Source organism: Hydra vulgaris, chromosome 14 (assembly GCF_038396675.1).
Source record: "Hydra vulgaris chromosome 14, alternate assembly HydraT2T_AEP".
In the NCBI taxonomy this organism is placed as follows: domain Eukaryota; kingdom Metazoa; phylum Cnidaria; class Hydrozoa; order Anthoathecata; family Hydridae; genus Hydra; species Hydra vulgaris.
In genome coordinates, this window is record NC_088933.1 from 35,088,485 (window position 1) to 35,160,573 (window position 72,089).

A 72,089-nucleotide genomic window follows, 5' to 3' on the forward strand; every position below is an offset into this window, starting at 1 on the left:
GATAACACATTGTTTTCTAATGATGAAAAAATTGAAGATACAGTTTTTATGTTACAAGAGGTAAACAGAAATGCATGAGGCACTTGTTTTTTTATTACATAGGGCTCATTGCAAAATGCAGCAAAATAATTGGAATCTCTTTTAAAGTTGCGAACCCATTTCTTCTCTTTATTGACAATTAATTGGACATCATTTGTGCTAATACTGAAGCCAAAATACTTTTGACTTGTTTAGCAGTCTCATTCAAAAGTTCTCCAAATTTAGAAAAACAAAATAGTATATGCCCTATCCTACACTGATTTATTGTTTCACAAGGTAATGCATAGTCAGCAAATAAAAACTCTTTGAATTTACCAAAAAATTTAAAACAATTTTTTTTTGGGCCCATATTATGGTTCAAAATATACCAACTTAGTCAATTGGTACTATTGTGCAATTTGAAATCTACCTTAACAAGAAAATTTTAATAGAAAAGAGAATGTCTTAGTGTAAAACGTACCATAAATACCTTTTACAATAAGTAAATAGTATATACCTTCTACAAAAAGTGAATGGTAGATACCTTCTACAATAAGTGAATGGTAGATAATCTTAATTTCTTTAATTTTATTACCTGGAAGTATAAAGAATAAAAGTAATAAAAGAATATATAAACATATAAATAAATTTTCTGATTTTCAACTAATTAAATAGTAGTTTATATATATATATATATATATATATATATATATATATATATATATATATATATATATATATATATATATATATATATAAATATATATATATATTTTTTTCTAATTTTTATTTTAGGTGCCCCAAGAAGTCCTAACGGTCTTGTCACAGAGCACCGCGGAAGTGCATTTAACCAGTATGTTCTCGCCTCCTTCTTTACCGTGACTCGAAAGTTTGTCCAGTGCTCGTTTCGAACCTGAATCTCCTGCTTATAAAGCAAATGCTCTAATCACTGCGCCACGGCCACAAGTGATATATATATATATATATATATATATATATATATATATATATATATATATATATATATATATATATATCACTTTTTCTTTTACTCATTTTTCTATTCTAAATTTGATTATATTATCATATTTATATGATATATGCAAATTAAATTATTTCACCCTCTTTCCTCCACATCTCTCATATTTAAAGCGGAAAGATGAAATTTAGGTACCAAAAGTGCTACATAATATAGGGTATCTGCTACTAAAAATAAATCGATGAAATTTCGCAGGTGCAAAGAAAATATGTAAACTTAACTTAGTGAAAGGTTAGAAAAAAAAGTGAGCATATCTTCAACATTTACTTAATGAACGAAGTACAACAAAGATTTTGTTATTAAAAAATCTAATTATAGTAATCTTTATTGTAATTAAAATATACAGATTAACAATGCTTAATTCCTCTAGTTTCTGAAAAATATCTATGTTAATATATAATTCAATAAAATAAAACAACAAAATATGCTTTTTCATCACTGGAGAAATACTAACTTCAAAAAGCGTGGCACAGAATTTTAGCACAAATATCGGTTCCGTAAAACGCGGAATTCTACGTACCTAATATAATGCACTGTTAGAGGTATCTTTTAACGTTAAATACCAATTATAAATTTCTTCATTAAACATTTTATCTAAACTATTTTTTCATAAATCAAGTCAAGAAAATATATAAATTTAAATCTAAACATCATACCTAAACTGATATCCAAAAATTTAATGAACTATAAGGATATTTATTTATCAAAACAATCATTGTTTTGATAAATAAATAACCTTATAGTTAATTGAATTTATTGATATCAATTTAGGTATGATGTTAAGATTCACTGTTACAATGAAAGTAAGTTTTAAATAATATATACAATGTTATATATAAAACTTACAGGTTTGTTAAAATAATAAAAAACTTAATGATAAATATACAGATGATTTAATTAACAACACTTTAAAACTTTTTATCTACTTATCAGTAAATAAATAGTTTTATTTATTTACTGACTACAAATTTTTACCTAAATATAAAATTAGAAACAAATTAATTCACTGAAGTAATTTGTTTCTAATTTTATATTTAGTTTATATTTACTGAAGTCTTCAGTAAATAATTTAATAAATCTTGTTTTGAAAGTTAATAATAAATACTTATCAAAAAAATTCAGCTAGATATATCAACCAAAGTCATACTATATCAATATCAGCATTAATTTACAAAAATGTATGTATAATAATGTTCAATAAAAATAACAGATCTTTTTTTCCATATGGAAGATTGAATGGTAGAGTAACTAAGAAGTCCGTAGAAAGTTATCACTTAGTTAAGCGCAGTGCGCTTAATAAAACGGGGGTATTTCTAAAAATCACTTTAAAGAAAACAAAAAACCCACCCTATATAAATTTTTTTTTTTAAATCAAAAAGTTATGTACATAACAAACAAATAGCTGCAGAACCAACTTTCACGTGATTCCAGATGAACTATCTTAATTTACTGATATTTACACAAAATTGAATCATTTAAAAGATAATAACTTTTTTAGTTCAAGAGAAAACTGTCGGCATCACATAAATAAATGTTCTACGTTCTTTTCTGAAAAATAATACATCAATATATATATGTATATAATTACTTTTCATGGGTGGGTTTTTATTCTTCGACACCTACATAAAATCATTTCGATCGTATTTTGAACGAAGTTTTTCAATATCAAACCGAAAGTATTTTTTATAATCACGTGACTAAACTCCCTAATTATAGCTTATTTTATGTCGTTTGTTGCCGTAGCAGTAAATGAGAGATGAATTTAAAAAGTAAATTAAAAACAGACAATCAGTGCCGGATTTACTATAGGGCCATTTAGGTTAAAGCCCGGGGCCCCTCGTATAATAGGAAAAACAGCTAAAATAACATCGAAAAATCTAGTTACCGTAAATCGTAATTTTTACCGTAAATACTTTGAATACAAATCTTTTTTTTTGCAAATTGTACTAATGACAAGAACTTTTTTTTTATTTATTTATTTTTTTTTTTTTTATAGTATGCATTTTGGTGATTACATAATAAATATTTGTTAAGAATATTCATATAAATATAAAAAATCACAAACATAAATAATAAACGAACTTCTGTAATACGAACTGTAAGAAGAGCGCGGGAAACTTGCAGAAGACCAAAGGTCTTATCATCAAGAACCGCTTTACATTGTCATACATACATATATATATATATATATATATATATATATATATATATATATATATATATATATATATATATATATATATATATATATATATATATATATATATATATATATATATATATATATATAAATAAAAATATGTACAAAATTTTGTACGTTAAATTGTTACATTATAATTGTGTTAAAATGTAAGATAACAATTATACAAACGTATATCGTTACTTTTTCTTAATATTACCACGTTTATTGCTAACGCAATGTTTGAAAAATATATTGAAGTATATTATAAAATAAGAGTTTATATAAGAAGCTAGCAGTGAACAAATTTAGAAAAAATCAATAAGTAAATTTTTATACTTTAAAATACTCTTTTTAATAGTTTTTTTAAAGCCATTTGAGTTTTCAAGGTCAATAATATTTTGAGTAAGTAATAAAAACTTATTCCAGATATGAGGTGCACGATAAGTAATTTTAAATTGCTCAAGCTTAGTTTTGCATGAAGGCTCTAAAAGGTACCCTTTTAGTGCGCAACAGGTATTTATACTCTGGCTTTTTTTATAAAGACTATAGAAAATTGAAGGAGTTTCTTGCATTTTGCTATTATACATAAGACTTAGAACATTATACATACTTAGTACAAACAATGTTAGTAAAGACATCTGTTCATAAAGAGGCTTTGTGTATTATTTTTTATTTTTAAAATTAATTACTCGTATAGTATGCTTCTGTTTACGATAGAGAGGTTCTAGTTTTCTTTTTTAGGTACTACCCCATGCTGTATTATCGTAATTTAAATAAATTTGAACAAAGCTATAGTAGATTTGCTTAAGTGGCGGCTTTTTCAATAAATGGCGTGATCGGTATAATATTCTGATACTTTTAGATATTTTACTACCTAAATAGGCTATATGTTTATTTCAATTTAGATTTTCGTCAATAAAAACACCTAAAAATTTAGTAACATTATCAATACTTATTTATCTATTTTCAATATACAATTTTGGAAGAGAAGATTTGACTCCTTTTTTTTTATAAGAAGGATGAAATAAAAAAAACTTCGTTTTACTTGAGTTAATAGAAAGTTTATTTGCCCTAATCCATCCAGAAATTTTTTCTAATTCTTGATCTTAATTCTTGATTTCTACGCACAGTTCGTTTATAATTTTTCCGGAGATAAAAAAGTTGCTATCATCAGCAAACATTATAGTTGAAATTCTTTTTGATGCCCAATAGAGATCATTAACATTGATTAAAAAAAGCAAAGGCCCAAGTATTGAACCCTGAAGAACACCATACTTTAATATAGAATGATTAGAGAGTTTATTATCCCTATAGTATATATATTGCACACGTTTATCTAAGTAGCTTTGTAGCGTAGCTATGTAGCTCCATTTGTTCGTTCGACCTCTTATGCCATACATATTTAGCTTTGGTAAAAATATTTTGTGGTCGACTGTATCAAAAGCCTTAGAAAGATTAATTAATACACCTAATGTAACTTCTCCGTTTGTAAAAGAGTTTTTTTATTTCATCAACTAGGTGAAGGATTGCGTGTTCAGTTGATGTATTTTTTTGACCGAATTACTTGGAGTTAATAAAATTGTTTTCTTTAAAAAAAGTAAATTGTGCATAATTCTCTCAAGTATCTTAGAAAATGTAGAAAGTATTGATGTTTGTTTATAATTGCCTGTTTCACTTGTATCTCCTGATTTAAAAATAGGTTTTACTTTCGCAGTTTTCAGTTTTTCAGGAAAGATACCTTCCTTTAAGGAGTGTTAAAATATTTTAAATAAAGGAACTTCAAGCTCGTTTTGGCAGTTAATTACTTTGTTGCTTTTAATATCGTCAATTCCGGTTGCTTTGTTTTTTTTTAGGCTTTTAAAAGCATTATCAAATTCTAACATGGTTAGTTTTTCGTTATTCAATTCATTTTTATCACGATCTAAATATTTATCAAAAGATTTATTTACACTAGGAATTTGCGATGCAAGTTTTGATCCTATATTAACAAAAAAGTTGTTAAACTCATTTGCAATGACGTTTCCATCATCAATTGTTTTGTGGTTGATTTTTATAGTTTTAAGAATGCACGGTTTGTTAATTTTTGGTTTACCAATAATATCATTTAATAATTGCTATGTTTTCCTAGAATCTGTTTGACACTTTTCAAGAAGTTTATTATAATAACTAGCTTTAGCGGTTTTTTAATTTTCTCAAAGAGCTAGCATAATTCTTGTATTCCGATTTTGTTTTATCGCTTTTTTTAAGGTACTTTATATATAGTTTATATGCAGCTGTTCAAACCTTAAACTTATATGTAGCTGTTCAAACCTTAAACATCAAAGGATTAAAAATAGTTTATATTTTGACTATTTAAATTTTCACATTGTTTATTGGCTGTTATTGTTCCTTAAAAAATGAACCAAATATTTCGAAAATTTTTCTCAAAAAAAATTGGTCAGAATTAGGGATGACTCCTTTAATTATTTTGATGTATAAAAGCAAAATACTTTTTAAAGTAAATTACTTTACATAACTCATATTAAAATATATAATTTACTTACATTTAAAGAAATTCGTTTTTTTTTTACATAATTTATATAACATGAAAACTTAATTACTTAAGTTCAGTTTTTTAAACGATTACTTAAAAAAGTAATTTATTTTTATTTTTAAGTAATTTGCATTTTTACTTTAACTTGCAAATATAACTTACTTTTAATGGTAAGTCGTGTAAAGAAAATTACTTTGAAAAGTAATTTTGGTTATAATTATGTAAAAAAATTTACATCGAAATGTAATTTATTTTTTATATTTAAAAAAATTATTTATGAAGTTAACTTACGTAAATATAATATTTAAAAAACATAACACTTACTTTAAAAAAAAAAATAAACCTACATCTTAAAACCAAATTACTTTTACGTGTAAAAGTAACTAATTAGCAAAAACAGCTTACATAAAAGTAATTTGAAAATAATTGTTATTTACAATTACAAGTAAAAGTAAATTTTATCTTTAAAGTTTTATACTTTACTTTGCAAGTAAAATGTAAGTTATATTATTTACTTTCTCAATGAACAGTTATTTCATGTTAATTTAACATAAATTTTGGGGTAGGTAATGTATTAATGCATTGCCTGTTTGTGGGCACTTCTGGGTAATACTTCAGGTAATACTCTGATGTATGTGGGCAGTGTTTGTGTTGAGGCATTGTAAAAGGATTTCTTTTCACGTATATCATAAAGGGTCTTTTATAATTAGGGGCAAATATAGTCAACAGTCGGGTATACCAGTAGAGTAGAGACGGGCTCCCTGCCGCATGATAGCCATAGTGCTAGTTTTTTGTTGAGCAGAAATAGGTTAGGAGCCATAATGAAACTTTGGCGGAAGTGCAGGAGGAGGGGGCATAATTTCTTACTAAGCTACTGGATGCTACCCATACATGCAAATCTTGACTAAGTCACTGTTCATTTGAGCACGCTTTAACTACAGTTTTTTTCTTTGCATTTGCCTTTTCAATCAAATATTTTTTATGATAATATGACGCGGTACAACATTTTTGGTATCCGCAAGGACATCGACTGCAAAAACAGTTTTCAAAAAATTATAAGTCATTTAAACTATCTTATATAATCCTTATTATAAAAGGAGCGTTTATCAGATTTAATCTTTTATTGCGTTCTATCATATATGATCAATTTGAAAAAAGATGGTAAGGAAAGCCGGTCAATCTTCTAATATAGGTTGTGGGCACCCGCACACGGAAGATTAAAAAAACAAAATCTTATTCAATTAAAATAGTGCTTTAGAATAGCTTGTAATTTTTTTATTAAACGTTAGTTTGTCTTGTCATAAGTTATTTTTCAGTTATCAATTATCCCGAAATCTTGCGATTGATTTTCACTACCTTCCAGAGTAGCTAGAGCTCTGAAACATTCACTGTCTGTGTAAATTTGATAAACGAACATGTTAAAATTGTTTTCAGAGCCAACTGGGAATTCCACTTTTTTGAATCCTTTTGTTTGTTTGATTTTACTTTATCTTTCAGATTTGTTAGAACTCTGAGAGCATTTGTGTAGTCCCGGTGAACATGCATGTCAAATTTGTTTCCAGGGCAAGAAGGCTGTACCCTAATTTTTTTCTCAAATATTTTGTTTTTCTTTAAAGTTGGGGTTTATAACTTTTTAGAAAGAAAGACTATTAACAAAATAACTTTGAATAATCATTTTTTTTGATTTTTTTGTGTAGTATTACACTTATCATTTTCTCTTGCGTTTCTTGAGTGTTATATGTACATATAGCATACCAAAGTGGATATTAAAAGTTGGCTTGATTAAATATTTTGGCTCCTATAATATTGAAGCTTTATTTTCATTGGCTATTTGTTGCTTTTTTAACTTTAAATTTGAAACTTTGTTCTGTTTTTTTACTGAAGCCATCTTTATTTTATTTAATATGGCGGCAAAATTTAATTACAATTAAAAAAAAAAAAAAAATGCTGTTAAAGTTATCCGGGTCATACTTTTTAACTGCCTAAAATATTTTTTAATTGAGTTACAATATCCGTAATAAATTTTGCCTTGCATTCGACATAATGTTGCCTTTAGGTAGTCACTTCACACGATTTTACTATTATCATTATCTCTGGCTAAAATTAATACCAAAGTACGCGGATAATAAAGACGTTTTCAGAATGAGTTCGTTTTTAAAATTTTAATAACTGGTTCCCAAGTTATGACAATTTACGTAGGGCTCAATAACGCCTATTTTGTGTCAAGAATTGTTGAGTTTTCCTTATGGATTTATGGCATCAAATTTCGATATTAGATTTATTTTTCAAATGCCATCAATGAGAAAGAGTTTCATTGAAATACTTATGCTAAATGGAACAATGGAAAGCTTAAAAAAATCTATGGTAATAAAAGCTTGCAGGCAGAATTATTTTTGGCGTTAAGAGAACTGCTCATGCCTCTCTTAATTGAACTTAATGCACTCAATGTTTATAAACTTAATATATACCAAGTTATGTTGTTCATGTTTAATTCAAAACATGATTTGTTTCCTAATATATTTCACTCTTATTTTACTAAAATTTCTTATAAATACCCCACAAATTTTTCAAACAATAATTTTGTGGTTCCAAGATTCTATTTAAAACTCAGTTCATTCCAAATTCAATATCGTGGACTATTTCTATGAAATGATTTTTTTTAAAAAATTATTAAAAATAACATTCTTCAAAACATCTCTTTAGAACAATTCAAAAAAGTATGTAAACGTTTCTTTTTAGGAAAAAATTTAAAATTTTTCTTTAAAATTTAAATTAATTAATTTTCGATTTAAAATTTAAAATATTTCTTTTAAAATTAAATCATGAAATAAAATAAGTAAACTGAAAAGGACTTCACCTGTTTTTGTTTTGATTTCCTGACTTTTATATCCTATTAAAATATGCTACTATTGCAAACTTATGCTATTTTAATATCTTATTATATAGTTTGTAATATCTTTGTTATTTTTATTTTTATTTTAACTCTTTTTATGTTTTAAGTTTTTTAAATTGTACTGACGGCTTCAATGTAAACGGGCCTCGGCGATAAGACAATATATGTCTTCTTCTTGCTCCGGCCATTTATTATATACAATATTAGACAAAACGAGTGCAACCAAATAATGCTAATTTAGTTTATTTATATAAAAGTGCTGCATTTTTTCAATTTAGAGAAATAACTATGTAACTGTTTAGAAACCAAGTTCTTCAAGTTTCATTCATCACAAAGCTCATTATTTGTACGCAAAAATTAAAAAATTAATCAAAAGTATCATAAAAAGTTGATTTCCTTCTGGACAAAACAAGTGCAACTCGACAAAATGTTGAACAAGCTGTATTTCGCTATCAATATTTCGTGGCGAATCCTTTGTTGTCAATCACAGCCTTGCATCATCGAGGCATAGATTCGATCAGGTGATCAATGAAACTTTGTGGAATCGCTGCCCAGACCTTTTGGATTTGTTCAAACAGATCCAGGGATTGAGGCGGCCAATCCATTACTGATAGGTGGTTGTCTTGAAACCACTGCTGGACTACTTTTGCAGTGTGTTTCGGATCGTTGTCTTGCTGAAAAACCCATTTTTATTGGCATATTCCATTCAGCATGATGTAACATAACATCTTTCAGGATATTTTTATACATGAAACGGTCCATTATTCCATCGTTTCGATGTATTGGACGTCGACCGTTAGCAGAAAAACACCCCCAGACCATTACATTGCCTCCACCATGCTTCACGGTCTTATGGCGGTAACGTAAATCGAGGCGTTTTCCGGCCGGTCGACGTTCACGGCAAATGCCATCGCTCCCAATGATTTTGAACTTCGATTCATCACTGAACAGGACAGTTCGCCATTTCTGCACATTCCAGTCAATATGAGATGTAGCAAACAAGAGTCTTTTCTTCTGGGTTTTAAGTGAAATTAGCGTTTTCTTTGCAGGGCGTTGAGAAAACAATCCGGCTTCAACAGCACGTGGTCTGATTGTTCGGTCCAATACAGGCAGCTCTAATTACTTTTGTATCTCGACTGATGATATCCAGGAATACTTTTTGACAGATCTGACGATCATAGAATCCTCTCTATAAGTGGTGGAAAGCGGTCTTCCAGCTTTGTTATCTGCTGCCAACTTCCCCGTAAAACGATATTTGGAACATAGTCTTGATACGGTCCATTTTTTCACGCGATATTTATCACAAATACTTTTTTGTGACATTCCACTTACGTAATCGCCAATAATTTTCTTTCTTAGTTCCAATCCAAGACTGTCGGGAGCCATTTTTGCACTTGAAGTCATAAAAATAATAAAGATAAATAATCACGCTTCTCATGGCTTACCGTGTTACATTTACCTTGTGATGATACAATAATGCTCTGTGGAACACAACGTCTTGGTTGGATGTGGACTGTATTGATGTAATGAAACACTTGTTGTATTTCACTTGTTGTATTGATGTTCATCGATAAAACACTTTGATAAAACTCACTTCGATAAACTGTCTTGATAATACTGACTGATTGACTTCCATATACTGACTGAATGTCGATTTACATGTCTCTTATATAGTAAAATGAACCTGTGTGAACCTGTTCTGGAAGATTCTAGATGCTTCTTTTCGATGCTTCTGGAAGCTTCTGAATGTTTCTGGATATTTCTGGATGCTTCCAGATGCTTCTTCTGGAAACTTCTGGAAGCTTCTGCATGCTTCTGGAAACTTCTGGATACTTCTTTTAATTATTAAAAAACTTCCGTGACATTGACACGGACCAGACTTTAGAAAATAAAACAAACCAAAAAAGTTGCACTTGTTTTGTCCGCTGCAAAATGGCACTTGTCAACGAAATTCTGCCTGTGTGCTGTCACCTGTTAGTTGATTGCTATTGTCATGGCATGCTATGACTCCAGACTCCTGAACTGTTTGCTGTGGTAGTATAGCTCGTTTCGTTTTTAAGACATTTAAAATTAGGAACACTTTTTAGCATTGTTCGATGTTGGTTGCCAATGTTTTGTCCAATACTGTATGTAAACAATTTTTCTCATTGTAAATTGTATTTTACGGCAAAAAAAAAATTATCCTTTTTTTCTTTTTTTTACTAAAGAATTAGAGCATTCAATTCTACAAAATATAATTCTCATACTAGAGGCCCTAGCTAAGGATCTTACTGCTCGTTTGCCCAATTTGGGACAATTGGGTCAAAGGCAATGAAATTTATGTAAAAATTAAAAAAAAAAACTTTAGTTAAAGAACGAGAGCTTTTTTATATTGAAAGAGTAAACAAATTCATATACATTAATAAAATCCAACTTTTTCGGAAAGAAATGACCTTGCAAACCATAGAAATGCAATACCTTGCTTTGTCCAACCACTGTCTGTACACACAATACTTTCTTAGGCATTTTCAATTTGAAAACTGGAGAGAGACTTAGTAACTTTTCCTTTAGATATGAAGTGTGGTAGAAGAGAGTTACTCATTGCATTGACACAAGCTATTACTCGGATTGTTTTCCGGTTACCTGATTGACGACAATGTAGATACTTAACTCCTTTTTTAGCAACTTTTTCCAGCACGATGATCAAACTGTATTTCAGTCTCATCCATATTTCAAATGTTTTGCGGTTTTTGAAGTAGCTTGTTTTCCGTAAACACATTTTTAAGAATAGAAAAATATTTAGACACTTTACAAACGTTCATACACTGATGTCTAATAGCTGCTGTACCCTCTGGTTGACATAAAGTTAAACTTTTGTGCCTTTTGAAGATCCCACACCACCATTTTTCTGTAGGAGTTCCATTCTTGAATAATTTTTTATGTTTTAAAGCAAAATTTTAAGCATATTTTAGAAATTGCAATCGACCAAATCCGATTCCTAAAGCTGAATGATTATATGCAAAATCAATTAATTTCTTTTCTTCTTTATCTAAAATAGTTGGATGTCTAGGTTTGGCTCCCATTTCCATAACTCCAGAACGTCAAACTTGTAACGAACAACTTGGTTAAAAGCTTTGCATGCTGCTCCCTATGAAACTTTTTTAACAACTTTAATTGCTGATATTATTGATTAATCATTCCATAAACGATGTTCTCTGCATTTGCTACTCAGTTTTTCAAATTTTGTTGAATTTTCTATTTTTTAATTTTATTAATTTTTTCCATTCTAAAGTAAAGTGAAAAAAAAAACACCATTAAAATTTGATTATAAAATGGTTATGGCTGTCTAAAAATAAATGTTTATGTTTCTATGATTATATCATATCCATGTACTCTAACATTACAATCATATACATGTACTTTTATGCACCTGGTACTTACACACATGATTTAGATGGTTTACATATAAAGACCTCCATGGTTTTCTATAATATCATTTTTGGTAAAATGACATTATGGAAAATTTGAAGCAAATTTTAAAAACTGACTTTTCAAAACAAATAAAGCCAAGGTCAAGCCATTGGGACTGACGTTGAAAAACTAGTCTGATGTTATTAAAACATATTAATAACTTAAAGTCAAATATATTGATAAGCACCATAATGTAGCAACAAGTATTGCAATAAGTGCGAACATACTGGATCCCCTACTTTTGATTGTATGCAGAAATATACACACGCACACACACACACACACACACAAAGAATTATTGAACGTTATAGAAAATAAGCATAAATGCATACTCAGTTTTAACAATATTATATCATAATATTAATAGCAATTTAAAAGATTTACAAACGCAAAATGTTTAGATATCAAGAAAACTTTGGAAATACCAAACATCGAGTTTATAGAATATAATATCAAATTTAAAAAAAATGTTTTCAAAGCAGTTAACAAGTTAATAAGTACTTTAAACTGCATATTTAGAAATTATAATTTTGCCTAAATACTGTGTTTTAACTTTAAAGCAATCAATACAACCTTGCATTTGAAGATTTTTTTGAAAATCGGCTAATTCGGTGTAGTTAAGGCAATTTAAAAATATTATAGAGAAAATATTATAGAGAATAATATTATAGAGAATAATATTATAGAGAAAATATTATAGAGAAAATATTATAGAGTATTATAAATATTAAAGACGAAAAAAATTAAAATGATAAATTTTGCGGTATCATAAAATATAAATGCCTGTAGGGAAAAAACCCAAACCGAAGATTCTTTATTTTTTTAAAAATGTTCCTAAAATCCCAATCTGTTCAAGTTTGAATAAGATTTTAAATAAATACGTTTTTCAGGTAAAATGAACATTATAGTTTAACAATATGATCTGTTCTGATCGTTGATTGGCAATTTTTCTTAATTAAAAGCTCTTTCTTGCTAGGAGTTCAAGTATTTTTTGTGAAAGTTGATAGAAATATTGTGTAATGACAATTATATATAGTTAATATACGTCAGACGTCAGAACCAATTAGAACTAGGATCAATAGTAAATTAAGGAACTTTTTTAAAGATTTTAGCTAAACTCATGTTAACGCCGGAATTGATCTAAAGACTCCAAAATGGTGTTCTATCGATTCACTATCACGGGTATTAAAAAGGTTTTGAAAATTATATAAAAAGAAGATAAGTTTCTTTAAATATTAAAAAAACCTAAAGCAAAAAAAATTATGCCATATCGGTAATTATAAAAAGTTATCACTTGACAAAGTCTTGAGTAATCCTTGATAAAATCTTAACTAATCCTTGATAAAAAAACTTGATAAAAAATCTTGAGTAATCCTTGATAAAAAAACTTTAGTTACAAAAATTTATTTTGTTACAAAATAAAGCAGCGTTAACAATGTAAAATTTAACTAGCATTAAGTGTATAAGTATTTAGCTGTATAAGTGTTTAGCTAAAGTAATTACAAAAGTCATTTAAAGAAAAACATTCTTTTATACATTGAATAAGTTTTGTTTTGGACATTAAGTTTGTGTTACTATTTAAAAGGCAATGGTTTTAAGCACATTGTATTTCTTATTGTTCGATGATGCGTGTTAAAAACTCATTTAATTGGAAAGTTTAATTATTTAGCTTTCTATTGGTATATAGTTTGTTATGCTTTTAAAGCGTTGTACGAACTTTAATTTGTTGTCAATGATAACATCGACAACTAATTAAATTCCAAATTTTACTCAATAAAATGTGCGGTTGCAGCGACAAGATTTTTGTTAAAACGGCTGGGAAAGAGTTACATCGATTGTTCGTTAATTTTTGTGAGGTTGGATAAAATTAACTTTGAAATAATTTTAAAAGATATTTTATTATTAGAAATAATTGTTATATCAGTTAATAATTTTTCGTGAAAAATCACACTGATTCTGATAATTTTTACTAAAAATGCCAAAGATAAGTCCCTTTTGGTAGTTTTTTTTGAGAAACACGTCTAAAAAAGACTTTGCACAATGTAAATTGTGCCCAACACAAATCAACACAAAACAGGGTAGTACAACTAGTTTGAAAGTTAACATTCGAGGTTGTCATATTACAAGTTTTCATGACATCTTGAAAAAAAATTTAAAACGTGCACCATAAACAACAACTGAGCAACTTGCCCAAGAACCGGTTTTAAAATTTTCAAGTGCAAAAAAAGTAAGAATGGATATTTTATCATATTGCAAGGTTGTCGCAAAATATGGATCAAATGACAAACGCCATTTGATTGCAGACTTGGATATTGTGAAATATCTGTGTGCAGGAAATCTAGCTTTCCAGCATGTTTCAACCCCTGCATTTAAAGACTTGTTATTAGCCCTTGTCCAGAAACTATTATAAAAGCATCATCAACATATTCAAGAAACAAACTTCCAATTCTTTATTCAAATATTGTCGAAGCTGTTTAAAATATTCTTCGAAGCGACTTAAAAGATGTTGAAGCAGTTGGTTTTACGTCTGATCTTTGGTCAAGCAAAAATAACGAGTCTTTTGCAGCTTTGACTCTTCATTATATTTCAAAGGCTTTTAAGTTAAAAAGATTTTTGCTTGGATGTATTGCTTTTCCTGAACGACACACCGCAGACAATACTGCAAATAAAACAGATGCATTAATTTCTGCCCTTCCTTTTAATACTGGATGCGAAATGACTTCAGTCACTGGTAGTGGAGCAAATATGCTTTCTGGAATGAAAAAATCTGTAAAAATTGATGAAAGCTTCTCATGCATCGCTCATTTACTTCACCTTGTCATTGTGGATACTGTCAAAGAAGTTAAAGATGTTAAGAAAGGTAAAAAAGTTTATTCAAAATTAAGCATATTGTCATTTTCATGCATTTTTAAAACTTTTAAATTTATATTGGTTTATTAAGTTGTGTTTAAAGCTTGACTACACACAGCAATTTTTGTTGATGAAAAATTAGGTTTTGATTTAAAAAAAATAAATGTCTGTTTACTAAAACAAAACTTGTCAACAAAAATCACTGTTTGTAGACATGCCATACTAAGACGTAACAAAGTGCCATTTTTATTTGTCCTAGAATTCGAAATATAAAATTGTCTTTTTTTAAAGTGGACCATTATCAGTGGTTTGTGGGTTCGAATTGCACTTTTGGCAAGACTAGACCCTTCAAAAAAGTTTATATCAGAACTAATGGGTCAAAACTTCCAATAAAAAAATTGGAAGTTTTGACCCATTGGGTTACTTTTGACTGTATGAAATTGTCGATTATATGACTAATTTCATCTTGTTTTTTTGCCAATGTAAAAAATGCACACATAACATCGTAAAATGCTTTAAAAAATCAAAAAAAAAGAATAATTTTAAATGAACTTTTCACTTTTAGGTGTGTAAGACACTATCAGCTCGAACTCATAATTCTACAATTAGTCAACGGAAAATTGTTGAGGCCTGCAAAGACGTCCTTCCAAATAAAATCAAAATTCACAAAATTATTTATCCTTGTAAGACACGTTGGAACAGCGGATTCATGTGCATGGATTCAATCTTACATTTTTGGTCAGAAATGATTGCATGTAGTAATCTCAAAACTGATGATTTTTTGAGAGCTTTAATTCCATCAACAGATCAGTTTGAGGTTATTGACAAAATTGTGCCAATCTTGCAACTTTTTAATGAGTTTACAGAAATTGTTTTATCAGAAAAAAGCCAAACATCACATAATGTAATTCCAGGGCTATTTGATATTCAAGAGAAAATTAAAAAATTAATACGACCCAACGACAAACTTACAGCAGATTTTTTTTCTAGACTTCTCTCAAACCTTAATTATCAATTTCCAGACTGTGGCTTAAGAAGAAAGATCAATGCACTAACCCACCTACTTGATCCCAAATTTAGAGGTCTCCTATTGACTAGGTTTGGAAAAGATGATGCAACATTAAGAGATTTAAAAGAATCTTTTATAGGGAAATATGCATCTAGTTTAAATGAAACTAAAATGCCATCAAAAGAGCTATCACACAAACAAGATTTGTCTCCAACTGAACAGCTCCTTTTTGAAATGATGGGTTAAGATTCTAACGCAACTACATTTTACAGACCATCAAGAGTCACCATTTGAAGCTGAGCTTGACGCTTACAGGAGACTTGGATTTCTAGCTAAGAAATAAAATATTTTGGAATGGTGGAAAAGTCATTCAGCCCAGCTTCCAATTTTGTCCAGCGCTGCAAAAAAAATGCTGTGTGTATCAGCATCATTAACTTCGTCAGAACGTGTGTTTTCACAAGCTGGAAACATTGTTTCGTGTAAAAGAACTTTACTTAAGCCAGATACAATTGAAAAACTTGTGTATGTTAAAGTAAACATTCATAAGTTTACCGTAAAAAAATGGCTACTTGAGGCAAAAAATTTGTCATCACTTGATGAGATGGATTTTTGTTTTGTAATAAAAAGTTATTTGGAAAAATAAATCAAATCTTAACTGAATGAATTTTTTTTTGAGCCTAATAAAGAAAATTTGAGCAGCCATGGCGCAGTAGTTAGCGCCTTGTCTCAGATGCTCAGATGTCTCTTGTCTCAGTTGTCTCAGATGCTCAGATGTCTCTTGTCTCAGATGTCTCAGATGCGTGAGATACGTGGTTTAACCGCCACCTCTGGACAAGTTTTGCAACATCGTTTAGGAAGGAGACATGAACTTCCTGTTAAATGCTCTTCCGCGGTGCTCTGTGATAAGACCGTTAGGACTTCTTGGGACACCTAAAATAAAGAAAAAAAATAATAATAATAACGTTTTTTGATTAAAGCTTGTTGAATATCGTACAATATCGAATAATATCGTGCATTATCGAAGTTAATATCGAGTTTGAATTGAAACTTTTGAGAAAAATGTTCAATTTCAATATCGAAGTTTCATATTAGGTTGCTTTTATATCGTAATATCGACAATATCGACTTTTCTAAATATCGCAATATCAAAGTGTAAATAAAATAAACTATGGAGAAAACGACTTGAAAAATCTTCTAGCTTCTTTTTTAAGAAACTTTGAAGAAAACCTTCACAGATCAACATTTTTTAAAATTTTCGCCAGTGAAATATAACTGGCAATTGGGTTTGAAATTAGATAGCATTAAAATAATTCTCAAAAAAGTTGCCGAAAAACTCGCCAATATTTATATATATATCTATATCTATATATATATATCTATATATATATATATATCTATATATATATATATATATATATATATATATATATATATATATATATATATATATATATATATATATATATATATATATATATATATATATATATATATATATATATAATACTTTTACGCATATAATACTTTTAAGAAATGATAACCCGATAAATTGATGAGATGCAGTCTATTTTTATGTTTATTTATACTATGGCTATAATTTATTAATTTAGAGAGAAAAAAAATTGTATGAATATTTTAAGGGAGGTGGAGGGTGATGAGAAAATTAACGGAGCAATTAACTCCTTTCAATTTTTTAAAATAAGTTTTAAACGCACTTTGATAAGAAGACTTGTTACACTCTTTTATTGAGAGATTTTTTAGTCTTTTGCATTTTTATCACTAAACAGCCTGTTAGAGTTAGGGTATTTCATTTGGATCCCTATTTTTATTTTATTTTGAATAAAAACTGCAACAACTATTTGATTCAAAATTTAGCAATTTTTAACTAATCCAACCTAGTCAAAATATCATTTTTTCATGGGTAAAAGAGCTGTTTGGTCGAAAACAAAATGGCAAGTTCTATACTGTCTCCTGATAATTTAAAGTTCCTATACTTCTCGTTCACGCAATGCTACTACATATACGCTAATGTTGCATGGGCATGTACTAATAAATCTAAACTAACCACACTATATCAAAAACAAAAACATGTTGCAAGAATAGTTTTTAATAAGGATAGACTCTCGCATGCTGAACCACTTTTTTTGAAAGCATTAAATGTATATCAAATCAATATATTCCAAAATTTGTTAATTATGCTCAAATAAACTTAGACTTGTTTTTTCTCACTTTTCAAAGAATTTCTTCCGAAATAGCAAAAGTTGATACCATCCCAAAGGAACGGGAAACTTCAACATACCTTTTAAAAAAAGGTATGTTGAAGTTTCCGTACGAAACCGGAAAGATAGGAAAGCAGGATTGAAGCTGTGCGACCTTTTCGATACTGTGCTGGAGAAATATTTGTTGCATCTGGAGAACGTAGTTTTTCAAAACTGAAATTAATTAAAGATTACTTAAGATCTACTATGTCACAAAATCGTTTGACAGGTTTTTTTTTAAATTCCATAGAAAGTGATATGGATAAAAAATTAGATTTTACTGAATTATTAAAGGCTTTTGCATCTGAAAAGAGTAGAAAAGTAAACTTTGTTCACTAAGCCATGTTAAAATATGCCCATTTTGTATATATTTTGCTTGCTTTTTATGTTTGTACTGTTTGGATTTAATGTTTTGCAAATATACGATTTTAAACGTCACTCATAGTTTTACTTTAAGGAATTTTTTAAATATATTGAGATCTTGCCTTGGGCGGCAAAATACCTAGAGCCAGCACTGATTGTAGTTATAACATTATAGTTGCTATTAACATACTTGAACAGGATCTTTTGGTTGTGCTTCAATTACCTTGTTAAATCAAGTTCAAACTCACAATGAGCTTGATATACGAGCTTCTTCAGTTAAATATCACACGCTTTGTATTCGTTGACTTGCTGAAGATTTTTATATCCATTTTACATTGAAACCATAGTTTATTTTTAGCTTTTATTTCATTCTTGATGTCATCATTCATCCATTCGCTTCTTCGACGAATCCATTTTGATATAGTCACTGGGACATAAGTTTTACATGAAGCATCATAGTGGTTCAGCAAAATGTTATAACAGTCATCAGTATTACGTCCATTGAATTCTATTTGCCAGTCGATATTGTTAAAATATTCGGATATCTTTACAAAGTCACTTTTACGATAAAGACGTTTTTCAATGGGTTTACCTACAACTGCAGCGCTTTTAACAATGTAATCCCATTAAAGAACGTGGTGAGATTTCTTCAGAGACGTTAAAGGTGCATGCTGAATAATATTGACCCGAATTTAATTTTCGGCTATAATTAGATCAAGAATGATGTTCGTTTTGATTTCATTATATTGAAAAGTCTCCACAAATCAACAAGCCGCTTTATATATTACCTGCCCTCGCCTAGCTGTTTTTTTAATTGAGAGGCTCGTTTTATCTCTTCAACTCGTCTCGTATTTGTTTATCTTGTCAATCTTTGTGCTTTTGTAATATATAGATTAACATAGATGCATTCAAATTTACGCCGGGATACTTTAACTATATTATTTCTGGTGACAGTGTCTGTCGTCTCAACTATAATAGGTGGAAGTTTATTTGGATCTTTTGACCGTAAACGAAAATATTTTATTACATTGTCTGAGTAAACTTTAACGTTAATTAGAAGCTCTTTCATTTTGCTCTCATCATCTACTTGCTTCTCGTTAGGTTCTTTTTTAGTCAATGGTGGAATGCCAAAGATGATAAGGCTTTTGTCACGCTTCATTCTACCTTTGTCCTCATTAGCTACACAATTAAGCATGTCTAGTTAAGCTGGAGTTTTAGTTAATTTTTTTTCGATCAGAAAGTTCCATGCTTTGGTTGTAGTTGAGGAGCAACGGGTTTTTCCTCTAGTTGTTGGATTCGCTTTGTGAGGGCGATGATCGTCGATGTTTGTTCAAAAACTGTTTTTAATAACTTTTATTTTGGTTATATTGGTTTTTAACACAACCACGCTGAATAAAAAAAACCAAAATAGAAATCTTAGAATAAAATTGCACAATGCAGAGCCATTTCCAAGGCAAAAACAATAAACCAGACAGGTTTATTGGTCTTGCTTTTAAAACAAATTAAAAAATAAATTTTCATACTTTTAATTAACAGATGTAAACAACTTCAAGATTTTTTAAAATAAAAAAAAATAGATAACTTTTCATAACCACAAAAACCGCTTTGTTTAATTTATTTAATATAGCGAGTTCAGTAGGGTGGTTCAAAAAAACACACTTTTTTTATTTAAAATTATATGGTCGACTATGAAGAAAAATGTTTAATATGATGAAACAACATCAAGTTCATTTTTTTTTCAGTAAATTTTTATTACTTTTTTTACTTTAAATTATTTAGGGGATTTAAATATTATCTTTAATTAAGTTTTGAGTTCGTCTGACAATCAAGTTCTGTCCCTATTTTAAAAGTTCGTAGCGAAAGTTAATTTAACTGTTTTTTTCGTGAATAAATAATCAAATGACGGGAGCTTGACATTTGACGAATAATAACGAAGAAAATTGAGTTTTTATAAGTGACCTTAGTCTACAAGATCATTTGTATTTTCAAACAATACTCTCAAATTAATTTTTTTTTTCAAAGTTAATTTGATCATTGTTTGTTATTTTTATAATATAAAGACATTCTTTTATTCCAGTGGTTGATTTTTAACTTTAATAATTTTTTTTCTTCTAAATTTCATGTCACAAATAATTACTTTTCTTTTGTCAAAAGTAGTCTTATCATCAGACCCCTAATAATCCGTTAGTAATGTAGTCACTAAAAACTTGTCATTAAAAATTGATGATCATGTGTTTTTCTGAATTTGAGTTTAATAAGTTTATTTTAGTTGACAATTATAGTTTTGTAACTTTTGAAAATATACCTGAAAAATTAATATGTAAGTAGCTGTAATACCAGATTCTCCTGTTTTAGTATGTTATTTTAGAAAAAGAGAAATCTTTTTCTAAAATAACAAACTAAAACATGAGAAATTTTGCATAAATAACAGAAATTTTAAATAGTTTTATTTTTTTAACATATAAAAATAATGGTTATAAAAAATATTATCCATGAAAATATAAATTAAGCAAAATACAAAATTAGATTTTAAATTGATTTAAATACAAGTGGTATTGCATGATATTATACCACGTCAAAAGCAATTTAAAAAGGTTTCATAATTTGAAAATATGGCGATTCCTTTTATCACCAAACCGATTAAAATTACTTAATCAACAGTATCATTAACTAATAGTATTATTATATAGGTACGTACAAGTAAGGTCTTTTAATGTGTTGCTAAAAACTATATTAAACTTATTTACTTGCGTAAACTTTTAGATGTAATATTGATAGAATTATGAAAAACTAATGATTTTGGTCAATGCCAAAAAGATAATAATAATAATAATAATAATAATAATAATAATAATAATACTAATATAGTGCCAAACTTAAGTATGTTCTTATTTATAACACATTAGAATGTTTAGAAATAGATTAACATATTATTTTTGAGATGAAATACGAGATTTCGTAACCCTAAGAATAGCGGGGTTTGGCATTAGACAAAACCTTATTACAATGTTTTCCAGCAATAGTAAACAGACGTCTATTTTCTGGAAAATTGTTTTGGCAATAGATTTGTGAGTAATGATTACAATTGGAAATGGCAGCAGTACAATGCGAGGAAAACATGGAGAAGAGCGAGGTTAACTTGGAATTGTCGGAAGGGAATGAAAAATTCCCGGCCAACCTGAATCTAAGAAGTTATGTAAGAAGCACATTGGTCACCAGGAAGACGAAAGATTTCTACCAAAGGGCCATCACCGAGAAATTCACGGAAAAGAGTCCCAGTTAACATTAAGGTAGTTTTAAGAGGTTCAATGATAAAGGGATTCTTATGATGAAGAAGAACGAGATAATAGTTTTGAAGGGTGAATGTGACCACTGACTAGGATCAAAAACAAGATATAAGTCGAGTAGAGAAGGTAAAGATTCAGATTGTCTGGAAAGCGAGTTTAAAAGTTGACTATTTGTGTTAGAGATTGAGAAAATGATGGGATTCAATGCCGCAGAGTCACTGTCCTTAGAACCAATTCATTCAGTGCGATGAGCATTAAAGTCACCAACTACAACATTATTGGCTGAATTATAAAGAGTAAGAACTCAAAAAATTTGATCAGAAATAAAATAAAATAATGTGCAGTCTTGTAAGAAGAAAGCAATATAGAACAAAGAAAAAGGTGATAGAGTGAAGTGGTGCTAAACGAAAGCATATAATAGAATAGTTTGTGGGTTTAAACCTTGTTTCCCAACAAAAGGGTGAATTCTTGATGACAAATGATTTGGTGATGACAATAGTTTTTTGCATTTTATAGTTTTTTGTACTTTAGTCATTTTTGAACACGTTAAAGAACTTGACTGAAAGCACAAATAGTAAACTATTTAATATTCCAAGCAATTTCCTAATTACTAATTATAAACTCTACGCCAAATCAAAGAGCTCCAAATGTGGCTTTGACAATGCACATCATAATGACGAACAGGGACACCATCTCATATAACAAAAGTCAAATAAAAAGGTCTGCTTTAACTTTTTTTTCCCTATTTAAAAATTTCGATAGTTTGTCACTGAACTATATTGAAATTTTTTTGTGCCGATACTGATTTATACAAATACAATACAATGTCAAACTCAAGAATCTCATCTTTATTGTTAGTCCACAATACAAGTTGATTTCATCGGTGTATGGAACATGTATCGGTGTATGGAACGTTCAATGAAACAAAATTTGAAATCTATTTTACCATGGAAACCAAGCTGGTTAGATGCAGACCTAACATATTAATGGAGCTGATGGATTTCAAGTTGAGAGCTACGCTTCCCAAAAGATTTAGCAACTGTGGTTGACATCTTTCACCTGCTGGATTTGATACCTTGCATCATGGTGTGAATGCAGCTGGGTTTTGAACCTTTAACCCTGATCCTGATAGAGCGCAATAAATTACCAACAATTGCAATGCTGTCTACAAACAGTGAAATACCAAAAAAAGTCATGTTCCTCACCAGTTGAAACAAAATGTATGAACATTATCCTCTGATTTTATTTTTATTTTTGATCATCTACGTGTACTGCGAGTATAATCACAAAACAACTGAACCTTTTCAAAATCTAAAAAACTTATTAAGCCAAGCGACATTTGCACCAGAGACACACCACCTTTTAGCTAGATTTACCTACAAAAGGTTTAAACTACCATTCAATCTGAACTTTTTTTTTGGTAAAAGAAAAGCTTGAAGCTTATGAAAGGTTGAATAAAAAAGACTCGCAGCTTGAATCCTTTTTGACATTTTTTTTATCTACTTTTAACTACTACTAAAGAAAATCTACTTTTAAAGAAACATTTTTATTCAAGAGTATTTGCTTTATAACACTAAAAAAAAGGTTTTTGAAAATCCAAATAACGTGCCAAAAGTCATAAATTGGGCAAAAAGGTAAAATTGAGAGTTGTTCTTAGCCTATTTAAGCACTTTTGTTGCACAATATAAAAAGAATTAAATTGAATCTCTATTAACTAAAAAAAAAATTTAAAACAACAAAAATATTTGAGATGTTTACAATGTTGCGGATTAACAATTTCTGATAAAATCGGCTATTCATCGAAAAATATAACGAAGCAACACCGCTCTACATCCCTTCAACAACCAACCCTTATACTATGATGCACAAAACGAGGGTGAACAATAACGTTGGAAACGCTGTTAAATTAAAAAACAAACTCAAGAGTAAATTTCATTGTAGCTAGTCACACAAACAAGTCACGCAAACAGTACAAAAATGCGAGTTTCACTTAGCATCATATTCTCAGTATAGTTTGAGGCGAGAAAAATACTGCCTCAATAAAATGAAGTAGAAATTCCGAACTTCAAAAATGGCTGCCGGTTGAATCCTTTAAACTACAGACTTATCTCACGCACTTTTGTCTCTTTCAAAGCAATGGAAATTATAAATGACTAAAAGAATCTATTCTCGGACAAAAATTTTTTCTATTTCTCATTTGCATAAATGATGTACCAGAAAAAATACTTCAGCATTTCAAATTGTATGCAGACAACTGTAAAATAATCGGGGTTATCGCTTTTCATTGTTAACTTGTAGATTTTATTGATTATGAATGAATTAAAATTAAATATTAACGTATATATGGTAAAAATCGAATAATACATTTTCTGCCCTAAAACAGTATGTAAAGGTTAATGCTAAATAACTCTTCTTCCATTAAAAAAATTTATAGAGTTGCTCTTGATGTTGAGAATACTCTTTTACAAGTTTAAATCTATTCCATTAGGTTAAAGTTTAGAATGTACTCTCAACATATTTAGCAAACTGATTGTAAACAGATTTTCAGAAAACTTGAATGATAAGAATTTAAGGGTAAATATCAATAAGTTTTAATATAGAAAATGTTAACTTATACTAAGTCGCAAGAATTTGACAAAATCAAAAATAATTTACTATTTTAAAGTCTTTCATACACTGAACTATAAGCCTAAGTTGAAAAAATTGAGATACAAAGGCGTATTAAAAGACAAATGAAAATAGTTAAAATGAAAGAACGATATAATTTTTATAAAAGAATTTATTAATAAAGTTTGAAAATTGTTAGAATCAAAAAGTGTCCTATTTATGTTATCAACAATACAATCAAATAATACTATCAAGTCTTACTGCCTTCAATCGCCGTTGCAGGTTCACATGAAATACAAGATCGAACTCATGAATCACAACTTTGTCGTTGGTCCTCAGTACAAATTGATTCCATCAGTGTATAGAACATGCAAAGTTCACAAAACTAGCAAAGTTAAGAAAAATCTTTTGATGCAAGCAATCACACCATAAAAACATGTCTAAATGATATTAAATTAGCAAAGTTAATATTACCTAAAAAAAAAGGAATAAAAATCTTAGCATTTAATCCATTAAAAGCATAAAAGAATTTTCTATATACCCAAGACGGTTTGCTAAACAGTGTGAAAAGCGAATTCCTAATTTAAACTTTCATGGAATAGATTTAAGCTTGTAAAAAAGTATGCTCAACATTAATAGCAACTTTGTAATTAGTTTTAATGGAGGAGTTTTTCAGCATTAACTTTCATATACTACTTAAGAACAGAAAGAAGAACTTTTATGCCTTAATATTCTGATATTTAAAAATATTTTTATTGTTTAAATTTTTTTTAAGTTAATTGAAATTCAATTAAGATCTTTTTTTTGTAACGGGCATCTAAAATGCCTGAATTGGCTAACGCCCATCAATTTCACCCTTTTGCGGCACTCTTTACACGTTGTTCGGATTTTTAAAAAGTATATATCTGCTGTTATAAGGCAAACACTCTTGAATAAAATAAGTTTCATTAGAGTGACACAACATAAAATCTACGGTCTCTTTGGCGCTCAGTGAACAGCATATTATATGAAGCTAGCTAAAACTCACTAATTTGCCAGTGCTGAGACTGTGATTGAGACTGTGAATGCGGTTGCAGTGCTGAGATACTGTATTTGCTGTGAATGCGGTTTTTGAGATTCTGAGACGGTGTGATTACTTACATTGAACTAAATTGTCGTTATTAACTTGAAAATTATTAAACGACAAATAAGTTTCTTTACATTAAAAAAACAAAAAAAATAACAACTAGTTTGTTTAGAATACAGTGGAGAAACTAATTTGTCTACCAAACCACGAGTCGTAATGGAATCGCCTAATCAACGTAAAAGAATATGTGTTCCATAAGGTTAAGGACATTATTGAGAAAGAATCGAAATAATTGACACTGAAGATTTGCTTGATTAACCAGTTTTAGTTCATCTCTCTATGATACTTTATACGCTATTCTCTATGATACTTTACAAAACCATTTCATTTTGATGAAGGGGCTAGGTATGGAGGTAGTTAACTCATTATTCATTTTTAAATTAAATCTTTTTCAACACCTGATCTGCAAATTCCTGCTAAACATTTTGTAATAATTCATGCGAAATATACTGTTTTTTAACGATTTCAGCAAAGATTGTTTATGCTACCGCTGCTTATTTTTAACGAACTGTCTACATTCATGCAAAACCATTATTTTTCTAGCTGAAGCTGTTTCTATTTTATTTCACAACAAAAAAGTTTGTTTAATTTTGATGAACCAGCAGTTGTTTTTTCTGAAAATATATTTTTCTTAACAGTAAACATTTTTTTGCGACTCTTGCTGAACTAAATCCTAACCTTTCTGTTGAGCCTATTATACCTACTCTTATTGTTTCATTTGTGGTTGGGGTTTTACCATTCTAGCTTAACCTAATGGGTAAGTGCTTTCTTAAACAGATTCCTTTTTATAACTAAACAAGTTTTCTTTCATTTATGAAAAACAAAATTTCTAAGTCCTTTGTAACAGTCCTATTGTTTATACTAAACAATCAATATTCATACAGTACCGGTTTTTACAAATTCTGCTAAAACTATTCTTATGGGACCTTATAAGAATGCTCTTGCTTAACCAAGTGTATTAGTAACAATAAAATTCTTCAATAATCTAAATGCGAAAATCTTTTTTTTATAGGAGCCACCTTTAATTTAAATGTTTCAATTGGGTCCGCAACAATGCTACTCCCAGATTGATAGAGAAAAAACTTAAGGAGATTTTGTGAACAATTAAAGATTAAAATTACGCGCGTTTTGTAAAATTAAACAAAAAAATAAAATTTCACATAAAATTTATACAACTGAGCTTAACGATATTTTCAGGGATTTTACAACTCTCTTAATATTATACACGAATTTGGCATTACAATTAATTTGCAATGTAAACACTTTTAGCAACATTAGGCGGTTTTTTAACATTTTAATAATTCATATATAATAGCCAACAACATAATGTGTGTGTATATATATATATATATATATATATATATATATATATATATATATATATATATATATATATATATATATATATATATAATATAAAATAAAGTCTCATATATATAATATTTATATATATATATATATATATATATATATATATATATATATATATATATATATATATATATATATATATATATATTTAAATATATATATATATAATATATATATATATATATAATATAGATACTGAGCTTAACGATTAGATATTTTCAGGGACTTATTTTACAACTCTCCTAATATTATAAACGAATTTGGCATAACAATTAATTTGTAAAATAAAATGTAAAGATTTGATTTAAAACTGAACATAGTTTTTACAATGACAATGAACTTCAATGCATGAAATTGTTTCTTAGTAAACTTAACGTGTTTTTGATCTAGAAGATTCAGCTAAAGATTTTAAGTGCTTCTGATCTACTGAAAGCATTTAATATGAAATATTAAATAAAAAAATTCAATAATATAATGTGAATGAGTGTAAAGAAACTAAAACATAGCTCTCTAAATTTACTTACCACCTGGAATACTTTACGACACGTAATGTAATGCAAACACTTTCAGCAACATTAGGCGGTTTTTTAACATTTAATAATTTACATATAGCCAACAACATAATATATATATATATATATATATATATATATATATATATATATATATATATATATTATATTATATTATATTATATTATATTATATTATATTATATTATATTATATTATATTATATAAAATAAAGTCTCATAATATATATTAAAGTCTTGAAGACAAAATAAATGTCTGTAAAAATCGAAAGACAAACTCTTATAAAAATTTCAAAATATAAACTTTGAATCAAAAGCTCAATTATTACTACAAAAATGTCAACTTTTAAACTCAATTTAAAAAATTTTATTTAAAAAATATATAAAATTAGTTGAACTCATTTACATTTAAATCTTGATAAGCATAAGCTAAAAACCATAAACTAAAACCTTAGTATTTATTATAATATACTTTAGAGACGTTTAAAAACTTATGCAAATAATCATGTTGTAAACAAATTGATAAATATTTCGAAAAGCTCTCTGGATAAAAAGTTTGTTTAAAAATACTACTTCTCCCTTTTGTTGAAATCATAATTGCTAAAAGGATTAACAGGCAAACAGCATTGCTTAATGAATGGCAATAGCTCATTGTCTATTCGAGTTTTCATTGCTGTTTGCGTGTCAAAAACCTTTACAAATTCATCTATGATCTTTAAGGTTGCTGATAAATTTGAAGCTACCTCCTCTGGTTTTAAAAGCAGGGAATTTAATTCATTAGCAGCGGCATCTAAAATTTGCTCCGCTGCTTTATCACTTAACGCCCCGTGAAGTAAATTAAACGTAGGTACAAAATGATGCGGTAACATTCTATTTTCGAAAGCAGAAATTAATGTCATTAGCAATACGTACAGACAATCGTCAGCATTCTCCTTACACCACCATGACTGCTCAAAATTTTCGCTAACATTTAGCATAACAGTTTTAACCAAATATGACGTTAAAACTTTGATACCTTCTTTTGTCAAAGGCTTAAGGTATTTGTAAAATAGACTTTTAAAAATAAAATAAATGTAGTGTTGCCAGGTTGTCCATAGCTTAGCAATTTCTATCTCAGCAACTGAAAATGACAGTCGCCAGTCAATAGCACTATGTTGAAATTCTTTGCAAACAATGTGTATCCCATTTGTAACAATATTTTTGATTGTTGCTTGCATGGGCCAAAGTCTTTTCCTTTTAGGCCACTCTGCTGCAACTTCCGGCCAAAAATTACATTTTAAACAAAAAACCAAATCAATTGACATTTTTGATACATTTTTTCTGAAAAATTTAACAATTCATTAGTTTTGTATTTAGGATCTTCTGCGTCTTTCTGAGCAAAACGTGCAGTATTCATAAAAAGTAATTCCTGCCCTAAGAATGCATTAAAACCAGTAATAGATCGTTGGCTTTTTGCATCAGTTTCAAAGTCACCCAATGTTTGTTCAGCTTCATCCGAATCTGGTTCAACTAAAAATTTATTTAAATTTGATATATGGTTTTCAAACTTTTGCTTTACAGGAGCTCGAATACTTTCAGTCAAGTTCTTTGTTTCAAATCCTATAAGTTGTCTTAGAGAATAACCTATATTTTCTTGGCGATGATCACACAAAGTATCTGTCAATAATAAACATTGGTTTGACCATTCAATTGCTAAACTTATTTGTTCAAATTTTGTTTTTCCATTAAATCTTGATTCTAGAAAATTGTGTTGAATCTGTATAAGTGTTTGTAACAGATGTTTGGCTCGCTGTTCAAACTCAAGAGAGCTATTAGCTACTTTATCAATAACATGTTTTTCAGAAACTTGAGGATTGCTTTCACGCTCACCTTTGAATTCATGATCATTTGAAAATACTATATTAAAAGTTCCTGCAGCATCTTTAGATTCCCAGTTGCGAGAAACTTCAAAAGGTATATTACCTCCTATGTGTTTTAAAAAATCAGGAGAGTTAGAATCAAAAAAAGACTTTGCATCAGATTTTAGAACATCACTGTTAAGATATGATTTGGAATTCTTATAATCATAAGCAAAATATTTATGAAGGTTGTTCTCACACCTCCTTACACATTCATCGATTACATCAGGGTCAATTTCCAACAAAATATGAACAAACATAGGATTGCTCTTATCGCACTGCTCTAAAGACATTTTATTAACTTGCGCTACTTGATACATTACATCTAACTCTACCTCTTTTTGACTGTCTTCAAAAAAAAGTCGTGCCATGTTGGCACCTTCAACGTTACTACCACTGGGTATGACTTTGACTTCATAGGTTAGAAATGATTCGTTTAAAACTTGAGTTGAAACATTTACACATGCAGAAGCAACAGTTGACATTTTTGTTTCATGCAACTTAGTGACTTTTTCAAATTCAGAAGATGTTTTGTTTGAGCTAGGAGTAGGATTTAAAGCAGTTTCTATAATTGTTTTGTCCTCTATATTGATAACAGATTTGTCTGAATCTTGGTTTGAACTGTTTATTGTTAATGTTTGCAAGTCTGTTTGATGTAAAATTGTGACATTTTTTGCATGATTGGATTCAATTGTAGAAAAAATTGATTGGTTTATTGTAGAAATAAGATTTTTTAATTCTGTATTTTCTGTATCTAAAAATGATTTAGTAAGTGAAACTGCTATTGTGTTAGTGATATTAGCCCATCCCAAACGATGCTCCTGAAGCTTTTCTGGTGAAATGTGTTCTTGAAACAATTGTATTATGGCATCCATTAACTAAAGTTGACTATCTATTTTTCTAAATAAAATTTTTGCAAATCAAAAAATGGATTATATAAATAACATTAGGAGAAAATAACAGGTTACAAAATAATAATGATTTTATTTTTATTTTAACTGTGAAAACTTAAAAGCAATTTATAAAATTCCACATTAATTCTTTAAAGCTTGTTTAAATGTTTGTGTAAATTGGGGAAAGTTCATTTTGTATATTGGAAGTAACATCTAAAACATTCATTGCTATTGGTATTGAGACACATTAATTATATGCAAATAAATGGGTGCACACACCCATAAAGCATATAAAAATACAAGAAATATATAACTTAAGAATATAGTAAAAGAATTATTTAACTTGAAGTTCACTGTTATACAAAACACAATAAATTGAAACTTAAACAGCAATTAATAACAGATGATAATAGTGATCAAAAATAAAATGATCAGTCATTAAAAATAATAAGTTAAATACTTTTTAAGAAAAAAAAGTCTTTTAAATAGATTTATAACAATAAAAATTTACCTTTAAATAAAACTGCCTTACAAAGCTTAGAAATAAGTACAAGTGTATTAAAAAAAAGTTAGATGTAGCAGAGATAAGTCAACTAATAATTTAGTTACTTTAATCAACAAATTTTTTTGACTACACACTTCAGCTATTATAAGTAATTTCATAAGTATATCTACTTATATTCTGGAGTATTTTGTTTCTACTGCCTTGGCATATGAGAAAAATTTATGGCTAAAATTTAAAAATTGGAATATATAAACAAGTGTTCAAAAAGACTAAAGAAAAAGTAATCAAAAACGAGATTGAAAGAAAAAAAGAGATTGATAGAATGCTAATGTTAAAAATTGACCTTAACCATTTAATTTACTTCAAGAATATATATTTTTTGAGCACTAATGGAAAAGTAGTGTAACAAAATAAACTTAAAACCCACATACAATTATGTAACTCTGTTTCAATATTATATAGATTCTTCTATATTATATATATATATATATATATATATATATATATATATATATATATATATATATATATATATATATGCATATATATATATGTATATATATTCACATGATGTGTACATGATGTGCATATATGCTATATATTATATAGTATATATGCACATCATGTACAAATCATGCGAATATATAAAAGCAAAGAGTTATACAAATGTATATAAGTTTTTATATAATTGTAGGTGGTATGGGTGTATGTGGTACTGAAATATATCTTGCTACCATGTGCCACTTGGGAGCAAGATATTTGTCAGTAAACAAATCTTTACTCATATTCAAACCCTATATTTTACTCATAAGAACATTTAGTTTATCCATTCAAATTGATAATTTAATATTCATCAGTAATTCATAATATTCAGTTTTAAAAAGTTTAACAGGTAATCATAGAAAAAAAGTAAACAAAACAAAAAATTTAATGCAAACATGCAAAGTTAAAGTAGTGCTACTAGAAGTGTTTAAATGTTTACATTATCTTGCGCATGTGTAATTTGCGATAAGCGCTAATAATGTCGTTCACCTAAAAACGCAGAAAATGAAAAATGGAAATGAAAACAAAAAACCCAAAAAAAAACAACCCTTAGTCAATGTAGCAGCACTCCGTTGCGAGTCAGGCTATAAGATAGTGGATGAATATTTCCGGAATTTTCCGCGCCGATTTCTGCGTTTTAGGTTTCCATTTTCAATTTTCTGCGTTTTAGGAAAACCCGTTCAAAAGTACATTTCCGATTTTACGGTAATCGCAGGCCTAGAATGTTAACGCATGTGTAATTTCGATGTGTTTTAAATATTCAAATATTGATAGCTACATTAAAAAAGTTATACTTACTAATAAGTAATATACTAATATCACTGATGTTATTAACAAGTAAAACTACTAATACTGATATATTAGTATTATATTGGTTAGTAATATGTAAGATAGTACTGTTTTAACAAACTTTGGAACAAAAACAAACAACAAAAGCCTAATTTGTTTTAACTATTTTAAGCTAAAATCAGCCTAAATTAAGCTTTAAGTTGGCGCACGAGGTGATTTTTAAATTTTAATATAGTTTTAAAATCATGGAAATTACGCATGCGTTAACATTACACAAGATTGAAAAGCGTTCGTGGATCCAAACTTGCGAAAACGAAAGTTGCGACCGTTAGATTACATCATAGTCATAAGAAATAGATTTCTTATGATTTCTATTTCTTATGACTATATGACGGTTTCTTATGATTTCTATTTCTTATGACTATACGATACAGTGGCGTAGGAAGATTTTTAAATGATTGAATTAAACAACTTTTAAACACAAAAAACATTCCAAATTTTTTTACGTTTATATGTATGACGAAAAGATACTTCACCAAAAAAAAATGCTGTTATAGGAGAATGGGAACAAGAAACCCTAAAATCTTAGCCCCCCTTGCCCGAAACATAAGAGCAACAAGTTGATGATATATTTTTTGTACTAATTTTAACTACACTTATATTCATCGAGAAATTTTAAAATTCATAGTATAATTTCTCAGCGTTCAAAAATAATGACCATATAAAATTTGCAACCCCTCAAATTGAGGGGGGTTCAAACTTTATATGGTCATAATTTTTGATCACTAAAATATTTTACTATGAAATTTAAAAGTTACTGATGCATGCAAGTCTTGTTAAAAAAAGTACAAAAAATATTTAATCAACTTGTTGCTCTCACGTTTAGGGCAGGGTGGTGCCTAAGATTTTAGGGTTTCTTGTTTTCATTCTCTTATCCAAGTAATTTTATTTTGTGAAGAATCTTTACATCATACATATGAACGTAAAAAATTTGGAGTATTCTTTTTGTTAAAAAGTTGGTTATTTCAAACATTTAAAAACCTTCTTACCCCTTTTAATGTTAATGAATCATTGTGCTATGACCAATTTTCTAACTTATGAGCTCCACAAGTATCTGTTATTATCTCCACAAGTATCTGTTATTAAACAAAGACTTATTGAAAAAGATTGGTTCAACAAAAAAGTATAGTTGGTATGATACATCTTCCCCTGTTTATAGTTCTTGCACGGTGTTGACAAATGATTGGTCGATGACAGTGAAATTAATAACTGATGCAAGTAATCAGTTAGATACAAGTGAATAATGGTTACAAAATGACAGTAAATACAAGTTATATAACAGAAGATTAATTTATGGTTTGCGTTTATATAGTTTTTATCTTTCGTAAGTCTTTTAAAATGGTAATAAAGAAATTATGATAAAGAAAAACTTATTCTATATTAAAATATACCATTTTAAAAGACTTATTTCATCAAGACTCACTAATTACATGACAGCAATAAGATTGAATGTAAATATTTTGCGATTAGAATTAGGTTAGTTTTAATTGCAAAACCAGCAATTTGTATTGAAAAGATAAATGACCCCAGTAAACACGGGGACGTACAAAAAACGTACAATGCTCGTTCACTTTACGTTTTAAACGTCCTAGATCTTTTTGGAACCAAAATATTTGTTTTGGTCAGCGTGGAACGTTCAAAAGATATCTGAATTACATTTGGAAGTGTGCCTTTTCATAATAAAACACAGATCAAACCAAACATGTAAACTAAAATTAAAACCTCGTTTTAAGAGTAACAAAGTAAAAAATAGACTCAATAGCACTCTGATTCTGATATTTTTAATTGTAAAGTAATTTTTTTGGATTCCGACCTCCTCCCCACCTCCCTTTTCAAAAAAAAAAAAAAACCTTAACGTTTAAAATCAATATGTATATTATTCCAGGCAACTGCTATTTTATTTTTTAAACACTAATATACTTTCAACTCAAAAAAATTTATATTTATTGCTTTGATGAAGCTGTTGGAAACAGATGGTCTGATCTTGTATGTCTATGCTGCATGATTTAGGCTTCATGATTTTAAATTATCAATTATCTCAAGTGCAAAGGGTATCAAATTGATTTGCAATTTATGTGCTTGGCAAAATATAAAATGAAGTTTTAGGTTACTTTTATTATCTAGTTCATAAAACTGAAAAACTTGACAGCATTACTGTCAAGTTTTTCAGTTTTATGAACATTACAAATCTGAAGTTTCTAACAGAAGCACTTTACAATCTCACCAAAACCATAACAGTTCAATATTATATATAAACATGGTACAAGAAAAATTTCTGAAATTTGCAGAATTTTAAGGTCAAATTTTTTGGCTGTTTTTTTATTTTAGACATGTTCACTTAGAATAATTGAAATATTAAAAGCTAGGTAAAATTTAATTATATCTAATTAGAAATATTTAATTTTATGTGTGTTACATCCCATATGTTTAGATCAAAAATCAAAGTGCCTGATAAATTGAAATAAGCATACATAGCTCTGTTACCATTTTTTTGTTAAAAATTTAAAACTTACTAAAGCTAAAAATTTTCTGAGAGGATAAAATAAGACATTATTTGATATAATTTTATCTTATTTTTGAAAATTTTTTTTTCTTTGAAATTAAAAAAACACATTTTTATTAACGTTGACAACTGGTTTTTGTATGGTTTATACAAACTTGATATAAAGTGATGAAACACAGGCATCATGAAATCATTTATGGTAAATAGATGAGGTTGGGGGAGATATAAGGTTGCAATGCTGTATTGTATAAAATTAAAAAAAAACTTTTATATAATATTCTATTTGAACTTTTTTTATGAAAAGAAAGGCTTAGTTATTACATCACGCACTTATTACGTTGTGGTTGTATATTACAACGTGTTACCATCTATCTTTAATAAAATATGTGCTCTAAAAGGTTACAAGCTAACGTGGTTTATGAGTTGATGAATTTACAATGGAAAAATCACAGTTGTCCTTAATGAATGTCTTGTTTTCAAAGGAACACTGTGAATAAATGATTACTGTATTTACCACAAAAACTGCATTTATATATTGTGTAAGCACTAAAGTGTCATAAAAATATACTTTTAATTAAATATATTATTAATAAACAGATATCTAATGTCACTAAACAATAAATTTGATTTTTCTGATTTTGAGAAAAATGTGACATTTGTGCTATTACCCGTGTGGTCTACATATATATATATATATATATATATGTATATATATATATATATATATATATATATATATATATATATATATATATATATATATATATATATATATATATATATATATATATATATATATATATATATATATATATATATATATATATAATTTTTTTGTTTTGTTTTAATTAATAAAGCACGCTGGTTGCCGTTTCTGTTATGTTAATCTAGAATCAGTTTAGAACGCGTCTGAGACGTTCCGTCTGAACTTTCATTGTGTGCTTTTTGTACGTCCCCGTGTTTGCTGGGACACTGATTCTAGATTAGATGCTCAAAGACGTCCTTTTAGGACGTTCTGAAGATGTCGTAAAAAGACTTAAATAAGACTTTCCGTTTAAGTGCAGTTATACCAAATTGGTCTAGAAAAAAAATGACTTATTACTATGCATAATATATAGTAGTTTGATCTGAACCGTGAAACCAATTATTCAATTAATTTTATAGTCAGATATTGAAAAATAAAAAAACCTAACCTTTTCATTTAATGATCATAATCAACCTTATCATTTAAAAATCATATTTAATGATCTGTAAATTTTTGAGTTATTCTCACACTTCATATACTGTTATGCATTCAAATGTAAGAATTATTGAAAGTTTTTTTGTTCTAAAGAAAAAGGAAAAGGAAATTACCGATTTCTATTGGTGCACCACTATTGGTAGTTCATTGTTTTTTTTGTAAAAAAAATGTCCCCTTAAGCAACTTTTCTAGGGAACAAAAAGTACATACAACGACTATCTAATAGCCTGAATCGCAGCAGTGTGCTGCTACATCAACCGAGGGTTTGGTTTGGGTCAGCATCAAGGTCAGGTTTAGGGTTAGAGTTACGGCAAGGTTTAAATATGGTTACATTACTGTAACTAATCGTTTTTGCAAATAGATGAAAAAAAAAGGAAATATAATATATAATAAATAAATAAAAATGACAAAAACAAATATAAAAAACGTATTTTTATAAAAAAAAATTAATTGAAATATGTATAAATAAAAATAAAAACATGATAAAAATAAAAAAAGTAGTTATATTTATGATAAAAATAGTATAGAAAAAGAGAAAAAAACAACAAAACGGAACAAAAAAACATGTTCCTGTAATCCAAAAATTAAATAGAAAGATTCATTAAATGTAATAACAATCATTCAAACAAATTAGATATTACACATTTTAAATATAGAACCTGACTAGACGTTATTCTTTTTAAGTTCCTTTTCTTATTAGCAAACCATTTACCTTTTATTGTCATAGAATATACTATGACAATATTACTGTTTTGTTTAACATAATAAAACAATAAAAGCTGTACAACACATATTGTCATAGAATATACTATGACAATATTACTGTCTTGTTTAACATAATAAAACAATAAAAGCTGTACAACACATTTTGTCTTCGTGTATCCATTATATATACAATAAAAAAATAGGTCGTATACATAATGTACATTCTACTATGAAATAATCTTTATGAAAGAAATGAAATGTAAAAAAAAAATATTTATTGTAATAACTGCGGCAATAACAACAAAATTTGCAAAAAGTGTTGATTACTAATAGTATTTTTATTTAACAACATTGTTGATTAAAAGTAATTATTACTTTGTAATATTGTTTATTTAAGATTTTTAAAAATTTTGGGTAAAAGTTTTTAATTCTTAGTTCATTAAGACTGTATTTATAGTTTTATCCAAAACTATAAATACAATTTTAGATATAATTTAAAAAAATATATATATATACAGTCTAAATTTTTTTTTAAATTTGTTATTTCATATATTCTCAAACTAAATTTAATTTAAGTTGATAGAAAAAAATCTGATAAATAATCTATAAATTTAATAATAATTAAATTAATTTAAAAAAACTTCTAATCTACTTCAATCAACTCTTAGATTAGAAACCGTAAGATATTATTATTTTGATTTTAATGTTGTTTCGAGATAAAATAAAAAATGGCTCACGGAATCAACCAATACCAAATAAAATATCTACGAAAAGTTAACTATAAAACGAAATATTTTTGACCGATATTAATAAAACAAGATTTTAGTTTTAGTTTAAATGCTTCTTTAATCGGTGTTTCATTATAAAAAGGCACACTTCCGAATGTAATTCAGACGTCTTTTAAACATTCTACGCTGACCAAAAAAAATATTTTGGTTCCAAAAAGGTCTAGGACGTTTAGGACGTAAAGTGAACTTGCATTTATATATTCAAAATATTATATATTTTTAAAATAAAAAAAAAAAGGTTTTTTATTTAATTTTCATAAAAGGATTTTATATTTTCATATGGCAACCCTATATATATATATATATATATATATATATATATATATATATATATATATATATATATATATATATATATATATATATATATATATATATATATATATATATATATATATATATATATATATATATATATATACAGTTATGGCCATTGAAATCCGACCACTGCTGAATATAAAGAAAAACAGTCTATGCATGCGAATAATCAATTTATTTTCTTCTCTGACATCAATGATTAGTTAATTAGCTTTTAGCCAATCACATTAGCGTTTATTTTATTGCACTGTAAAATTTATTAGGCTATATATCTCATTGTAGAGTATGGATTATCATTTAACTGTCACAATTTAATCATGACTACGAAGGAAGGTCTTCGTGCTAATATTAAACTTTTATGGGAGGATGGTGCAAGTGAGCGTCAGATATCAGCAAAATTGCGAATGCCAAAATCTACTGTTCATGATATTATACAACTAATCAAAGACACGGTAAAGCTAGAATTACTAGCAAACAAACAGACAATATGATACGCAGGGCTGCTGTGAGAGATCCAACAATATCCAGCACACAAATCAGGGCAGATCTACCTAATGACGTTACAGTCAGCACTCGAACAATTAGAAGACGTTTATTGAAAAATGCAGGTCTACGTTCTCGTCGTCCAGCCCTCAAACCGCGACTGTCTTTAAAGAACATCCGTGATAGGATCGCATTTTGTAGAGCTCACAGACACTGGTCAATAACCAAATGGCGCCAGGTAATGTTCAGCGACGAGACACAAATAAAGCAATTCGCTCCGCATAAGTGATTAGTTCGTCGCCCACCTAATCAGCGTTTTAATGCAAGGTATACCGTACCAGCTGTCAAGCAATGTCCTTCAATTATGGTGTGGGGCGCAATAGCTTCATCTGGTCGATGTGGTATTTATTTAATGCAGAAGGGACAGACTGTTAACTCCCAACAATATCTAAAAATCCTTCAAGAAAAGGTTCCAAATTTGATGGAAATTTGTCGTTGCAAAATATTCCAGCATGATGGTGCACCGTGTCACCAATCTCGTCTTGTAAAATCTTGGTTAGAGGATCACAACGTTCAGGGTCCTTGACCGGGATCATCCCCAGACTTGAACCCAATCGAAAATTGCTGGGTCAAGTTAAAGTCAGCAGTATCCAGAACTAATCCTACATCACTGGACGATCTAGCGCACAAAATTCGTCAAGCTTGGATTACTGAAATAACGCCAGAATATTGTCAGGCTCTCGTGGATTCAATGCCAGATCGCATTAATGCAGTCTTAAAAGCACATGGTGGTGCCACTAAATATTAAAAACATTGAATATGTACGATATGTTACATTATAATCATTAATTGTTACTGTTATTCTTATATTGCTATAATACAATTGTTTATTACTACATTAAACTAGTTTTAAGTAAAATGATACTGGTGGTTGGATTTCAATGGCCATAACTGTGTATATATATATATATATATATATATATATATATATATATATATATATATATATATATATATATATATATATATATATATATATATATATATATATATATATATGATATATATATATATATATATATATATATATATATATATATATATATATATATATATATATATGTATATATATATATATATATATATATATATATATATATATATATATATAAAATTGATTTTTAGACTAAATAAAATAAAAATAACTACATGATTTTTACTATTAAAAGTTTCATGCGTACTGCAATCATCGGGTAAAAAATACATTGTTTATTTTGTAAAAAAAAGTTTGGTTTGGTTTTTTAATCTTTGGGCTCTTCGTTGTCAAGCAAGAACTTATTTTCATGACGGCACTTAGATATTATTTCTGTTTTTTTATTAAGTAAAAAAGAACATTATGTTTTTTATTCAACTAAATATTGTCGATTTTTACCCCACTATTACATCAAAAATACTAGTTTATGCAATACTGTTTGCAAAAAAACACAAGTATTAGCGAAGAGAACATCAGATTTATTAAACATTGCAGAAAGTCCTTGCTATTTTTTAACTACGAAACATGGAAGAAAAACTTAGCCCACAACTGTTTTGATGTCACAATGGGCTGTTTTCACGGTGCAGAAATTAGCGAACTAGTGGGCCCATATATATTAGACTCACAATCTAAAATAATAAATAAAGAAGTCGTTGGACTATATCGTGACGATGGTCTGATGATACTTCGTAAAAAAACTGGATCACAAATTGATAGCATTCGAAAAAACATAATTACAGTTATAAATATGATCAATTTTAAAATAGAGATCCAAACAAACCTACCTGCAGTCAACTTCTTAGATGTATTCTTTAGCTTAGAAAAAAACTCCAACCAATCTTTCAAAAAACCAAATAAAAGTCTACGTTATATCAACACTGATTTCAACTATCCTTCGCAAATAATAAAGCAAGTCCCCATTTCTATTAACAACAGTTTATCACAAAATTCCTCAAAGGAAAACATTGCATAATATCATACAAAGGTATGCAAGAATTATTAAATAAAAAAACAGAAATTTTATCTAAGTGCTGTCGCGAAAACAAGTTCTTGCTTGACATTTAGGCATTTTCATTGACTTATCCAAAGCCTTTGGTACTATAGACCATGAAATTCTTATTAAAAAACTCAAACATTACGGAATAACTGGAAATGTTCTTAATTGGTAGAAAGTTATTTAAACAATCGCAAACAATTTGTATCCGTTGGCGCTCCTTTAAACAAATTTGCTTAAGGTTACCTGTGGTGTTCCACAAGGACCAATTCTCGGACCTCTTTTTTTCTAATATATATTAACGATCTTGATAAAGTATCCAGATTAAAGACAATAAAGTTTGCCGATAATACAAACCTATTTTTATCACATAATAACATCCCTACTCTGTTTCAACTTATGAATCTAGAATTTAACAAGATTTCTTATTGGTTTAAATCGCTTAACATTAAAAAAACTAATTAGATTTTCTTTCATCCATCTTCTAAAAAAAAATATTGATGATAACCTTACTTGGAAAATTCACATTGAAAATTTATGCAACAAAACTTCAAAAAGTATTGGAGTTTTATACAAGGTAAGAAGCTTTTTGAATGAGAAAATTTTAACTAAATTATACTTCTCTTTTATTCACAGCCATATTAACTATGCAAATTTTGCATGGGCTAGTACCAACAAAAGTAAACTTGAACTTCTTCATTGTCATCAGAAGCACATAGCGCGTTTAATAAATTTTAGTGAACGTTTTACCCATACAAAACCTCTATTATGAAAAATGAATGCACTAAATATATATCAACTTAATGTTTATAATGTACTACGTTTTATGTTTTTATGTAAAATCAGTTCTTCCCCGGTTTCTTTTCATAATTTATATTTGTCAAAAGATAAAAATAAATACATACTACACAATGATAATTTTATTAGGCAGCCATATTTTCAAACAAATTATAGTAAGTTTTGCATTACTTTTTGCGAACCATTTTTATGGAACAAACCTTAAAAAAAAATTTTTCTCAAGTTTTTATTGAACAATAACTGCAACTCATTTAAACGAAAACTTAAAAAAATAATTTTTACAATTGATGATTTAGTAATATAGATTTAATATATATTTATATTTTTTTGTACATCCCTTATACCTTCTATTAATCAAAAAACTTTATATATATACTAGGGTTTTTCGCCGTAAACAAAAACTTACGAAAATTTCGCATTTTTATCTTCCGTATTTCAAGTTGCTATTGCGGAAGTTGTACTTGCGCAAATTCACCTTCCGTAATGCATTATACGAAAAATATAAATAATAATAATTCCGTAAAAACCATTTACGAAAAGAAACTTGCGAAACAAATCATTTCGAATAAATACTTGCAAAACAGTTGCTTCCGGAAGGAGCGTTTCGGAATGTCCGCTTACGGAATAGACTCGAAAGCGTTCATTAAACTGTTATACAAAAAAGTGTTATTACTTATTATTTACATAAAATAATGTTGTTAAATGGTTCTTCAATAGTTTATACATATATATCTGATATATATATACATATATATGTATATATATATATATATATATATATATATATATATATATATATACATATATTTTTTTTTTGCTGTTTATATAAAAATAAAATAATAAAATTACAATGAAACTTTTAAGTTACACAAAGAATATATAAAAAACAGACAGGGGCTTAAAGAAGATACGGATGACTGGTGTCACCACAATCTTTTCATAGAGCCCCTTTACAATAACATTTAAAGCCCACATGGCTTTAGTAAATTTACAATAAAACATTTTTTCTGAAAAATACTACGTGAAGAATAAAACTCAATAACATAATTTACAATAACATTTAATAACATTTAAAGCCCACATGCCTTTAGTAAATTTACTATAAAATATTTTTTCTGAAAAATACAAGGTGAAGAATAAAAACTTATATATACATCCTCATATATATACATACACATACACAAACACATATACAAACATACTTTCACACACATATATAAACATACTCGCATATATATCAGAAGTTAAGGAGATGCAATTTCATTTGTCGTTTAAAAGAGGAAGTGCTTTTCAAATCTTTTATATTGTTATTTTTTAATTGATTCCATAATGACGGACCTTGGTTAATAATTGAGAATTTTGACACTTGCAATTTTACTCTGCTCAATTGATAGTTATGGTTGCTATTTGATCGAAGATTGTATTTTTGTGAAAACGTCAATGTAAAAATATCAGAAAATACTTTTGGCAGCAAGTTATTCTTATATTTATGCATAAATGTTAATATTTAACACATTCATGTATTTCATTACAGGAAAGGGTTTTCTAATCTTTTTAAATAGTTAACCGCATTACGTGCGTGGTTTTGTAGCCTCTGTAATCTTATTAATTTAGTTTTGTGTGTATTAGCCCAAACAATATTAGCGTAATAGAGATGACAATGAACAAGACTGAAGTAAAGCATTTTGCGTGATTTATAATCAAGAAAGGCCCTAGATTTATATAATACACTTATAGCAGAAGATATTTTTGCTTCAATAAGACTAATATGTTTTTTCCATGATAGGTTCTCATCAAAAATTACTCCCAAAAATCTTGTATAATTTACTCGATTTATTTCTTTTTTATTAATTGACAGTTTTGGCAACTTTAACGGAAGATTAGTTAATTGTCTTATTTTATGGAAGAGAGTAAAACTTATTTTTTCACAATTTAATGATACCTTATTAGCTATAAACCATTGGTTAAAGCTTTCCAGTTCAGTGTTCATTGTTTCGAACAATATTTTTACATCAGAATTGCTGTAGAATAAATTTGTATCGTCTGCATACATAATTGACGATATTTTATGAGAAGCTTTATTCATATCATTAACATACATTAAAAATAATAAAGGTTCCAATATCGATCCCTGTGGGACTCCGCAATCAATATCAAGAGCTCCTGGCTACTCCAGGACAACAAACTGTTTTCTATTAAAAAGATAACTTTTAACCCACTTATATGTTAGGCCTTTAATGCCGTAATGCTTTAACTTTGAAAGCAAAATTCCGTGATCAACGGAATCGAATGCCTTAGAGAGATCAATAAATACTTCAAGTACTTGTTCCCCTTTATCAAAGCACATAGATATTTTATTGGAAAGTTCAATTATCGCGTGTTCAGTAGAGCAGTATCTCTGAAATCCAAATTGATTTTTGTATAAAAGCGTATTTAATGTCATGTAATCATAAATTCTATTAAAAATTACCCTTTCAAATATTTTTGAAAAGACAGGGAGTAGTGATATAGGGCGGTAATTGGAAACAGAAGAACAATCACCATTTTTAAAAACTGGGTGAATTTTAGCTAATTTTAATTTATCAGGAAATATACTATTCTCAAATGAAAATGCTATTAAATAAAATAATTGTTTTATTATACTATCCATAACATGGATAGCTACATTACTAGTAATGTCGTCATATCTACATGACTTGTTACGCTTTAGTTCAAATAGTGCTTTGTTAAACTCGTGTTTATTTATTTTTTCATTAGATATGCTAGTATATATATATATATATATATATATATATATATATATATATATATATATATATATATATATATACAGTGACCTAGAAAGGTTAAGAAAGTTAGGATGCTTGAGGGTAGGTGGGGCTGAAACAGAAATTAAGGGGGCCTAACGCAGCTAAAATTTAAATAGAAAATACTGAAACTTTGAGTTAGTTTTGATGGAAAGGGCGACACTCCCTTCGCTACATGTCTCAATGCCAGTTTATATTTATCAAGTACCGACTTTGATTAACTTCCTACTCGGTTGTTTATTGCCTTTGGCTTTGCAGAATTGAAGGTTTACTATTTATATTCTCATATATAAAAACTTAGTAAAATATTTGGTTTCATTAAAAATTTTAATTGAACTTTAAGTGTTGTTTGACCAACGTCAGTTCTTACTGAATCTTGCAATTAAATTATCACTACCTCTCAGACTAGCTACAGCTCTGAATATTTCAGCGCTTGTATAGTCCTGGTGAGCTTCTATGTTAAAAATTTTTTCTAGGCGCAAAGACCCGGGGAAGAGTCGTATTGCACATACGTGTTTTTTTGCTACAAAATCTTGCAACTAATTTTTTACTTCTCTCGGAAACACCTAGAGCTTTAAAACTTTCAGCAGTTGTATAGTCCCAATAACGTTGGGATGTTAAAAATCAAAGCATTTTGCAGGGCAAATGGTACAAGGGACAACAAATCCCCTTCCCACCCTCCCACCTTTACTTTTTTTTCTATTAACGAAAACATTTAAGAAAAAATCATTGAAAAGGATGTGTTTAAATTTTTTTTTAATTTACTTGTTGTTATTGAGGTAATAAAAGCAAAGGAGCATATGACAGAGCACCTCAAAAAAAGAAAAATTGAAACTGACTAAACATAAAATGATTCTATTTGAAAACAAGTAAGAACTATTATCAGGCATTCTATTATATAATTAAGTTTAACCATTCATCACTTAAATTAGGTCTTTTTTTGATTTCAACAAAGGAATTGATTCCCGATTTCGCAATTGCATTCGTATGTTAACGTTGTTCAAGTTATCTTCATTATTTAATTCTTATTCATTAAATGACATTCTAAAAGGTATATTTTATGAAAGTCTTGATTCCTTTATAGAAGTTTAAAACTGAAACTTATCCATATCATATAAAAAATTAGCATTTTAATTACTTAGTTAATTATATGTATTTGATTCATAAAACGTAATCAAATATATTTATTATGCCGCGTTTCGTAAATTTTTTTCCCGATAAGAACTGTTTCCGCTAGTTTCGGTGCGAAAGAGTTTCAAAATAAATTTAGTCTTTTATCTTTATTTTAAAAAATAAAACCTTAAAATGTTCATATGTTGCAATACTGAAATAAAAATTTTATTATAAACATTTTGGTATATAAAAATTTTCTTTTTCACAATTAACCAACAAAATTTTTTTATAGACTTCAAAACGTCGTTTAGCGAAAGAGCTCGTAAAATTCGGCACGAAAAAAAATCCTGATTCTCAATATCCTTCCGAAAGAATTTTATTTTTGAATTTGATTTAAAAGGATGTTGTCAATCGCAGCAACTGCGATTGACAACATCCTTTTAAATCACTTTTTAGAAACGTCATTTGAAACAGGAATATTTAAAACAGACATAAGTGACCACTTTCCTATCTACATTAAAATTAATAACCTTGATATAAATTTGACCATTTATCCAAAAACAATTAATTTAAAAAACGCAATCTAACAACGTTAAATTACAATAACTTCTCGCAAACACTATATGAAGAAAAATGGAAAGAAGTCTATTTATGTCAAAAAACTAACAAAGCATTTACTGCCTTTTTAAATAAATTTTTAAATATATTTAATGAAACGTTTTCTTATGAAATAATAAAAACAAAAACACCAAATAACCCTTGGATGACAAAACTCTTGTAAAATGTTCAAGAAAAAAATAAAAACTCTATAACAAATTTCTCAAAAATAGAATAATTGAACACAAAAACAAATATAAAAACTATAAATATTTTTATCAAAACTTACTTAAAAATGAAAAAAACAAACAAACAATTTTACAGTAAAAAAATTACTGAATGTAAATTTGATAAAAAAAAAACATGGAGTCTAATTAATAACCTAATGGGTCGTAATAAAAGTAGTTCATTACTTCCTCTAAATATTACTATTAATGATAATAATATTCACTGCCCAACACAAATCTCAAAAGAGTTTAACAATTACTTTACTAAAGTTGGTCTAAATTTAGCTTACAAAATTGTACCTCCCATTGATTCATTCAAAACCTATTTAAATTCTGCCAATAATAATTTATTATGTGACAGTGAATTAACGTTAAAAGAACTTGAGGAGGCTTTCTCATCTTTAAAAATAAATAAATTGCCGGGTTTTGATAGAATATCTAGCAATATAGTAATTTTAACTAAAAAACATATCATCAAACCTCTGTTTCATATTATGAAAATTTCAATAAATAAAGGTGTATTTCCTGATACATTAAAAGTAGCTAAAGTGTAACCAATCTTTAAAGGCAATGATAGTTCTGATATCTCAAATTATAGACCTATATCCGTTATATCTGTTTTTTCCAAAATATTCAAACGCGTTATGTATTACAGAATTCATGTCCATTTCACAAAAAACAATCTCTTTTACTCTAAACGGTTTGGGTTTTAAAAGAATATTTCAACGGAACATGCCATTATTGAATTAGTTGACCAAATAACTAACGGTACTGAAAAAAATAAGTTTACACTGGGAATTTTAATAGATCTGTCAAAAGTACTCAACACAGTAGTCCACTCTATACTCTTAGAAAAAATAAATTATCATGATGTAACAAACAAAACATTTTCTTGGATAAAAAGCTACCTTACTGACCAAAAACAATATTTGATAAATCCGGATTCTGGTATATTAAATATTCTGTGTGGAGTACCACAAGGTGAAATTCTTGGCCCTCTCTTTTTTTTAATATATATAAACGACTTCTGTAATGTATCTGCAAATTTAAATTTTATTATGTATGCTTATGACACTAATTTGTTTATGTTTAATAGTGGTATTAATCAGCTATATTGTGAAATGAATACTGAGCTGTTAAAAGTAAATAAATGGTTCAGAGCTAATAAACTCTCAATAAATATAAACAAAATTCAATATACATTATTTTATAAAAAAACGTAGAAAGAAAACCTCCCACTTAAATTACCATTTCTTTCTATAAATAGTAAACAAATTAAAAAACAAGAATGTTTTTAGTACCAAGGAGTCTACTAAGATAAAAACTTATCTTGGCTTTCCCACATAAAATACATTGAATCAAAAATTAAAAAAACTATTGGTATAATGTATAAAGTTAGCCCTTTAATTAATGCTCAAAGTCTTAAATTTATATACTTCAGCCTAATTCATAGCTATATTAATTATAGTAACATTGCGTGGGCAAGGACTCAACCCTCTAAACTTAAAAGGATATTTAGTATACAAAAACATGCTTGCAGAATTATATACGGAAAAAACATGTTTGAACATGTAAAGCCATTAATGAGGGAAATGAAGATGATGAATGTATACTGGATAAATACATTTCAACACATGATCTTTATGTATTATCATTTAAATAATCTCACACCGAAAAACTTTGAAACAAAATTTAAGATAAATCAAAACAATAACTATTCTCTGAGATCAAACGAATAGCTCACATACACAATACCTCGTAAACTAACTAAATACAAACAATATGGTATAACATGTCGAGGGCCTAAGATATGGAACAGTTTCAAAAATAACGATATCAATATGGTGAAAACAGTAAGATCATTTAAGTTTTATATATAAAAAAGAAATTTTGAAATCAAATGAGAGCTTTGAAACTTAAAATACACGTTATCGTTTTTTAACTTAATTTTTTATATATTATTATTATTATTTCATATATTTAACACCCAATGTAATTTACAAGGTAAAAAAGAAAAATAAGAAAGTTATTTCTCGTGATTTTCACTTAAGAATTTTTTCTTCCAGAATTTGTTTAAAATATATTAAAATATATTGAAAGGAATTTATTTTTCTTATTGTCATTTTTTCTTTTTCTTTTTTGTCTGCTTTTTTTTTTACGGAGTTTTGTTATTTTTTTAAGATTTTAACAGAGTTTTTTTTTAGTTTTATTTTTTCTTTTGTTTTATTATAATAACTTTATTTACTTTGCACTTGTTAAAGCTCACATAGAGGCTCTATGAAAAGATCGTGGTATGAAAAGATTTTGGTCATCCATATCTTCTTTAAGCCCCTGTCTGTTTATATAAATATATATATATTTTCTTTTTTTTATAGAACAATTTTTTTATATTATTGTAAGAACAGCAAAATATATGAAAAAAAAAAAAATCAAACATTCAAATATAATAATAAACCTTATATATTTCAGGGTTTAAGTGTTGCGGTACGTCCGACAGTGTTTTTTTTATAAATAAAATCAATTACTTAAAATTTAAATATTGAAAACTAAACTAAATTAAAAGATAAATTATAGAAAAAAATAATGTAAGGTACATCCATTGTTTTATTTTGTCATGTATTAAACTTGAAAAACCGCTGTAAGCAAGAAGCAGTTTTGTTTACTCTATTATCATTATTATTATTATATTTTCTTTTTTATACTCGATAAGAGCTGGATACAGAGACGTTAAGTTAAGAGTTTTATTTACAATAGTTTAAATAATCGATCTTACTTCCGCTCCTCGAGTTGTTGTTGTTGTTGCATTTTTTGTTTTTTTATATTATTATTCTTTTTGTTATTTTGTTATTTTGTATTTCTCTCTCAGTTTGATCAACTACGGTATTGTGAGAAAGTTAAGAATCACTGAATAAATAAAAATAATTTTTTCAAATAAAACTAATTTTTATTCTAAAGATAATAAAATAGTCTTTTTTTTCTTCAAACAATTTAAAAATAGAACATGAGACAAAAGTTCAAAGGACAAAACAAGGTAGCGGGTATGTTGGTATATGGTGCTGCATGACATGGTCTCGGTATGCTTATAATATTAGATGGTTGACTCAACTCTATTTATTATGTCGATATTTTAAATAACAACTTGTTACCATCAATTGATGCACTTAAGCAAAGCGTTCGGTTCATTTTTAACAAGACAATGCAACATGTCACAGGGCTAAAATCTATGGATTTGGCTCGATAAAGAGATTGCCAAGAAAGACCAAGGATCGATTAGGAGTTGCGCAATATTGTACCAACAATACTTATAAATATTCCCAAACATATCTTAGAGAATTAATAGACTCAATGCCAAATCGTATGAATGAGTGCTTAAAAATTCATGGTAGAATTACGCGGTATTACGGTATTACGGTAAAAATTACCGTTTTTTGTTCCGTGGTTCTTAACTTATTCACAATTTTTTTTTAAATAAAAATTACCTATAAAATTTTAAATACATTTTTTTTATTTGTTTAAAAGTTTTTGTCATTATTATTTTTTATTGTCACTATTTTTTATTTTGTTTGTCTATTTTCTAAAATTTATCATTATTATTTTTTTACCAGAAAAATGTATTCGATTAAATAAAAATTTAAAAATAAAATAAAATTATGATTTTTGTTTCGGTGGTTCTTAAATTTTTCACAATATTGTATTATTCAATATCTGATGGTCAGTTACAACAAATCGTCTCTGACCGATTTAATACGAGAGTGGATTTCTTTATGAGTTTCCCGCACGATACGATCTTCGAACAGGTCGTAAAAGGCTGGAGGACAATCTCTAGTTATAATAGAACTCTTAACATTAAAACAAAAATAATTAATTTTTTCATAATTGTTTATATAACGATATTAAAACTTATATCTAATTTACTTGACAGTTTAGTAAAAAATTGTTTTATCCGCAATATTAAAATATTAAATTAACTTTTTTTTTTTTAATTTAATTTTATTTTTGGGTACGTTTACAGACGTACTAGACGTACCCTAGATCCGCCCCTGCATTCTTCTTTCCCTTTTAATTGAACCTGCTGTTGAAAATACTCTTTCAGAAGCTGTTGGGGTTGGGCGAATTGTTATTAAAGCGAGATAAAAAACGTCCTGGATTGTCGATCGTTTTTTGAAAGGATCTAATTGACGAAATTCTTTTTTTCAGTTCAATATATTTATCAATTCAGCAACAATTTTGTGTGTTTTGTAGATCTGAAAGAGAACTTATTTCATTTTGCAGTTCATTTTGCAGTTCTTTTTGCGATCCAACTTGTGATGTTATTTCTATTAAATCCTATGCATCAGATGAAGAAAAGTTAGCATTATTATTGACATGCTCATCTATTAACATTTGTGAATGTATTTGTTCCATAATTTTAACCTGCAGCATTTTTTGAGGAATATTTAAAATGATCGTTAGAACTTTGTATATTTCTACTCTGTAGATAAATTATCAGAGTCATTAAAACTGAATCTCTTCTTTCGTTCATAATTTTTTTAATAGCATATTTTACTTTTTTGCCTATACTAGTTTGAATTGATTGCAAACAAAAATATGTTAATTTAACTTTTCAAACAAAAATTTGTTAATTCCTTTAGCTGTTATTAGATTTGCATTTTTATTCAATTCAGTAGTTGCTTAAGTTTATGGTAAACAAAAACTTGCATTTCGAATTATATTTGGAGCAAACAGAGCAGAACCCTGTGAGCCTTTATTGTGTTTACTTGGAGCTTTAAATATTTATAAGATAAATTTACATGAAATTTAAGTTTTTATGTATAGAACCAAGCTAGGAATGTCGTCAAAAATATTTGAATACCAATTTAGTGAAATCTGCCATGAATAAGCACAAGATTCTCAGTCAACAACTTTGCTGTCCCAAGATACAGTTTAAAATTGAGTTCATACTCAATTAAGTATCGTGGGCCATATTTATGGAATTTATTTTCAGATATTACAAATAAAAAGAAAACCACTCTTGTTCGATTTAAAAAAGAATCCAAATGCTTGTTCTTGTTTATGGATCTCACTATGCTAGATTTTAAAAGTTTCTTTTAAATAAATCTCTAATAAAAAATCAAGATAAATTAAAAAAAAATTTTTAAAAGAATGTTATCTTCACAATCCACCATAAAAAAGTTTATCAATGATATTACTCTCTTAAAATAAATGTATGTATATATCTAATTTTTTTTTCATCTTTTTTTATCTTATTTCAAGTATATAATCGTTTTTTTGTAACAAGTAATAACTTTATTTGCAAATGTACTTGTGGTCGTTTTTTATTTTAATTTTGTTTTTTTATCTATGACTTTCTAAAATTAATAACAAGTATTTTAATATAAATTTTTATTGTGGATGTCTTTTAATTTGCTAACTTTTTGAAAATCAAATTCAAAAGCAAAGTTCTTTACTTTGCTTTTGAATTTAATTGTTTATTTTTGGTTTTCTAAAACACGCTCTATGATTAACAGACAATTTTAATATTTAAAATAATAAATATTATTTCTTTAGATACTATTGTATGTGGCAATTTGGTTATGATGCAAGCAATATCGAGTGCGCAATTGGCGACATATTAAAACGAGCCAAAAAATAATGTTTTTGCTAGATTGTATTTCTATATTATTATTGTCAAAATTTTATATATATTTTTTTTGTAATGATTTGAGTCAATATTGGGATTTAACTATTTATGAGGTAACCTTTATTATTATCCTAATGAGGGTTGCCACTCGTGCTGAATCCCAAAAACACGTGTACATTAAATTTAGGCTTTGTGAAAAAAAAAACGACTTTATTTCTTATATCGACTCCATTTCATAGTTGCTAGAAATGGAGTCGGTATGAGAATGAGCAGAAATAAAATTAAACGCTGAATAAACGGACAAAATTTAGACGCCTGTAAGACGTCCATAGGCGTCTATTGTGGACCTCCAAACAGGCTGTTCTGGACCTCCTTGGACGTAGTTTATAGGTCCAAAACGGAATGACGAAAGTCGTTGCATTTGGTACGTCAGTAGACGTCCACGGACGTCCATTTAGATGTCACGGACGTCCATTTGGACGTCCAAACAGACCATTTTGGACGTCCTTTGACGTACTATGGACGTCTGTGTGCCTAATGGGTTATAAAGTATTTAACTAATTATTGGTATTACTGAGCATTTTATTTTGATCACTATTATCATCTGTTTTGTTATTTGTTGTTTAGGTTTCAATTTATTGCATCTTCTTTCAACAACAGTTGAATTCAAGTTAAATAAAACTTTTTTGGTATAATTTTAGGTTATTTATTCCTTGTATTTGTATATGCTTTTATGTGTGTGCACACATTTGTTAGTATATGATTTATGCGCAGTAGGTTTTAAATTTGAAAAATATTTTCTGAAAAAAGATCTTTTATATCATAAATATTTCCTAGAAAAAGATATCTTTTACATCATACGTGAATCAACTTTTGCTTAAAAATAATAAATTAGTCATCATTTTGTTCTAATTTAAAAAACAGTCTAAAACTATGAAATATTAAATCTAACATGTCTGCTTTGTTACTATTACTCGGTAACACTTTTTGAAACTTTTTCATGATAACTTTCTAGACTTTTCCGGAACACCCAACAGTGTTTACTACATTTTATAACAATCTAGCAATATCTAAAACATTTTAGAACTGTTTTAAAATTTAAAGAACTTTAAAACAATTTTCTAAAACAATCTAAAACTCTCTAGATAAAACAAAAGATGATGCAAATTTTTTTTATTTTTGACCTATCTACGAGACATGAAGCAAACTCCAAACATATGTTCATACTTATGTTAAGCAAGGATACTTTTTGAAAAATTGCAGTGATTAGAGCTTGGTAACAAAAAGCCCTAATATTTTAACTACACTTGCCCCAAATGCATATATAAAAGAATTTGGGCACAACTTTTTACAAATATATCCATGCTTTTTGGTGTAGCACTTTGTATTTATATATATTTATTTATATATATATTTGGATATTATTATATATATTTGGATCCGTTTGCAAAAAATCGAAGAAAATAGAGTTATGAGAAAATGTGTAACCCAAAAGAGTGAAGAAGAGTAAACATAAAATTTAAAAAATGTTATTGTTAAGTAGATACTCTTTAAATTTTTTGTGTTGTAGCGTGTTTTAATTAAAATTAAAGAACCATTTTTTAAAAAATTACCAGCTGCTATTAAAAAGGGTCTGAATTTCACCGGCTGATATTTAGACCGTTTTTAAAAAAGCAAAACAATGGCTTTGCAAATTTAAAAACAACATCTTTTGCATTTTGCAATGATTATAATCATTCCAAAAGCCACTACTGACCAATTCATTGCAAGCTAACTCTTTTAGCATAAACCTTGTATCAACTTCTTCAGTTGTGTCATCAATGGAAAACATTACTATGTTATCTCCAATAAATAAAGAACCTTTATGTTCACAAGGTCAAATTGTAAATTTACAAAGTAGGCACACTTCAAGAGAAAAATTAAATCTAAAGAAAATAAAATTAAAGAATAGGTAATCTCATTTGTTTTCAAAGCTAGCTAGCTTTTCTAAAGAATACCAAAATAAGATTATTTAAAACTTCATTAAAGGCTAAAATAAAGAGCACGCCATATCAATTGAAAGTTTATGGCAAAGTGTTAAAAGAAAAAAAGATATTATAAAAGCTTTAAAAGCAGATGCTAGACTTAAAACAAAAGTTTCAAATATATTACAGTAGGTGTATTCGCAACCTTATAATTACAAGAAATACAAAAAAAATTGAAGAAAAAGAAAAATTTAGGACAAATATACCTCAAATATTATAATTTTATTAGGGAAAAAAAAAAGGCATTATCTTGATTAGAAAATGATATGATCCAGATGGAGTTTGACAACATTGCACTTTCAGTTACATCAGGAGATAATAAGGCTCATGCATTACAAACAAGAACGATAACTTACAGCAGGTTGTTGTCTAACGTCCCAACATGTAACATTCCGTTCTTACTGCAGAAAATTGCACAATATTTAGGTGTTGAATTTTTGCACATTTTTCAGTGTATTACTGTTGAGGAAATGGCTCGTGATCTACGCAGTATATCTTAATTGCAAGCAGCAGAATGGGCTTTAAATAACAATAACCTAACTCTTGGTTTTGATGCACTAAAGCAAGAAGTTGTCTATTTCAACAGCTTCAACTTGACTTAAAAGAATAAATGTCAAGTTATTGCCCTTGACCAATCACTTGGAGGTACATATAATGATTACCAAAATCTCATATTTAATGCACGGAATCATACGGCTTAAGTTTATTCGGGTTATTACTCACTTTCCTCGGATAAATGTGGTAAGTCTATTATCTAAAATATATCAAACACAATGACAGACAGAGTTGCAGCAAATTATTTTACCATAACCAAAATTTGTGCGAGATAAGAATTTAAATGAGCTGAACTGCCATTTGCACTCGCTTGATGCAATAGCTATTTCATGTCATTACATTCTTTCGAAAAGAATCATCAGCATTACAGTCTTTGGAAAAGGAAAATTGCCGATAATTTAGACACGGTTGCACGGCAGTTATAATTTTCTGGTAATGAAGAAAATGAGGTTTAATCCGAAAGGATTTGTAAACTTTTTAGACAATAATAAATTGGCACGAGGTATAATTCCGAGATATTGTGGCAATCGTCTTCACATACTTTTATATACTTGTTTCATCTTTATGAAACACTAAAATGCATTTAAGCAGTTTCTGATTATTGGAAAAGTAAAACATGGCACTTTAATAATAGTTCTGCGATCAGCATTTTATCATAAAAATGCCATAAAAAACAAATGTGTGTGGAGCAATATTTGGAAAACTTTTTACTGGACCCTGGATTAAAAGATTTTATGCATCAGCTGTAAAATCAAATTTTGATCATATTGCTTGGATCCAGGTAGTTAAAATTTTTTTTCAAACAATTAAAGATTGAAATCTAATCCAGGTGCACTGATAAACAGTAAAAAGGATTTTTACAAAATTTCCCTTTAACCGAATGTTTTAGGACCTATCAAAAATATATACTCCATCGATTAGCAGGTTATCAACATAATTTGACTTGTCTTATTGCGGTGGTAGATGTTTTGAACCGTCAATATGAGAAATATTTCTCCCTTTCTACTACAAAGACATTTAAGGAGGAGACAGCTAGTGCAAAACTTTACAACATAGATAGGGAAGATTTAATGGGTATGTTTAGTAAACCTAAAGGAAGATCTCCATATGCAACAGTTTGTTATATATCTTGCAAAATAAGATCAAAAAAGAATAGAATTATAGAATATCTAGATCAAATAGTCTTGACCAAATATCTAGGGAAAATATAGTTAAGTGGTCAATGCAAGCAGCTCGTAAAAAAAGAATAAACAATTGACTAAAACACACAAAGACAGACATGCAAAAGATAAAAAATGGATAAAAAAGAAAAAAGAAAACTGGAGTGAAAGCATGTTTTATCTTTTAATATGAAAAATTTATATAAGCACTTGTCTATTAAGCAACTTGATAACTTATATGATGTCTGAAAGAATTGTTGGGAGAGAATTCTGCCATGAATGATTTGATACAGATAAAAGTAAGTCTGTCATGTATGATGGGCGAGTAGAAAAAGTAAATGAGAAAATAGAAAACAGAACTTATACAATTTTTTGCTGGAAAAAGGATGAATCTGATTGAGAAGCTGTTGATCATCACATTAAAAAAATACAGCTTGCTCCTGATGTTATTGCAGGAGAGTTGATTTTTTCATAATTTGGCTGTTTTATTATTAGGTGACTTGCAAAATAGATACAGAAAGTAGTGTGACTTGCAATTTTTTATTTTTAAAAATGATTATTGTTTAGTTTCATTGGTGTAATAAAAATTTTTTAATCATTAACTAAAAGCCGAGACCCAAATTAATAATTGATTTAATTTAAAATAGTTTAATTTAAAAATTATTTTTAGATTGGGAGGGGGGATTTAAACGCTCCTTTCACATAAAGAATAAATAGTCTAATGCATATTGTAATGTGGTAAAATTTGCTCTTATATTATTTTGTTTTATTTTATGTAATAATATTTAAATCTTTTTATAAATTGCATATAAAAATTTTATTCTATTTTTAGGTTTGAGGGGTCTTTCGTCCCTCCCTCCCACCTTCCCCTAAGTTTTATATTTGGCAGTATTCTGGAAGCAAATAATTACTATTTCTGAAAAATGATATAAAAATTAACTAATTTACCAATAAAAAAAATTTATTGTAAATAAAACTTGCATTTTTTGGCAGTGTAGGTGTTGGTTTTGTACCCCCTCTATCCCTCTTACGCGCCCGGTGGCTAGAAACCTACATGAATTTGCAACCCACTCTAATAATTTTCTTTTGATACCAAGTTATAGGCATTTTAAAAAGAATTAACAAATTTATATTAATTTTAGTTAAGAAAAGTATTTTTTTTGACCACAGTTTCTTCAACAAATCCATACATCAAAAATTCGGTATTTAAAACGTTTTAACTTTTTGACAAATTGTATGATTTTGATATTTTTTTTACTTTTAAAATACTGTAATATCTAATGTTTGATCAATTCAAAAATTTCATGTAACATATCTAGGAAATGCTCCTCTTTATTAAGAGGGAGCATTTCTTTTTTAACAGAATTGCAGCTTTAAGAGGCTTAAAGAACCCCCTCTTAAATAGTTTTCAATCAGTGGAAAACATTTTCCAATATTTATCTTGTCAATGTCTTGCGTGAGATTGTATAATTGGACCAAATGTCTCCTTTTTATCTTCTCAAAGTTAATAAGCCTATAGCAATGTCACTGCCATTGACGTTTTAACTTTAAGAAGATAAATAGTATAGCTCATAAGTAAACTCATTGCTTATTTGACTGTTTTTTTTTAATTTTTTTAAAGCATTCATGACAATTATCAAATCAGCGTAATTTTTAAACATCAACCATTTAAGAAGTTGCAAAAGTAGAAAAAAAACTCAAATGATTCAGCAATGCTTGTAGAAAAACATTTAAATTAGCACAGTTAATATATATCCTTTGTAACTATGTTGTAACTATGTAGAATTTAAACTATATAAAACTATGTAGAACTTAAACTATGTAGATAACTATGTAGAAGTTAAAAATTCTGTTTGTTTATACAGAAAGGACTTATTAGAACTGAAATCCATTGATGCAGCAGAAAGGATTGAAGAACTTGTCACAGATAGTAAAAGCAGGTAATGATGAAAGCAATAATTTTGCTGACATTGAAAGAAGACCTAGCCAATAGACTGTTAAATGTTTAGTATTCTAACAAGAGTAATTACATTGTAATCATTTTTGTGTAGATCTTCCAGCACAAGTCATAATGCTATTGAAAATGCCTTGAAACTCAGATGTTACTATAAAGTAAGGTTCGTAAATCTTCCAAGATATTTTATTTGTTAAATTTATTTAAAAATTTAATTTTTTGCATTGAGTACTTTACTTTTAATATTTCTTTTCATATATCTTATATTACTTGTTATTTTTTATTTTTCTTTAAATATATTAAGTTGCATCGTACTACTTTATTGTTTTAGTTGGTGAGTGTATCTACTTTTGTTTTAGTTGGTGAGTATATCTACTTTTGTTTTAGTTGGTGAGTATATCTACTTTTGGATAAAAGTTGATATTTTGATAAAAGATGGTAACAAAAAAGATTAAATATAGTATGTTGAGATCAAAGCAAATAATATAGACTTCTTGGAGTTAGTCTTCAACATCAACAAACTGCCAATCCATAAAAGTACAAACATGCCTTTCTGACCTAGTGTCATATTGACAATCTTTGTGAAACCATTCCATTTATTGAGGCGATGTTTTGTGGATTACAGAAGTCAGCTAGTTTAAAATACTTTGAAGACTTCTTGGGGGAGTTCAAAGTATCTTAGAGAACATACATAAAGTATGTACGCAGTAAAACCACTGATTTAGGAACCCTTTCTCCTAGTACATCTGTATGCTTTTAATGTCCCCCTCCTCCGTCTGCATCCATATGTATTATTACAAAATCAACCCTTTTCCAACACATACTTTTTTCAAAGCGTTAAAAAACAAAATTTTTTAAGTTATTTTGACATCACTCATCACAGAATTATTAATTATATTACAGGGGTCATCCATAAAGGGCGTCACAATAAGTTTAACTAATGGCAAGAAGTAGGAGAATGTTAGCTCTCGTGCGCAGATATTTTTAGAGGATTATAGAGCCTTATGTTTAATGAAAACCTCTGCGGAAGGGAGCCAATAAACTACTTTTGGTTAGTATTTTAATTCTAAATGACACTCTTTATGGGTGACCCCACATAACTGAACAATAATTTTTTACTCTCGTGAAATACAATGTCTTTGTTAATAAAAAAAGAAATCAAGTTTTTAAATAGTTTGAGAATGAGAATTAGTCACACCGTGTACGTACCTGCTGTTTTTAACCACCCCTTCTCTCTCTTGTACGCATTCGTAAGTTTTTGGGTAACCCCCTCCCTATATACCTGCGTACATACTTTACGGAAGACTCTTATGGCAAATTGTTTATTGATAATAATTGAAAAATCATACAAGTAAAACGTAAAAGATTTTAATTTGTGATACGCCAACTAAAGCTCTAGTTTAATTGGTTAATATATAAATATAGATATACAGTGCTTCCAGAAAGTATTAGCGCACTCGTAATTTTTTTATTATAGACAACTTCAAATCAATATAAATTGTGAAGTAATTTTAATTTTGAACTAGTTTTTTTTTTAAATGAAAGGTAAAACCAATTAAATTTAATTATGAGGTCAAATATTGTCAACCTGATTGTTTTTTTTATGAGTTAAATAGAAGTTTAATGACTACTTGGAAAAATGTCTGAAATTAAGCGTGCAAAAGTATTAGCGCACTCATTTAAAATGTATTAGCACACTCGTTTAATTCCTTTGAGAAAAACCTTTTTGGTTAATTTTAGTTAAAAACTCTTTGCTGATTAATAATAGTCAATAAAAAATATAAGAAGAATAAATTGAAGTGGTGGAAATATCATTTGAAATACAGTTAGTTAAAACTTTAAAATTGCAACAACAAAAATATGGGTTTAAGGAGCATATCAATTGAAAGAAAGTGGCAAGTTATTGGCCTGAACAAACGAGGTCTCAGCAATCGAGAAATCGGACGTCAACTTGATCATTGAATCATTGAATGCAGCGTTAGAACAACGCTCAAAAACTATAATGAGTTTGGAACAGCCAAAGACAAAAATCGCTCTGGTTGTCCCAAAAAATGTAAGAAAGGGACGAAAATAAAGCAATTATGCTCGCTAGACGCAACCCAAACATGAGCATAGCCGAAATCGCCTCAGACCTGAATACAACGCTGAATACAGCGTTGGGTGCACATCAAGTAACCCGATCAACAGGTAGCAAGCTTATGAAGAAAAAACATTTAAATTCATACCTTGCAATAAAGAAGCCACTATTAAGTATCTAATAGAGTTCAGGGAGGAGGAGGTTTAATTGGCATTTGGGGCTGCATTGCTGGATTTAGCAATGGACTGGTGCATCTTTACACTGATCGCCTTAATCAACTTTGATATAGAGAGATATTAGAAGATTATTTAAAGCCATCAATGGACGTTTTCAAGGCTGACTCCACCTGGCAGTTTCAACAAGATAATGCTCCTTGCCACACAGCACGCTCATTGAAGCAATACATGGAAGAAAAACGGTTGAATCTAATGCCTTGGCCCGCTCACTCACTTGATTTAAATCTTATTGAGAATCTTTGGAGTTGGATGGACTGCAAATTACAAAAAAGCAAGCTCACTAACTTTGTGCAGCTCAAAACACAAATGCAAGAGTTGTGGAATACCGTGCCACAAGGATTAATTAGAAAACTTATAGATTCTATGCCGCGTAGAGTCTTGGTATGCCTTAAAAACAAAGATGGTCGCATAAAATATTAAACTTTCTTAAAATCTTAAGAAAAAAAGATTAACCATAAAGAAAAACCATAAGTGCGCTAATACATTTGCACACTTTTTTAATATTTTTTTTATCACTCTTATTGTATTCTAATTAATTTCAAAATAATAATAAAGAAATATCTATTATATATTTGACAATGAGTATTTCTGCTTTATTTTATGAATAAGTTAAAAAAAATTATCAATCAGCCTTTTATTGTTTTCGAATTACACTCACTTGAAGTTCACTTAGCTAAAAAAAATATGAGTGCGCTAATACTTTCTGGAAGCACTATATATATATATATATATATATATATATATATATATATATATATATATATATATATATATATATATATATATATATATATATATATATATATATATATAAATATATATATATAAGGATGGTAATACAGCCCTTTTTGATAATATAATCCCTTTTAATATTTTAACACTTAACATTTTAATTGTTACAGATTAAATATTTTTTGGGCAATGTTTAGAATAAAATTATATACCATTAAATTTTCTTTAGTGTTTTATATGTTTTTATCTGGCTAAATATATTAAAAATAAAAATTTTTTTGGTTATTATTGCAGTGTATTTCAAGATATGATGCTTTATGAAATCTTAAGCAAGTTTAATGAAAAGATGACAAAGCCTCATGTCAAGTAAAATAGTAAATACATTAGTAAAATAATAAATTTAAAATTATTTCCAATCAACTAAGTTTATTAAATATTAGTGCGGTTGTCGACATCGACTATATTGACTAAAAGTCGAATAAGTCGAAATTAGTCGACTAAGAAAAAACAAATAATCGATCAAATCGATTATGCACTTCCTACTAATCAACTAAGAGTCGATTTAGTCGAGTGAAAATCATAAAGTTCCATTATCTTTTCATTCGGTTTAACTTTTCTATCTTTTATTTTTGTTTGCTTGTTTAAAAACAAAAGCATGTACTTTTATAACTAGAGATGTCATAATTAGTGGTTTTGCCGAATACCAAATATTCGGCTAGACGCTCGGTCAAAGCACTAAATATTTGGATGCCAAATACTCAGTGACACTGCTTATTTTGAAGGTTATGACTTGGTTAATTGAAGTGCATATTGCGAGTAAACTGGAAAAAGACGTTAAGTCAAAAATTGGCAGTTTTGGCTTAATGATGCAGTATTGTAAAGTTTACAATGCTCCTATAAACTGGCAATAATACAAGTCGAATGAAATATCTTTTCTCTGGTTATTAAAATACATTTAACGTTAACTCATGAAAAAGGTATTTTATTTAGGCCATAAACTTTCAAATTAAAAAAAAATAAAAGCTATCAAAATTTTCTTGAATAAACACTTAACATTAAGGTGTATTTAAATGTCAACACCAAATGCAATTTAATAAGATTATAAAAGTTTAAAATTGGAAGAAAACTTAAATGATAGTGTTTTCTTAACAAGGATTTTTGAATTAATGTTTTTTGCCAGAATATCCACAAAATGTTAACTACGCTGCCAACTTTTTTGTTAATTTACAACTTGGCTGCGTAAAAGCACACATTATAGTTATGTATAAACGGATCATACTCCTCAAACCACTCAATAAGATTACAAAAATAACCAGCTCAGTATTGAGCCAGAGGGCAGTGGTCAGCGCTCTTGCCTCAGAAGCCGGAGATCCTTGGTTAAATACCACTTCTGGGCAAATTCTATAAAATCCGTGAGGAAGGAGGTGCGAATATAATGCTCTTTCGCGGTGCTCCGTGATAAACCGTAAGGATTTTTCGGGGCACCTAAAAAATAGACTAAAAAAAAAAAGTGCTTGCATTTTAGAGGTGATTTCAGAAGTTGATAATGATAGATCTTCACTACAACCTGAACTTAAAACATGATTTAACTTTAATAGGAATGTTAATTATACGTTTGCGTATAAAACGATGCGATAAATCCTTCTCAGTTAAAGGTAAGTTGTAGCACCCACGACGATTCAGCTCTACTTCGCAAGAAAAAGAAATGTAAATGAAAACGATCGAACTAATCTTTACAAAAAAATACACACATATGAAGATGTGAGAAATTTCCATTTTCAAATGGTATTAGCTTTTACATGAAATCGTTCGCTTAAATTGGACAGCAAACCCTTAAGAGAGTTGGTAAGCAAACGCAAAACATCAAGCTATCAAAACTTGCTAAAATTTTTTTATTATTTGCCGGTGGCAGCGTACATAGTAAATGGCTATTTTAGGAAGTATGACATCTCTAATTATAACTATTATCTATTTTTTATTTACTCTCTTTAGCATTATCTAGGCTCTTTCCGGTGCTCTGTAAGAAGGCCCTAAATATTTTTAGAAGCACCTTAATAACTACACACAAAAAAAGAAAAAAATTATACCTAATTAAACTATCAGTTATATATTTCATTAATTTTTTTTTAATTTTGTTTACAAGATACCTTTAATTTTCATGAATACTTTCATACAGGACCGCTTCAAACTGACTCTGGGACTCAGAGGCAAATTTAAGTTGTAAAGCTCCAAAATCTACAATATCATCAATGCAACCACATTGTTAATATGGTTGTAAAGACTTATAAATTGTCTAGTTGTCGGAGCCGCCGTTCATTCATTTTGTTTTGCATTTAATATTTAACATTTAAATGGTATGGCATTAACATTAACATTTAAATGATATGACGTTAAGAAATAGAAAGTAAAAATAAGTTATTATTTTTATAACAATTTATTTCAAAAAAATAAATTATTCTGGTTTTTAGTCGACTTAGTCGATTTTAAAAATATATTGGTTAATTTAGTTGACAGTCAAATCATTTCATAGTCGTAGTAACACTATTAAATATATACTACATGTGGAAACGTGTTATTATTTATTTATATTGTGGTACAATAACATGTTCTATCATAATTTCTATCATAATTTCTATCATAAAGTCTATGGTACTTTCCAGAGTTTATGAAGATCATTATTTGTTAAACTTTGTTGTTATATGATTGACAGTGATACTGATAAACTTTTAGAACAAAATTTATTTATATTCAGTTCGTCGTGCCCACAAGCGTTATTCATTGTTACTAGTTATATATTTATATGTTAAAATAACAGATTATTAAAATTTTTCGAATTTTTTGAACGAAATTAAGTTATATAACATTTTTTAGAAACTTTTGGGGACTACTTTTTAGTGTTGCTTAGATATTAAGTTAGGCCTAGTTTTATAAATGTGTTTAAACTTTTAATGTAAACTTATACAAACTTAATTAATTTTGCATCATTCTTCAATGCATTTGTCTGAGATATTATGTCAATGTCACTTTTTTTTCTAAGTTCTCTGGGTTCATAATTGCAGTTTGAATTACAAAAAACTGCATAACTTAGTATAAGAAAAATTTGTTGAGAAGGTAAAAATCATTGTTATTATATTAATATTTAGGCAATATTTTACATTTTTTTTTTGGGCTAATTGTTTTGCTTATTATTTTCAGATTGCACCTTTGCACAGCTGGCCACAGTTGTCTAAAAATGGCAAAACTATTTATGGGTTAAATATAGACATATAATACATGTTTGTAGAGGTTTTTTGGGCCAAGGAATTCATTTTTGGGCTCCATTTTAATTTCTAGAGTGGTCATGACTACACAAGTTATTATTTTAAGGGTTGTCAAGGGTGGTCATAGGGTTTCTCAATGGTTTTTAAATTAGGTGGGACTTGTTGCATATCTAAACATAGGTAACTGCTGTCAGAGAATTCAAATCTGGGCATATTCAGTTTTTAGAAGTGGTCATAACCGCTTAAATGGTCATTTTAGTAGTGGTCAAGGGTGGTCCTGAGATGACCCAATGTTTTCAATTAGATGGGACATGCTGTATGTCTAAATATAGATAATTGCGGTCAGAGAATTTGAAACTGAGCATATTCGGTCTTCAAGAGTGGTCATGACCGCTTAGGTGACAATTTTAGGGGTGATCAAGGGTGGTACTGGAATATTCAGATGGTTTTTCAATTAGATAGTACATGCTGTATGTCTAAGTATAGGTAACTGATATCAGGAAAATCAAATCTGGCCATGTTTGGTCTCCAGGAGTGGTTATAATCACACAGATAGGTGTGGTCATGAGTTGTCAAAATATTTTCGTGGTTTATATTTATTTTAAGTACTTAAATTCTTTGATATTGTGAGTATAAACAAACAACGTTAAATAAAGTTGAACTTTATAAACATATTTTTATATATATAAGGTCTAAGTGATAACATATATCATAAAGTGCGTCGAGAGCCCCTTGACCTCCTCAGGTTGATTGGAGTTTTTGACGTTTCTTCGGCTCCTTCTTATTCTGGACACCTTAGTAACGTAGCTGCAAAGCATTTTCATCATAAGATTATAATTTTTTTGAGGCCTGGAGAATTTCATTGTGCAGTGCTCTCTGTTGTTTTAGTCTAAAACATTAATATTAAGGTGTATGAAATAACTATTTTTCACAAATAAATTACTGTTTTTCAATTTTATGGGCGTTATTTTAATGAACAAAACGCATTTGACACATTTAAAGTACAATTTTCTAGATGAAAACGGCATTTTAGAAAAGTTATTTAGATGACATTAAAACTAAAAGTACTAGATAGTTTTCTCGCTTTCAACACAATGAAAAATTAAAAAAATTTTTTCTCCTAAACAAGCTAATTTTAACTCTTTACTAAACTAAACTCTTCTTTTTACATAAATAAATACTTTTTGCATACATAAATTCCAAAAATAAATATTCTCTTCACTAACGGATCCAGCTTTTTTTGGTGTTTGAGATAGCTAACTTCCAGACATGGAGCAAGCTCCAAAAATTTGTATATTGATACTTATGTCAAATAATGGTGCTTTGCAAAAAATTGCGATGATTGGAGGCTAGGAACAAATAAGCCCCAAAATTTCGTCATCCCTTCCCCACCACCTATCCCAAACGTTAGGGTAACAAGTTGAAAAATTTTTTTTTATTCTTTTCTCAACTAGACTTATATTCATCAATAAATTTTAAGATTTTATTAGTATTATCTCACAACGTTCAAAAATTATGACCGTATAAAGTTTAAACCCCCCTGAATTTGAGGGGGTTACAAATTTTATATGGTCAATTTTTGAACGCTGAGAGATGATACTATGAAGCTTAATATTTATAGATGAATATAAGTCTAGTTGAGAATAGTACAAAAAATATTTTTTCAACATTTGCTCTCATGTTTGGGTTGAGGGAGGAATGAAACTTTGGGGTTTATTTGTTCCCAGCCTCCAAACCCTTATTTGTTCCCTTTTACAACTTCCACAATAAAATTAAAAGTGCTATTTAAAATAGATTTTAACAAGATTTAAATGATTAAAACTGTTCTTAAATTAGTTTTTAAAGTAAAATCTACGATTAGATATTATATATAATAAAAAGCCTAGCTCCTACTGCGCTCAGCTAAGCTCAGAAAGATTGGTTGTAAATTTTTATCTTTATATGAGAGTGTAATTTAAAGTAGATTACATTGGCGGCCTAGTGCGGCCATATGTTTTTCGGCATGTGTAAAGGTAAGTTTAAAAAAATTATGTAAAATGTGGTAAAAATGTCTTGCTACCCTCTTTTTACATTTTTTTAGATTTTCACCAATGTTTGAAAAATAAAATATTGCTATTCTTGTTGTAAAATTAATATATTGAGCTCAAAAATCACATAGTGAAAAAATTATATCAGTTTTAGAATGCTGGGGATCTCTAGATTACATTTACAAAAAGAAATTACTTTACAATATAAAAGTTGGTTTGAAGGGTTTTGCTGACCTCTGGCCCACTGAGCATTATTTTCTGACGATAAATAAATCTAATTTTTATTTGGAAAAAAAGTAGAATGTAGCAATTAAAAAGTGACTTCTAGATCAAGTCTGCCTACCTTTCGAAAAATCAATTGTAAAGTTAAAGCGATGCTATAGTTGAGCCCATATCTCTATCTCTCTGAATATATATCTGTCAAAGACTAATCCATTAATTTGTGGCATTTGTTTTTTTTGTTATTGCGTTATCTGATTATTTTCTATCTATTTTTTTCAATTTTAAATAAAACTCTTAACTGTACTGACTCTTTTCTAAACGTTATTCAATATAATATTCGATTTATATTTTATATTTAAATATATATGATATAACATCTGATTTCACTAAAGATATTTATTTATACCAGGGGGCGGATCCAAACTGTTAAGTAAGGAGGTGGGGGCGAATTTTCAGCAACCCCGCAAATCTTTTTTATATGATTTTCGTTTGTGCATTACTCTTTTTCTATCATACTCTTATACTTATACTTAAATATATTCATTTCTATTTAATTTTTAATTTTATTTTTTGATTCTAAATAAACTACTTTAAGCAGTGTAACTATAAAATGACGTCATGTATTGGTATCTCAGTAGTCCGGTTAAAAATTTGCGCGGCACAACTTAATCAAATTACATATATATACGGTGAATGGTACGCTGAAAGTTAAAAAGCGTAAAGGAATTTATAGGAATTTCTAAATTTTAAAGTCTTTTTATTTAACTACTCATGGTTTCTATTTTTGAAAATAAAACATTACAAGACATTTTCTTTTTATTTTTTTACTTTTCATTTAGTTTTTATTAGTGACGCAATATAATATTTTATTTTTAGTTTGATGTTAGTAATGCTTGCTTCAAATATATCCAAAGTAACATAATAACTCAACGGTCGGGATAGCTTCTCTAAATTCTCTACAGTTATCTCAGTTAATCTTATTGTTTTTTTTTTTGAAAGAATAATTTACGTAATACAAACAAATAATTAACGTAATAGTTGTTTTATTAGAAACCAGTGCTTTTATTCAGCAGGTAACAGCAATTAATTTGAGTATATTGAATGATTAAATAAAGTTATATTATAGATATTATAAATAAAGTTATATATATTGATTAAATTAAGTTATATATTGAATGGTTAAATAAAGTTTTTGATCAAATGTTATTGACTTATATAATAGTTAAACCAAATAATAAAAAAATTACTTCCAAAATCAGTAGTTTTAAACAATTTTGTAATATTAGTTTAATATCAGTTTACAATTAAAAAAAATTAGTTATACATTGTTGCCATGTTTATTATTATTTTATCGAGACGCCATAAAGAGAACCAATCCTTTTCTGTTGCAGAGTAGTATAGATTCATTCTTTATAGCATCGAAGAAAGAAAATTTTGTTGAAATACCTTCAACTAGTTTTACTGCTGGTATTAAGGATACTAAAAGAATGAATAAACAGGGCCGACGACAGGGTTTCGAATTGAGGAGGGGGGGCACAATCTTCAATTCTTAAAAAAAGTATTCAATATCTCTAATTTTCTTAAAAAAAAAATTTACCTTTCAAAAAAAAGTGGAGTGGGGCTTAGTATTAGTATTTTATTAGTACTATTAGTATTTTATAAATTAGTGTTGGTGTTGCTATTCAACATGTTGAATATGAGAAACCAGAAATACAAGACAAAGACATAAGCGGAGAAAGGCAGAAAACAAATGGTATCTCACTTGACAAAGTTATGCCTGTTTTAGAAAATGATCAGATTTTAAGTGAGCCTCTGACCTGACTCTGGATCCACTAAAATTAGCCAAACATTTTAAAATCAGATTTCAAATGCTGGGTTTATTAATGACATTAAAACTTTGTCGGTACAACTATTGATGATATAACTATAAAAAATCTGTTAGAATGGCCATGGAAACTATCAACTAACTACAAAATGATGCATTCAGTTCACATTAAGAAAAATGATCGAGAAAATCGATATTTAATCATTCTCATCTGGAAAAATACGAATGGTTAATATATTCAGATAGAAAAAAGGGACTATACTGCAAATATTGTGCGTTATTTTCATACCACCTGCAGGATCTCATAAACAAGTTGCACTTCAGATGCTAGTTAAGCAACAGGAGTTTGAAGAAAGAAGAAATATATGAACAAATTATGAGTCGTGTTAAAGAATCAAATTATTATGCTACTATGTTTAATAAAACAACTGATGCATCACATCAATCACAAATGACAACAATATTACGCTATTTGATACCTGATGGATCAATTCCAGAAGATTTTTTTGGATTTGCATGATCAATATTATTAAGCCTTAAGTAATGCATCCATTTACAATGAACCTATTCTTGACGACAAAGTTATTAGTCAATTGGTTATAAACATGTTGGGAAAAAAGTTACACCTTTCTTTAGAAAAATATGTCGGTGTGGGAACAGATGGTTGGAGTGTTATGCCGTCATTGCAAAAAGGAGCGGTAGTTGGAATTTATCAAGTTGCGTCAAATGCTGTTTGGTGTCCATGCTTTAATTATATTTTAAATTATACTTTATCCAAGAGTTCGAACGTACAAGCAATAAGAAATTGTTTGGGGGTTATTAGCGAAGTTGTTGCTTTGTTTTATAAAAAAAGAATGCTAAATTCATAACTGCTTTACTCTGCAAACCACGATGGGTTGAAAGACATGGTGCTTTGCTGACGTTTAGTGTTGAACTTCCACAAATAGTTGATACAATGGACAATATATCTAAATGGAATGACAGAACATCTTCATCAAAAGCAAGAATTTTATTATTAACGATTAGAGAAAGTGATTTTAATGTGTCTTTACACTGTGCAGTACATGTGTTCTCCTTAACAAATGGGCTCATTTGTTTCAAAAAAAAGTTTAGTTTTACATAAAGCAAAAAATCGTATTAAAGACCTGTTAATTGTTTTTAAAAATAAAAAATAAAACTGCGAAGGAATGTTTAAGGAAATTTTTTAAAGCCGCAGAAAAAACAATAATTAAAAAAAATGGTAGTTTTACCTACATAAGAATAGTACAACGACAGATATGTTGTAAAAATATACTTTCAGATACAATGGAAGAATATTACAGGCAATCAATTTACATCCCTTTACTTGATGCGTTGATATTGGACATAAATGCACGTTTTTCTAATGAAAATTTACAATGTCTTCAAATCTATGCTTTGAGCAAAAAAATATAGTTAGAATATGTAATATGAGTTTGAGTATTAGAATTAGAAAATGCAATATGAAATGTTAAAATAATCAACAAACTAAGTATGTTTTTATTCTAAACGGCTACATATACTTATACATATACTACATATAGATATACACATAAGTACAAAAAATATTTTTCAAATCATGTAAAGAAAAAAGGGGGAGGGGGATGCAATCGCCCCCCATTGCCTCCCCCCTTCCTTCCTCGTATGGATCCGCCCTTGATTTATTCGGTTTAATTTAACTTTACTAATTAAATAGAAAATTATTTGAAACAATTATAAAATATTATTTATAAAAACATAACTAGTTAAAATAATAATAAAATGTTTTTTTAATAAAATATAATTAAATAAAATAATTATAACGGAAATATTATCAAATCAAGTTTTGCGTAAACTTCTCATATTATGATATCAAGTTTTAAGTTTAGAATAATATCAATGAGTGATTTCATTTTGATATCATATTGGTATCATAAACGTCTCATATCATGATATCGTATAAATCATAGTTTGATATCTTTATGATACCAAATTCCTGACTGAGTTGTTATAAAATACCCTTTAGCACGTGTCTGTTATAAAGTTAATTTTTTCAATTGTTTCATAAAATTCATATGCAAGCTAAAAAAAAATTATATATGTTCGGCCTATTTACAGTACTGAAAAAATTGTTTTGAATTTTCAGAATTGTCACTAAATTTCATTAATTGAGGCAGCCAAAAAGTTTTCAGTGGTCAATAATATATATTTTTTTATTGGCATTCATATATATAGTAATGAGACTATTTTATTGTCAAATAAAATCCATTTAGATCTGGTCTTTTAATTATAGGGTCATTTAAGGGCTAGATAAGAAAAGTTGCTGAATTTAACCTGTAAACTCTCAAATATGTTATTTTGAGTTCGCGTCACTTTCTTTTACTCTCTGTAGTGTGCGGTGTATTTAATATGTACTTGGACTCTACAAACTTTGAGTTTCAGTTATAAAAAATAAAAAAACAATTGTTCAGCTAAACCATTGACATTTTTGACCAATTTTAAAGTGATGGGTAAAAGAAAAGTCCTGAGTGCTAGAAAAAAAAGAAAAAATCTGTGTTTTATTGGAGAATAGTAGCCTAAAACAAAAGAAAATAGCTATGAAATTAAAGATATCAACAAAAGCAGTTAGCGCAGTGAAAAGGAAGCTGTATGCGGGTAGAAACGTTGAATCTGGAAAAGTTGGAAATTGCGTTTGTAAAAAAACCACTACTTCAGACTTGAGACAAGGATCATAGTAATGGTCCTCAGAGATAGAAGAAGTTTCTTGCAAGAAAATATCTATGGAATTATCAACTCAGGGCATTAATATAAGCCGTAAAGTAGTGAAAAATTGCTTTTTGGAGTAGGAACTGAAGGCTTGCAGACCAAGGAAAAACCTAAGACTCACAAACAAAATGAAGCATGTCAGGCATGGATGGGCCGTTGAGCATGAAAGTTGGACGCAAGAAGATTAGTCCTAGATAATTATTAATTTAGCTTTCTGTTTAGATCTTTGAAAGTATTGATTTCTTGATTTCTTTTTGTTTCCTCATATTTTCTTATTAATATCAGTAGGTGTTAACTTGTTGATCATGACTATTAATGAGATGTTTGTACCATAATTTCTTTAAAACTTATAAGGCATTTCTTTTGTTCAAATAGTATTCTCATATGAGTTAACAGATGCTGTGTTGCATGTTAGAGTCTAGACAGTCGGAAGAAGGTCTGGAGAAGAGTTTAAGCCTGAGTGTCTTAAAAAAACAATGAATTTCCCCACTATGATTATGGTAAGGGGAGCGATATCCATCTATGGAACAAGCCGTCTACATATTGTGGAAAGAATAATGAACCAGAGAAAGTATATAGAGGTGTTGGAGAACCGTTTGGTTCCTAAAGTCAGAGACTGGTTCACTGATAAGGACTTTATATTTCAACAGGATTGTGCTCCTTGCCATTTGGGCAAGGAGCACAATCCTGTTGAAATATAAATCAATCCTCATAAACAAAACAAATCTTATCCTATGAGAGTCGTTGTATTAACTATTGGCACACCTTGTTATGGAATTTCGAATTACTTGGTTAAAAGAATACAACCGATCTTAAATGAAAATCCTATTAGGTTAAAAAATTCAAAAGACTTTATTAACAAAAAGTCGTGGTTAATTGACAAAGATGAAATACAGGTATTCTTTGAAGTTGTGAACTTATACCCACCAATACCATTAAAAGAAGCAACTTTAGTACTTTTGGATCAATTAAATAAAAGCGTTTCTTACAAAAACTCAACTAAGCTTACTTTAACTGAAACAAAACAACTAATTGAACTTTGTTTGTTTTGTTGTTATTTCTTGTGGGACAGTGAGATTCATGAGTTGGAGAATTCAGGTCCACTTGGATTGTCTTTATGGTTGTTTTGGCTGAATCTTTTTTACAATACCATGAGGAAAAGGCAATAAAAATGGCAATGACAATGATTCCTTCAATTGATATTAAATCCTTTCATAGATATGTAAATGATAGCCACGCTAGGTTTTCTAACTTAAAGCAAGCGGAACAGTTCCAAACAATCCTTAATAGACAACATCCTTCTTTAAAATATACTATTGAAGTTGAAAACAAAAATAAGATACTTAACTTTTTTGATATATATGTTATTAATAATACACATGGAAAATATGAGTTCAAGGTTTACAGGAAAGATGCTATAACCAATATCCAAATCAAACCTCATTCTAATCACGATCCCAAAATTTTAAAAGCAATATTCAACGGATATATACACAGAGCATACTCAATATGCAGCGAAAACCATTTAAAAGATGAGATAAATTTTTTAATTCAAGTGTTTACTGAAAATGGATACGATGAAAAAATGCTTAAAGATATTTCTTATCACGTTCGAAAAAAATGTTTAGCAAATAAAAATGAAATTAGAATAATATTCAGAAAAGCTGGTTACAGAACTGTTTTTAAGTCAAATGCTAACCTAAAAACGCTATTAACGTCTAGAAATAAATCAAAATTACCACGCAACAGCCAACCTGGAACCTATTTAATTAAGTGCAATGCTCCAAAGTGTATGTCGGTGAATCAAAACTTTAAATAAGAAC

General features: G+C 28.3%; 1 protein-coding gene across 1 annotated transcript; it reads left to right on the forward strand.

The window, feature by feature from the left end:
* The first annotated feature begins 13,801 nt into the window (after positions 1-13,801).
* Positions 13,802-16,626, forward strand: LOC136090801 (uncharacterized). Its single transcript, XM_065817773.1, has 2 exons — positions 13,802-14,975; positions 15,531-16,626. The coding sequence occupies exons 1-2, from the start codon at positions 14,895-14,897 to the stop codon at positions 16,218-16,220; spliced, it is 771 nt and encodes a 256-aa protein (XP_065673845.1). The 5' UTR covers positions 13,802-14,894; the 3' UTR covers positions 16,221-16,626.
* Positions 16,627-72,089: the final 55,463 nt, after the last annotated feature.

Coding starts and splice junctions, on each gene's coding strand:
- LOC136090801 (XM_065817773.1), top strand. CDS start 14,895: ATGAAAGCTTCTCATGCATCGCTCATTTACTTCACCTTGTCATTGTGG. Junction 14,976..15,530: donor AGTTAAAGATGTTAAGAAAG/GTAAAAAAGTTT, acceptor TTTCACTTTTAG/GTGTGTAAGACACTATCAGC.